This window comes from Chiloscyllium punctatum, chromosome 13 (genome assembly GCF_047496795.1).
Source record: "Chiloscyllium punctatum isolate Juve2018m chromosome 13, sChiPun1.3, whole genome shotgun sequence".
Lineage (NCBI taxonomy): Eukaryota > Metazoa > Chordata > Chondrichthyes > Orectolobiformes > Hemiscylliidae > Chiloscyllium > Chiloscyllium punctatum.
The window spans coordinates 106247393-106319481 of NC_092751.1; positions in this window are offsets into that span (position 1 = coordinate 106247393).

The window sequence follows — 72089 nt, forward strand, 5'->3', positions numbered from 1 at the left end:
ATTACTCTCCAGTCACATAGCCATTCTCTGTGCCAACAGGTTGCACTGGACCTGCAAGCCAGGCATTGGCCCATTGCCGTGGACTGTACTGAGACAGATACTCTGACTCTGAATGACTGCGCCACAGCCCCTGGACTGACTGCACTGAGATCCAACCCCGGACTGATAACAGCTCCCTTTGGTTTGACTGAGGACTACTCCCCTTCAACACTGAGCCTTTCAGTTAATGAACATGCAGTGTGTTTGTCACAGAGCTTGCTGGCACATGCTGTAGGTGGGTGATTGACATAGCACTGTGCAATGCAACTGCATGTACATCCTCTTGACTGACCACTGCTGACTGATAGACAAGACAGAAGGACTGTGAGCCTTTGCAGTGTGGCTATGAGGTCAAAGTATTAAAAGACGAGGCAAAATTAGGATGCTGTGAGCATCCAGGTAGGTGTTAAGTAAGTAACTAATAAAGCAATGGAGCAGCATTGAGTTACAACCTGGTGCTAATGAATGATAATCTCTGTTACTAGACCTCTTGCTAATCGCTGATGAGAATTTGATCTCAATGTCCAGACCTTATTTGGAAAATGTGACTTGTCAGTCCCGCATAACTCCCAACTACTGTCCTTGATTGGCCCTAATCTTACTCTCATCATTCTTTTATTCCTGATATACCTACAGAAAGTTTTAGGGATTTTCTTGATCCTTTCTGCCAATGACTTCTCATGTCCTCTCCTGGCTCTTCTTAACTCTCTCTTAAGGTCTTTCCTGGCTAACTCATAACTCTCAAGCACCCTAACTGAGACGTCACCTCTCATCCTAACATAAGCCTTCTTCTTCCTCTTGACAAAAGACTCGACTTCTTTATTAAACCATGACTCCCTTGTTCATCCACTTCCGCCCTGCCTGACAGGTACATACTTATCAAGGACATGCAATATCTGTTCCTTGAATAAGCCTCACATTTCAAATGTGCCCATCCCCTGCAGTATTCTTTCCCATCCTGTCCATTCTAAATCTGGTCTAATCACATCATTATTGCCTTTCCTCCCGCAATAACTCTTGCCCTGAGGTATGTACATATCCCTGCCCATCACAAATGTAAACATAACCGAATTGTGATCACTATTACCAAAGTGCTCACTGACCTCCAAATCTAACACCTGATCTGCACATTAACCCAGTACAAAATCCAATATGGCCTCACCTCATGTTGGCCTGCCTACACACTATGTCAGGAAATGCTCTGGCACATATTGGACAAAAACTGACCCATCTAAAGTACTCAAACTATAGTATTTCTAGTCAATATTTGGAAAGTTAAAGTCCCATAACAACTAACCTGTTACTCTCACTCTTATCCAGAATTATTTTCATTATCATTTCCTCTACATTTCTGGAACTATTCAGAGGCCTATAGAAAACTCCCAACAGGGTGACCTCTCCTTTCCTATTTCTAACCTCAGCCCGTACTACCTCAGTAGAGGAGTCCTCAAATGTCCTTTCTGCCACTGTAATACTGTCCTTGACTAACAATGCCACACCTTCCCCTCTTTTACCACCTTCCCTGTTCTTACTGAAACATCTAAACCCTGGAACCTGCAACAACCATTCCTGTCCCTGCTCTAGTCATGTCTCCGAAATGGCCACAACATCAAAGTCCCAGGTACCAACCCATGCTGCAAGTTGCTGACATTGAAGTAGAGTAGAAGTCCTGGTTTAGAAACTAAATATCTGCATTGAGGTAACTATACTTTCCCATAACTGTTCTGAACTCCTTCCTGAGACTCGAGAATTGCAGATGTTATAGAGTCTGTAATTCATTCTGATCCTCTAAACTGCCCTAAAACTTTCAATCCCTGGACTTTCCAAGCTAAAATCAATCCTTGGCTTATGAGGAAGCTGGTGATGTAGTGGTGACTTTGTTAAACTAGTAATCCAGGGACTGGTGTTAATATTATGGGAGGACAGGTTCAAGTCCTGTCATGGTAGCTGATAAAATCTAAATTACATTAATAAATCTAGAAGTGAAAGCTTGTGTCAGTGATGGTGATAATGAAGCTGTAATCAATTGTTGTAAAAACCCATCCGATTTCCTTAAATCTTTTCAAGAAAGGAATTTACCGTCCTGAAACAGTTCAGTCTACATGTCACTCCAGACCCACTCCAATGTGGTTTGACTCTTGATTGCCCTTGCAAGTGGTCTGGCAAATCAACCAATTCAAGGGGCATTTAGGGATAAACAACAAAAACCAACCATGTAAGTGATGCTCACATTGCATAAAAGAAACATTTTCTTTGAATTAAATATGACTCTTCTTCAGAACACAGGTTAACATTGATCAGAAACTGAACTGAATCAGCCATATACAGTGGCTACACGACCAAGTCAGGACTAGGTATCCTGTAGGACATAATATATCTTGTGACTCTCCAAAATCTTTCCACCATTGTGGATTGGCACCACATTCACAAACATTCATCCCTTCCAACACAGACCCTCAGTGGCATCAGAGCCTACCAGAAACAAGGTGCACTGCATGTTGTAATTCACCAAAGATCCTTAGACATTACCTTTCAAACCCATGACCATTTTCATCTGGGCAGCAGATACATGGGAACACCCACACCTGGAAGGTCCCCTGCAAGCCACTCACTCCATCTTGTCTTGGAAATACATTGACATTCCTTCAGTGTCATTGGGTCAAACCCTGGAACTCTCTCTGTAACAGGATTGTGGATTCCCCTTCACTAAACAGATTGCAATGGTTGAAGAAGGAATCTCACCACCACTTTTTTCCAGGGCAACTAGGTTTGACCAATAAATGATGGTCCAGCCAGCCACATGCATGTCTCATGAATGAATTAAAGTAGAGCTCAGAACTTGTTTATTTATCATCTGGACAAGACCTGCAACATCTGCAACAAGATCTAGGCAATATCCAGGCTTCAGCTGACAAGTAGCAAATAACACTCATACCCTACAAACGCCAGGAAGTGACCATCTCCGATAAGAGACAATGCGACCATTGCCTCTCCACATTCAATGGTGTTATCATCACTGAATCTCCCACTATCAGCATCCTGATGGTTGCCATTGATTAATCAACTCCAAGCTCCCCACTACTCTTGACCCACTCTAATTTGTTTATCGGACTAACAGATCCTCATCAGATGTCATATCACTTGCCCATCACTCCTCCCTAGAACATCTTGACACCAAGAACAGCTACGTAAGCATCCTACTCATTGACTACAGTTCAGCCTTCAACACTATTATCCCCTCGAGAAGATTATTAAACTTAGTGATCTAGGACTAAGCCCCACTCTCCACAACTGGATCCTCAGTTTCCTGACCCACAGGCCACAATCAGTGAAGATTGGGACAATATTTCATCCTCACTAACACCCAACACTGGATCCCCCCAGGGGTGAGTACTCAGCCCCCTACTGTACTCACTGTATACCCATGACTGCGTCGCCAAATACCAGGCTAATGCCATTTACAAATTCGCGGATAACACCACCATAGTCGGTCGAATTTCAGATGGCGATGAAACAGACTACGAATGGGAGGTGAAGACCTGGAAAAATGAGAACAACCCAGCTCCCAATGCCAGCAAAACCAAAGAACTCAACATTGACTTTCGACGGGATGTTACTCATGCCCCCCTACACATTGACAGCGCGGAGGTGGAACGAGTGGAGAGTGTCAAGATCCTGGGAGTGGTCATTCACAACAAGCTATCTTGGACTCTTCATGTGGACGCACTGGTTACAAAGGCCCAACAACGTCTCTTCTTCTGAGGAAATTTGGCATGATGGTGAATACCCTTGCCACCTTTTATAGGTATGCCATCAAGAGCATTCTGTTGCAAGGTATCACCACCTGGTACGGCAACTGTATCATTCAAGATCAGAGATGGTTACAGAGAGTGGTGAACTTGGCCCGGACAATCACAAAGGCCAACCTCCCATCTATAAAATCCATCTACCAGGCCCGCTGTCAAGGAAAGGCCGCCAGCATTCTCAAAGATCCATCCCACCCTGGCAATGTTTTTCTACAACCTCTACCATCGAGGAGAAGGTACAGAAGTCTGAACACACGCACCAGCCGGTTTTGTAACAGTTTCTACTCTACTGTTGTTAGAATACTGAATGGACTCACAAACTCTTAACATTTGCCCGTACCTGGGTTTTTGTTTTTGCTCCTGTTTACCTACTATTTACGTATCTATGCTACTTAACTCTGTGATCTGCCTATATTGTTCGCAAGACAAAGCTTTTCACTGTGCCTCAGTACAATAAATTCAATTCAATTCAATTCAGTTAGAAATGCAACTGGACTTGCCACATAAACACAGTGGGTACAAGAGCAGGTCAGGGGCTCGGAATTTACCTCCTCTTTCCCCAAAGCCTTCCCATCATCTAAACAGCACAATTCAGGAGCGTGATGTACTACTCCTGACTTGCCTGGATAGGTGCAGCCCCAAAAACACTAAAGAACCTTGAAACCATCCAGCACAAAGCCGCCGGATTGATTGGTACCACATCCACAAGCACCCACTGCCTCCAATGCGCAGTAGAAGCAATGTGTACTATTTACAAGATGCACTGCAGAAGTTCACCAAGAGAGCACTTTCCAAACCCTCAACCACTTCCATCAAGAAGGACAAGAGCAGCATCAGGGAGGCAATGGCCTAGTGGTATTATTATTGAACTGATAATCTAGAGACCCAGATAATGTTCTGAGGAATGGTGGAATTTGAATTCAATCTAATATTAACAATGATCATGATTGTTGGGAAGAACACATCTGGCTTACTAATGCCCTTCAGGGAAAGAAATTGTCATTTTTACCTGGCCTGGTCTACATGACTCCAGACCCTTAACTGAGCAAAAATACTGGCCTGGTCAATGATGCCCTCATCCTGTGAGTGAATAAAAAGATGCAAGGGAACACTGTCGCTTGCACGCTCCCCTCCAATCCACTCATTGTCCTGACTTGGAAATATATTGCCATTCCTTTATTATCACTGGGTCAAAATGCTGGAATTCCCTTCCTAGGGCATTGTGGGTCTACCTACAGACTGCATGTGGATCAAGGAGGCAGCTCATCACCATCTTCTCACGGGGAAACTAGGAGCGGGCAATAAATGCTGGCCCAGCCAGCAATGGCTGCATACCACCAGGGACTTTCTTTCTAAATATTCCTCATGGCTAAAGCTTTGGGATGCAGGGGTCATTTGGATAAATCTGTACTTAGGGATGGTTCATCTTCTTAAGGTGTGGTTCACAGATCTCAATCCCTCCATACTGCTCTGAAATGGAAGCCTGGACTGTTTTGTCCAAGTCTCGGAAAGGGAATTCAACAGACAGACTTCTGACTCTGAGGTAAATACTACAAATGTTTTTGCATAAGCGCAATCTGAAGACCATTTTGCAAGAATGTGCAATTTAATTGCCCTCTTTGCCTCAAGTCTGCAAAGCTATGACAGCTATTTAAAAAAACATCTTCTGTGTACTCAGCCTACAAATAGTTAAACTGCTGGTTTTACATAATTTTTATATTTCCTTAACTCATCTGATGATTTTACCCTGAAGCAACATTCTGTCCTCTTAATTTACTTTGTGTTTGCCTTGAGTTCCATGGTTACAGATCCCTAAAAATATTAACAATTAACCTTATTCATCAACATTTTAAATGGCACAGGGACTATGCTGCTTCTTGAGGTCATTTATTTAAAAGTTGCTCCAGGAATAAAACATTTCCTTTTCTTCAGAGGCTTATTAGACATTTTAAATATTTTATTAGATTTGCAGCATTGCCAATTAGCAATGCACAAGACACTCAAGTATAATATAATTTCCTCTGTGTCAGTGTAATCTTTTCACACATTAGTCCAAATCTTTTTCTCAAGCTTGGTTTAAGCCTGTACAGTGATCCAGGGCTGTGACTAGTAGAAAATGGGATAATGGTCCAGACCCTTGCAGGAATCCCTCAGGGTAGGGACAGGGTGCATGTCAAATATCGGGATTGAGAGTATGGTGCTGGAAAAGCACAGCAAGTCAGGCAGCACCCGAGGAGCAGAAGAATCGACGTTTCAGGCATAAACTGATTCCTGATGAAGAGCTTATGCCTGAAACGTCAGCTCTCCTGCTCCTCAGATGCTGCCTGACCTGCTGTGCTTTTCCAGCACCACACTCTCGACTCTGATCTCCAGCATCTGCAGTCCTCACGTTTTCCTTGCATCTCAGTTACGCTCTCAGGTGAAATATAAAATAAACACAGTACACATTTCAAAGACACCATTCCTGGTGCTCTGCCCAATATTTCTCTCCCAGACCATCATTTTTAAAACACATTACATTATTATAGAGTGCGGGATCATGCTGTGCTGAAATTACCTACCACATTGCACCAGTGACTACATTTGAAAGATGATTGTCAGTGAAGCAGCTACACTGGGATTTCCTTCACTCTTCAAATCAAAGGGCCTTCAGCTGTAAGATATGGGAAGAGTGCAGAATCATAGAAATCTCGCAGAGTCTTGAATTGGAGCACGGAGTCTCAAAGTTAGCAACTGATTGAGGACTGAGATGAGGAGAGATTTCTTCACTCAGAGAGAATTGTGAATCTTTGAAGTTCAGCCCCCCTCCCCCACCCCTCCCCCATATTGAACAAGTTTATTTAATAAAGATTTATACTTATGTACTATTGCATCTCAAAGTTTTCAAACACCTTGGAGTGGTTGTGACAGAGATAAATACGCAACAATTTAGCTGTGACCTTACCAATTCACCAACAGCATATTTAATATGACGGCTGTTTGCATGTAGACATGTGTCAGAAGTTTTTCAAAGAGATATTTTGCTCACTTGTTTCTACTGTCTTGCGTGGTCTTGCAATAACTTAAAAACTATGATGTCTAGGAAATTGATGCTTTTCTTGTGTATTGTGGCTTAATGTTTAATGGAGGGTTGTTGATTATTGAGGGTATTGATGAATTCTTCCAATTCTGTATCCAAATCCCACATTTATCAACACAAATACAGAAGACACTGTCACTACATGACTGCATTACATAATAAAAGAAGTTAGTGAAAATTAATAAAAGGAACCCTGGCAAACAAGCAGTGGCCTTTGATAAAATCTCAAGAGTCCTTGGTAAGAAAAACATACTAAAAAGTAGGCACCTGACTTGAACCCAGGCCCATTGAGCCTGGAAATAATTCACTACCCACTGACCCACAGCCAACACATTACAACAAACATTGATCCCTCTGAGCTACCTTTGTAGCATCACATTAGCTTCATTCATATTTTATCTAAAGCAAGCAAAAAAATTGCTTGCAATTGAGGATTGCATTGAATATCTTTCCAAAGAAATCATCATCTGGTCTGTAGCTGCTGTGGGATCATGCTGTGCTGTTATTAGACCAAGGCTGAGTGCAGCCCATTGGGTGGGGGTTTATCTGAAAGTGCTTGCACTTTGAGCCAGGGTACTCAGCTGTCACTTTTTGATGAAGATTCATCCCTCCCGTGTGCTGCAATTTAATAACGTATTGCAGCTTACTCAAACAAAAATAGAATCTGCAGTTTTATTCTTTCTATTGCACGTTCCACAGGGGTCAGTATTAGGTCAACTTTGGTTTGACATTTATATAAATGACTTTGATGAGAATATAGGAAGCCATGATTAGTAAGTTTGCAGATGACACCAAAATTAGTGGGATAGTGGACAGTGAAGAAGATTATCTAAGATTGCAAAGAGATCTTGATCAATTCAGTTAATAGACTAAGGAGTGGCAGATGGAGTTTAATTTGGATAAATGTGAGTTACTTCATTTTGATCAAACAAACAAGGGCAGAACTTACACAATTAATGGTAGAGACTTGGATAGTGTTGTAGAACAGACAAACCTAGGGATTCAGGTACATAATTCTTTGAAAGTTGCATCACAAGTAGACAAGTTGGTTAAGAAGGCATTTGGCTCGCTTGTTTCCATTGCTCAGACCTTTGCGTATAGGAGTTGGGATGTTATGTTGAGGTTGTACAGGATGTTGGTGAGGTGTCTTCTGGAGTAGTGTGTTCACTTCTGGTTGCTCTGCTACTGGAAGGATATTAAACTGGAGAGTGTTCAGAAAATATTCACCAGGAAGTTGCTGGCAATGGAGGGTTTGAGACATTAAAATAGGCTAGAAAGGCTGGGACTTCTTCACAGGACCGTAAAAGATGGAGCTGTAAGTTTGCAGAGATTTGTAAAATCATGAGGGGCATGCATAATGTGAATGAGAAGGGTCTTTTTTCTAGGGTGGGGGAGTTCAAAACTAGGGAGTATATTTTTAAGGTGAGAGGAGAAAGATTTAAAAAGATTATGCGGGGCAACGTTTTTACACAGAGTGTGGTTTGTATGTGGAATGAACTGTCAGAGGAAGGGGTGGATGTGGGAACAGTTACAACATTAAAAAGGCATTTGTAGATAAGTTCATGATTAGGAAGGTTTTGGAGGGATATGAGCCAAGTGCAGGCAAGCGGGAACATGGTTGGTGTGGATTGGTTAGACCGAAGAGTCTGTTTCCGTGCTGTATGACTCAAAGACTCATTGTGGCTTTCTGAAACAAGTGACACAATAAGACTAACAAATAGGTCTAATCTGCAAACATCACATTCCAGACATCACACTCCAGACATCACACTTTGATTAAAACAAAATGAAATAATCCCTGTTATTGATTTAAAGTCGCAATTGGACAAGCATTTACAACCACTATGAATAAGTTGAGCAATCTATAGCCAGCTCCAGTTATTCTGATGTTTTCTATCGATAAAGCTGGCCTTTAATATGCTCATTTAGTGAGCACAGTCTGTTTGCTTTAGAATGCTAACTGAGCAGCCTCTGAGGGATCCATTTCCCCAGATTTGTCCCGTCCGTTTTTCAGGAAAAGAAGAAACGTAAGGTCATCTCAAACTTGACTTGGTGAAGGAGGAAAGTGCTTGCTGAAAATTGCATGACATGAAAATTTAAGGCCATTCTGTCCGTCGAGTCCACAGCCTCAAGAAAAGACCCCAGAATTACACTTTTCATGAACCCCAGGTTGTTCCACAGTGTATTTCAGCCAACGTAGTACTTTTCAAGTTAGTTGCTGTTGTAATGCAGTCTACCATATAAAATTTATATTGTTATGACTTCTTAACATTTACAATTCCTAAGGGAGTTAATTACACAGAGATTAAACTTTCAGGAAGGTTAAATTATAAACCCACTGCCATCTCCATTTAGAGCTCTGTAAATTATTTAATGATCTTTCCTCTTTGGATTGGATCGCAATGGTTCGTAGCCTGGGTCTAAAGAGAAGATTCTTAGCTCTTTATGCCCTATGTTATTTATTCATTTTTCATTAGATTCTTTTCTAAAATACCAGGGTTTGTTTTAAAAATCTAAGTGGATGCAACTTCAAGCTGACAATATTGCTCACAAACACGGAAAAATTGCAAGACCTCAATAACAACAGTAACGTTAATTTATATAGCTCCTTTTCTGCAATTAAACAGATCAAGGAGGCATCCCGAGAACACCATAAAAGAAAATAAGGGCTGAATCACATAAAGAGATTTTTGATCAGATGACCAAATCTGGTCAAAGAGGTAGGGTTTAGGAAGGATTTTAAAGGTGTCTAGTATCAAGACCATGGATCATAAATCACCGATGAACATGTCAAACTTTAAATTCAATGTGTTTTTTTTTAAAGAGCACTGATACAGAATAAATGACTGTGAATATACATTCAGTAGCTGTCTGGACATAGAGAGTACCTTGAATGTCACACCTGATCAGATTTCACGAAAACTTCAAAGCGATAGACTTAAAAGGGGATAGAGTGCATCATAAACTGAACTGTAATTCCCTGGGAATTATTTCAGGTTATGAAGATAATGAGAGGAAAGACAGCAGTCAGGGTGAGAGGATTGTTTTGAGTCTTTCCCTCTCAAAAATACACAATGACAGGAGTTAAAAGCCAGTTCAACCCTGGTCTGTGTGGGCTTGTGAGAGAAGGTGCACCAGTGAGCTGAGGTACTTGCATATACTGTCCTGGATTCGAGGCTGATGTGCTGTGAAGGTCATAGTTGAAGAATCATTCCCAACGTCAGCAGTACATCCCAGCTCTTATATTCTACTAGCCCTCTTGAAACAAATGCTAACATTGCATTTGCCTTCCTAACTGCCAGTTGAACCTATATATTAGCATGAAGAGAATCCTGAATACTCTAACGCTGCCTTCACAGGGAACATAGAGATGGCCAGTCAGTTCAACTTCAGTGCCATCAACCAGTGCCTCAAAAACAAGCAATAGTTCAGAAAAATAGGGAGGCCATTCAGCCCTTCAAACTTATCAATGACATAATTAGCTGGTCCTTCTCCCTCAAGTCCACTTTCCTGTCCAATTCCTGAGCATCCAAATATTTAAAAATAAGATTGAAGTCAATTAATATTCACTTAGCCATTTTAATTAAAAATGAACCTTGAGCAATTCATTAAACAGTTAACCTGCTTTTTCTTGTGAACAAAATGTGGTGCCAAGGCAGACTCCCAAATAATGACAATCAGACCAGACAGGACACAGTCACTCACACTGAATATTCATAGCTTCAGTAGCACAAACCTGCTAGAAGCAAATTCTCTGAAATAAATATTTTTGAAGCAGTAATGAATTCTCTAGAGATGTTTCTGCTACTCAAGTACCAAGGGATGACTGTTCTGACATAGATTCTCATTCAGAACTGACTATTGTGACTCTCGACTGCTTCAATCCAAATAAAATAAAGGACTCCACATTAATTAAATATTTTTATGTCCAAGTACCTTACATTTGTGCTCACGCTTTTCTATTCGTATTCAATTTTTTTGATGTAAATAACATATTATTTCTCTGCTTTACAAATCAATAGCTAAATGCAATTTCCTCACAGAGTTCTCTTCCTTCTCGTCAGCTCAGAGTAGCTGAAGCAAGTCGAATACATATGATACCACATCAAAAGCTGCATACAGGAATCGCAGGGCTCAGGATTGTCTGAATGTTTTAGTCAGGCACCTTTTCTGATTCTCAGTATGACCGAGCAAGTGAGCGCTGGTGAATGTACAACTTTTTGAGATTTGTTATTCCATGGGATATGGGCATTGTGTGGCAAGGCCAGCATTTGTTGCCCATTCCCAATCACCTGGGGAGAGTTGAGGGTTGACCATCCTGGATTGGCTGACAGACAGAAGCAGAGTGGATCACACTGAACCCACTCCAGCACTGGCCCACCACAGAGTGGATCAGACAGCACCCACTCCAGCACTGGCCCAGCAGGATGTGGTCATGGGGAACCAGCTGTGGCTCCACACACACTCACTCCATGGGTACTGGCCAAACAGATCCCCTTTCCACAGATACGGGCATCCAATGTGTGCCAGTCTATAATTAGTTGCATGGCACATCACACTCTGCCCTTCAAAGCTGGCTGTTCCTCAGGCTGCCCCGGTAACTCTCATTGTAACACTGCAGCAAGGACACTGTGTGGTCAGGGACACCCTCCCACCCCCACCCCCACCCCGCCACATACCCCCAGCTCAGGGATTAGACCAGGCTGTATCTCACAGCACCCCTGCCTCACCTTTTACTGATTTGCCCCCTCAACCAGAGATACCAGGCTCATGGCACCCACTGCATTGCCATGCCACTTAATGCAGACACAAAACCAAGAAACAACCTTCACTCTGGGGGGGTCCCAACACAGCAAGTCAGGGGCAACATGTGATCCAAGTCCAGAGGCTTGGGCATAGTCAGTGCTCAGAACGGTCAGAGTCAGGATGGTCTCCCGTGATGGATGAGGGACTGAATGATGAGCAACCCCACCTACTTCGTTCTGCCCGAATGTGGGCAGCTCCTCTCCTGAATTCAGAGAAAGAGGCAGGTATGAGCAAAGATAAAAGTGTAGCACAGTTGTTGGTCTTGGTGCAGCTGGGTAGGTGTCCTGAGTGAGTGCATAGACAGTGCAGATGGCATGCAGGGTGAGCGGTGCCAGGCAACTGGGGTGGGTGAAAGCAAGGAGGGAAGATGTTCCAGGCAATGGTGAGAATGGTAGAGAACAAACGTTGGTGGGAATTGGGCTCAGCAATAGCAAAGGCATCTGGATGTGTATATGAATAGGAGGATTTAGAGGGATACGGGCCAAGTGCGGGGAAATGGGAGGAGAAACATTTTGGATATCTGGTTGGCATGGCTGAGTTGGACCGAAGAGTTTGACTGCATGCTGCACATCTCTATGACTCGATAAGTGTGAGGTATTAGAAATAAGATGGGACTACGTAGACTGGGGAAGGGGAGATGGACAGTGACCTCCATCCTACAGCGCTGGATATTCCTCCCAACACGCACACTGCACTGACCTGGGCGGTAACCTCAGACCAGGTTCGGGACAGCCTTCTCTGATGGTCCTGGGAGGGGAGGAAGAACCCACATGAAACATCCCAACTCGCAGGAGCCCAAGGATGCTGCCAAACCATTACCCCCCCCACCCCCGGCTACCTTGTTCAGGGCAAATGTCAGGAACTATGCCGCACAGCTCCACAGTAACTACACCCACATTGTTGCAAGCTCCACGCTGACATCACCCACATTACTGCACAGCTCCACACTGACATCACCCACATTACTGCACAGCTCCACACTGACATCACCCACATTATTGCACAGCTCCACACTGACATCACCCGCATTATTGCACAGCTCCACACTGACATCACCCACATTACTGCACAGCTCCACACTGACATCACCCGCATTACTGCACAGTTCCACAATGACTACACCCACATTATTGCACAGCTCCACACTGACAGCACACACATTACTGCACAGCTCCACACTGACAGCACCCACATTGCTGCACAGTTCCACAATGACTACACCCACATTACTGCCCAGTTCCACACTGACATCACCCACATTATTGCACAGCTCCACACTGACATCACCCACATTATTGCACAGCTCCACACTGACATCACCCACATTACTGCACAGCTCCACACTGACATCACCCGCATTACTGCACAGCTCCACACTGACAGCACCCACATTGCTGCACAGTTCCACACTGACAGCACCCACATTGCTGCACAGCTCCACAATGACTACACCCACATTATTGCACAGCTCCACACTGACAGCACACACATTACTGCACAGCTCCACACTGACAGCACCCACATTGCTGCACAGTTCCACAATGACTACACCCACATTACTGCCCAGTTCCACACTGACATCACCCACATTACTGCACAGCTCCACACTGACATCACCCACATTACTGCACAGCTCCACACTGACAGCACCCACATTGCTGCACAGTTCCACACTGACAGCACCCACATTGCTGCACAGTTCCACACTGACAGCACCCACATTTCTGTACAGCTCCACACTGACAGCACCTACATTGCTGCACAGCTCCACACTGCCAGCACCTACATTGCTGCACAGCTCCACGCTGAGAGGACACACATTGCTGCACAGCTCAACATTGACTGCACCTACATTACTGCACAGCCCCATGTTGAGAGCACACACATTGCTGCATAGCTCCACACTGACAGCACCCACATTGCTGCACAGCTTCACGCTGAAAGCACACACATTGCTGCACAGCTCCACACTGACAGCACCTACATTACTGCACAGCTGCACGCTCCGAGTACACACATCACTGCACAGCTCCACACTGACTGCCCCTACATTGCTGCACAGCTCCACACTGATTGTACCTACATTGCTGCACAGCTCCACACTGACAGCACCCACATTGCTGCACAGCTCCACACTGACAGCACCCACATTACTGCACAGCTCCATGCTCCGAGTACACACATTGCTGCACAGCTCCACACTGACAGCACACACATTACTGCACAGCTCCACAAAGACTACACCCACATTGCTGCACAGCTCCACACTGACAGCACCTACTTTACTGCACAGCTCCACGCTCCGAGTACACACATTGCTGCACAGCTCCACACTGACTGCCCCTACATTGCTGCACAGCTCCACACTGACAGCACTCACATTGCTGCACAGCTCCACACTGACTGCCCCTACATTACTGCACAGCTCCACACTGACAGCACCTATATTGCTGCACAGTTCCACACTGACAGCATACACATTGCTGCACAGTGCCACACTGACAGCACCCCACATTGCCGCACAGTTCCAGACTGACAGCACCCACATTTCTGTACAGCTCCACACTGACATCACCCAGATTGCTGTACAGTTCCAGATTGACAGCACACACATTACTGCTGCACAGTTCCAGACTGACACCATCCACATTGCTGTAAAGTTCCACATTGACAGCACCCACATTACTGCACAGCTCCAAACTGACAGCACCCACATTTCTGTACAGCTCCACACTGACATCACCCAGATTGCTGTACAGTTCCAGATTGACAGCACACACATTACTGCTGCACAGTTCCAGACTAACACCATCCACATTGCTGTAAAGTTCCACATTGACAGCACCCACATTACTGCACAGCTCCAAACTGACAGCACACACATTGCTGCACAGGGCCACACTAAAAGCACACACATTGCTGCACAGCTGCACACTGACAGCATCCACATTACTGCACAGCTCCACACTGACAGCACCTACATTACTGCACAGCTGCACGCTCCGAGTACACACATCACTGACAGCACTCACATTGCTGCACTGTCCACACTGACTACATACACATTGCTGCACAGCTCCACACTGACAGCACCCACATTACAGCACAGCTGCATGCTGACAGCGCACACATTACTGCACAGCTCCACACTGACAGCACCCACATTACTGCACAGTCCCACACTGAGAGCACCCATAGTGCTGCACAACAGCACGAGGTCGGAATTCCGCATTTAGACATTAATCTATCCATTCAGCTGTGGAGAATTTGAATTTGGGATTGAAGTTCGACACTGGATCCAGTGTATGTGGAGAAAGGTCACACAGTTCCAGTCTGATCTGTGCCTGGATTCAACCCAAATCTTGAGGCAACAAATATTTTATTGCTTCATTCTAAGTATACTAGGGGTGACTAAAGTACACTGTTAAGAATACATAAAATCTCTTAAATGTTTAAGAATATGCTCCATAACAGGTATTCACTGATGTGAATGCATTGTCAGATTTTATTTCCTGTTTTTTTTTAAAACCCCCACACCCATGTTGTGTGTGTGCAGGTGTGAGACACAGTGAGAGACACAAGGTGTACGAATCTTTATTCAATTTCCACCACCAGGAAGATAGGAAACACCCGAGTGGCCAGTGACAAGCACTGCCCTTAACATCGAAGGGCAATGCTGTGTGATCAAACAGTGAAGGGGAGGGTAGGGACTAAATCAAAATAGAGTTGCAGGGAGAAATAATACACTCCACTCCCTGCGGCGCCCACCTCTCCCTGAACAACTCCAGGGTGTTGGTGGATACCGCGTACTCCTTCTCCAAGGACACCCGGGCCCTAACGTAACCCCGGAAGAGGGGCAGGCAGTTGGCCCTTCACGACCCCCTCCATGGCCCACTGCCTGGACCTGTTTATGGCCAGTTTGGCCAGGCCCAGGAGCAGACCCACGAGGAGGTCTTCGTACCTGCCCTCCCTCCTCCGTACCGGGTGCCCGAAGATCAGGAGCGTGGGACTGAAGTGCAACCAAAAGCAGAGGAGGAGGTTTTTAAGAAAATCAAAAAGGAAGTGCAAACACCCACACCCAATATATACATGGTCCACGGACTCCACAGCACCACAGAACAAGCAGTTGGGCTGGGAGTCCGTGAACCACCGCAATCTGCGGTTGCAGGGGACTGCTGCGTGCAGCACCCTCCACCCCAGATCCCCGAGAGAAAGGGGGAGGACTCCCGCGTAGAGAGCTCTCCACTGGGGATCCCCACCGCCCGGTGGCAAATGGGCACGCCAAGGCGTGTCCGGACGGTGGATGAGGGAGAAGAGGTGGACGGTGTGCAGCAGCAGTCGATACAGGGCCTTCCTTTTTATATCCCTGAAAGGGACGAAATTAAAATTCCGGAGGCGGCTCAGGTTGTGGGGCACAGGCTCCCGCGGGAAGTATGGGACCTTGGGGCCAATGTGAAATTCCGTCCGGGCTGGGGTGAGCGCGGACGGGATCCCACCGCACACCTGAGAGTCCTCCAACTGGTGCACTACGTCGGGTCCGAGCACCGCTGTTTTAAGGCATCGGATTGTCAGATTTTACACTGAAATGGCACAATTGGCATCGTAATTCAATTGAAAACAAATTATGCCAATTGAAATGACACTGCAGATTTTACCGCAGTGAAATAGCAACTACAGTTGCAAAGAGTTATTGTTTCAACATAATCATCACCGTTATTGAAGTCATCCTTACTAAATATTCAACAGCTCACTTTATTTTCATGTATTATTAAGTAAATGCAGCAAGACTCTTCAGGATCAGAGACAATGAGTGTCGTTCCCTTGTGAATTTAACAGTAATTGAGATAGTTAGTCGGGTCATCCAGTGTACAAGTGATTGCTCTGTCAAACCAGGCAATCGAGCCAATTAAGCTGACTCAGGCTGCAAATGAAGTTGCTTCTGTGTGTGTTTTTCATTGTATGTGCATGTCCATTGTCACAGTCAAACAAACCTCACCAATGCCTGTGGTACAGAAATGTAACTGTACTGGTGGGGGAGTCCAAGACTACAGGGCATAGGTTTAAGGTGAGAGGGAAAGATTTAAGGGGCAACTTTTTCCACACAGATGGTGGTACATGTATAGAATGATCTGCCAGAGGAAGTGTAGAGGCTAATACAATATATAAAAGACATCTGGGTGGGTATATGAATAGGAAAGGTTTAGAGGGATATGGCCAAATGCTGACAAATTAATTTAGAATATCTGGTCGGCGTGGACAAGTTGATCTGAAGGGTCTGTTTTATGCTGTACATCTCTATGACCCTGTCATAGACTGGAGAACTCTTGTAATGCAATGGTAGTGTCACTATCTTTGAGCCAGAAGGCTGAATTTCAGTACTACAGCTACATAGGTGTGTGATTTAATCTCTGTACAGCTTGGGTACCTCACCACCTATTCAGGCACAGTGCCTGGGGCATCATGGCTGGCATCGCTGCTGATCACTGCACATTTTTGTCACATAATGACGGCCAAATATTATTACAAGTGTAGTTTCCTTGAATGTGGACTGGGTAAGTACAATGTACAGTGTGGGATGGCAGGACAGCTCAGCACTGCAGTAACATTATTGGTGACCACAGTGCGGAGTGAGACAGCAACTAGTTCTCTGAGTTTAATCTGTGTCCAGCGATTAGATGGCACATGTTGAAATCAATCTCAATAAATCTGTTAATATTCAGGCTTCTACACAGTAAAGTGATCATGAAACCTGCTAGCTCATCAATAAAGAAAACCCAACAGATTTACTAATATCCTGTTGGGAATGAGCCAACCCATGTTACATGGCTTAGGGCACTCCTAGCCTGTTCTCCGATGCTGACTCTTCATGGCACCTGATGTGGTGCATGAGTTACATGTAGGCCTTTTGGCCCCTTGGGCCTGTCTGGCAACTGAATCCAATCACAGCTGATCCTCTACCTCAACTCTACTTCTGTACCCACTTGGTATATCCCTTGATTCCTCTAGAATTTAAAAGTCTATTCATCTCCATTTTGAACGTATCTAACTGCTGTACATCCACATCGCTCTGCAGCAGAAAGCTCCAGAGAATCCCAATATTCAACACCATCCAATTGGCCTTTATCCTGAGATACTGCAGCATTGTGTGAACTTCTCCAGCCAAACGGGTAACAAGCTCTCAATCCTTGCCGTTGGAAACCTCTAAAAATTTGAACTGTTAATTGAGATTGTCTTTCACCTTTCTGAACTCCAAGGAATATTGACCCATTGTACTCTGTCCCTTCTCATAGCCCAGTCTACTTCATTTGAAAATAAAGTTGCTTAAACTTCTGATTTACACTGTGAGAGTCATAGAGTCATTGAGATGTACAGCATGGAAAAAGACCCTTCAGTCCAACTCGTCCATGTCAACCAGATAACCTAAACTAATTGAGTCCCATTTACTAGCACTTGGTCCATATCCCTCTAAACCCTTCCTATTCATGCAACCATTCAGATGCCTTTTAAATGTTGTGATTGTACCAGCCTCCACCACTTCCTCTGGCAGCTCATTCCATACATGTACCACCCTCTGCGTGAAAAGGTTGCCCCTTAGGTCTCTTTTATATCTTTCCCCTCTTACCCTAAACCTATGCCCTCTAGTTCTGGACTCCCCCACCCCAGCAAAAAGACCTTGTCCATTTACCCTATCCATTTAGAAACATCACACACTACAACCCAGATATATTGTGTAGAGTCTCACTGGGGTAGTGCAAAAGCCCTTCATCCCGAAACGTCGATTTTCCTCCTCCTCAGATGCTGCCTGACCTGCTGTGCTTTTCCAGCACCACACTCTCAAATCTAATCTCCAGCATCTGCAGTCTTCACTTTCACCCACTGGAAATCAAGCCCTACTAGTCACCACTAAAGTTACAGATTTTTAAAACTACACAGGATTCCCCAATTTCCTGTTTTCTAGACCCAGGTTGACAGAAAACACAGACCAGGCTTCAATGTGTAACAAGAATTATTATTTAGACAATAGACAATAGACAATAGACAATAGGTGCAGGAGTAGGCCATTCTGCCCTTCGAGCCTGCACCACCATTCAATATGATCATGGCTGATCACCCTCAATCAGTATCCTGTTCCTGCCTTATCTCCATAACCCTTGATTCCACTATCCTTGAGAGCTCTATCCAACTCTTTCTTAAATGAATCCAGAGACTGGACCTCTACTGCCGTCTGGGGCAGAGCATTCCACAGGAGCCACCACTCTCTGGGTGAAGAAGTTTCTCCTCATCTCTGTCCTAAATGGCCTACCCCTTATTTTTAAGCTGTGTCCTCTGGTTCAGGTTATTAGAAGTAAATGGACTCTCAATCCAGGTAAAATATCATGAATCATCAATGACTAACTCTACTGATTTAAACTTTAATCCCTTTAAAACACACACACACACTTGCACAGACACACACACTCTCTCTCTCGCACACAGACAGACAGACACAAACACATACACATACCACTTAAGTGGCAGGAAACTCGAAGCTCAGGGTCCTTCTCATGAGCGAAAGTCCTGTGTTCCTCTAGGACGATAGCGACTTTACTTTCCTGTTACTTGCTGTATTCGTTTTTTTAGTCTGTGCTAAAGTTAGGAAGCCTAGTCCATGGGATACATCAGTGAAGAAAGCTGCTGAGAGAGAACTTTAGATAACCCAAGAGAAAAGAGAGTTAGGATTGAAAGACCAAAGATTTCCTGAGGAATACGGAATTTAATTATATTAATAAACAAATCTTTCAGAACCAGCACAAAGGAATAATAGGCTCACATGTCTCATGGACAAGGGGCAGCGTATATATCTCGATAGACATCGGATGATAAATAACATGACTACATTTACCAATCATCTCCAGTCTATCCTAAAGATGAACTGACAAATCCCCAGGTATTCCACTCAATCAACATGTCGATCCTTGTTCATGTTTTGTTCAGATAGCAGGTTATTTGATCCTAGTTCACAGCCCATGCCTCGATGCTATTTGCTTTACCTGCGCAGATCTAACTGAAAAACGTAATAAAGCACATCCTAAATTTCAGTTACAACTCTCCTGAGATTCTTCTAGGCCTCTTCAAAAGATTTGTATCTGCTCCAATTCTTGACCTGCCCAGCATGCTAGTTCCTAATTGGTTTTCCCCTGCAGTCCTGCTGCTCCAATTCGAAAACCATGCGATTCTGATGCAGCTCTCGAGAATTGTGTGATCACAGCCTCCTCTCTCAGGACTGCACTGAATGATGCAGAATAAACGGGGATCCACTCTGGTGTGTGAAGGAAAGACATCAAAATGACTGGCCTGCAGATAAGTAATTCCTCTTTGATTGAGCTTGGTAAAGAGATGGTCGGCCCTGCTTTCAAAGTTTCAGTCACATTTTCTCCCTGTGCCACACTCGGAGGTGACTGAGATTTTGTAGATGGAGGCAGTTGGAAATGCCTACTGCTAGCTCTTGCCAGGCAGTGGTACTCCAGCTGGATATTTTGAATCAACCTGTTCAGATGTTTTAGGACTCACACCTGAGACTTACAACTTCGTAAGATATAGAAACAATATGAGGCCATTCAGCCCATCGAGTCTGCTCCGCCATTCAACCATGGCTAATGTGCTCCTCGCCCCTATTTTCCTGCCTTCTCCCCATGACCCTTCAAACTTGAATTTGGATCTTCTTCTCCAGAGGTAGGGACACTACCCCTACCCCACCCACAGTCTCAGTCACCCTCACCTACAAATTGGCTTCGAGCTTTCCACAACAATCAGTTTGCAGTTTGATTGGGTACAGACTGCCATTAGCATGTGTGCCCTGGCAGGTATTAGCGAGTTTTGAGAAGATTTGTAGCTCAGGTTGAGGTTTTGGATGTAGGTTTGCTCGCTGAGCTGGAAGGTTCATTTCCAGATGTTTCATCACCCTACTAGGTAACATCTTCAGTGGGCCTCAAGTGAAGCACTGCTGAGAATTCCTGCTTTCTATTTATATGTTTGGGTTTCTTACAAAATACCACGCAAAAAACTGTGACAAACACTACATTGGACAAACAGGCAGAAAACTAGCCACCAGGATACATGAACACCAACTAGCCACAAAACAACATGACCCTCTCTCACTAGTATCCTTACATACAGTTAAGGACGGACACCACTTCAACTGGAACTACATATCCATCTTAGGACAAGCCAAACAGAGGCTCGCACGAGAATTCCTAGAAGCATGGCATTCCAACCGGAACTCTCAACAAACACATAGAGTTAGACCCCATCTACCACCCCCTGAGAAAAAGAACAGGAAATGACATCACCACAGGAAATGAGATCATTGTGGTGGTTGTGACAACCATCTGATGAAGGAGTAGCACTCCGAAAGCTAGTGCTTTCAATTAAACCTGTTGGACTATAACCTGGTGTTGTGTGATTTTTAACTTTGTACAACCCAGTCCAACACCAGCATCTCCACATCATCATAAACATTGTTATTGTATCCACCTCCACCACTTCCTCTGGCAGCGCATTCCAAGCACTTACCACCCTCTGTGTTAAAAAACCTGTTTCTCACAACTCCTTTAAACTTACCCACTTTTACCCTAAACCAATGTCTTCTAGTTATTGACATTTCTACCCTGGGAAAAAGAATCTGACTATCCACTCTGTCCATGCCTCCCATAACTTTGTAAATCTTTATCAAGTTGCCCCTCATCCTTCGATGTTGAAGCAAAAATAATGCAAGTTTGTCCAATCTCTCCTTATAGCTAATACCCTTCAAACCAGGAAACATCCTGGTAAAATGTTTCTGTACCCTCTCCAAAGCCTTCACACCTTTCTGGTAGAATGGCGATCAGAATTGTACACAATATTCCAAATGTGGCTTAATTAAACTTTTATACAGTTGGAACATGACTTGCCAATTTTAATACATAATGCCCCAAACAATGAAGGCAAGCATACTATATGCCATCGTGACCACCTTATCCACCTGTGTTCATGGAACTGTACACCTACACACTTAGATTCCTCAGTATGTGGGTGGGGAACAAAACTGTGCACAATCTCCTTCATAGCATTTATATATACTACAAACAATAGGGATCCCAGCACTGATTCCTGTGGAACACCACTGATCACAAATCTCCAATCAAGATAACACCTTTCCACTACTACACTCTGTCTTCTATGGCTAAGCCAGTTCTGTATCCATCTTATTAGCTCACCACATATCCTACATGACTTCACCTTTTGTAGTTACGCCTGCCGTAAGTGACCTTAGATAACGTGAAGAGAAAATTGAGTTAACATTTCAAGTCCAGTGACCCTTCTTCAGAAAATGAGTTTCTCCAGCAAGTTCTGCTTTTGATTTTGTTGTTTGAGTTCTCTTTTTGCTTACAGACAATATCTACTGCCCTTCCCTCATCAATCACCTTTGTGACTTCCTCAAAAAACATTCAATCAAGTTTGTGATACATGATCTTGCCCGCACAAAGCCATGCTGCCTATCACTAATAAGTCCATATTTTTCCAAATGTGAGTAAATCCTATCTCTAAGAATATTCTCCTACATTTTCCTTGTCACTGATGTAAGACTCACCTGCCCATAATTTCCTGGATTATTCCAGTTGCTCTTAAACAAAGGAACAATATTGGCTATTCTCTAGTTCTCTGGGACCTCTCCTGCAACAAAAGAGGATACAAAGCCCAGCAACTTCCTCATTTGTTTCCCTCTGCATTCTGAGATAGATCCCATCAGGTCCTGGGGACTTGACTACCTTAAGACTTCTTAAAACACCCAACAGCTCCTCCTTTTTTATATTAACATGTCAACAGGTTTGTTTCAGATTTCCAGCATCCACAGTATTTTGCTTTCATTCCCTTTAAGATTTTCTCTGTATTTATCTAACTCTGGCCCCTTGAGCATCCCTCAGTTTAATTGTTCCCATTCACCCCCACCCCCTTCCACCACCCCCACCTTTGGTGCTATGGCTTTGAGTGCTGAAATACAAGTGTGATAATCATAGAAACATTCAGCACAGACAAGACCATCAGCCCATTGAGTCTATGCCAACCTATCTACACTAATCTCACTTTCCAGCACTTGGTGCACAGCTTTTGAATGTTATGGCATTTCAAGTGCTTATCCAAATACTTTTTAAAGGTTGTGAGGTTTCCTTTCTCAATAACCCTCACAGGCAGAGCATTCCCAATTCCCACCATCCTCCAGGTGAAAATATTTTTCCTCAAATCCTTTCGAAACTACCTGTCCTTCACTTTTAAATTGTGTCCCTTGACACTGACCCTTCAACTAAGAGGAACAGTTGCTATCTATTCACCCTGTCCATGCCCCTCATTATCTTATACACCGCTATCAAGTTCCTGTCAGCCTTCTCTTCCTGAAAGCAAACACCCTGAGCTTATCCAGCCTCTCTTCAACGCTGAAATGCTCCATTCCAGGGCAACATCCTGATGCATCCTCTCTGCACCGTCTCCAGAACAATCACATCTAGAACAATCATTTGGAAGGAGTAACAGGAATGCAAAGTACTGGGCAAATGGAAAGATTCTTGCTAGTGTAGATGAGCAGAGAGAGATCTCAGTGTCCAGGTACATAGATCCTTGAAAGTTGTCATCCAGGTTGATAGGGTAGTTAAGAAGGCATATGGTGTGTTAGCTTTTATTGGTAGAGGGATTGAGTTTCGGAACCATGAGGTCATGCTGCAGCTGTACAAAACTCTGGTGTGGCCGTACTTGGAGTATTGTGTACAGTTCTGGTTACCGCATCATAGGGTGGATGGAAAATGGGAAGCCTTCAGAAATGAGATAATGAGAATCCAGAGAAAGTATATTCCTGTCAGGGTGAAAGGAAAGGCTGGTAGGTAAAAGGAATGCTGGATGACTAAAGAAATTGAGGGTTTGGTTAAGAACAAGAAGGAAGCATATGTCAGGTATAGACAGGATAGATCGAGTGAATCCTTAGAAGAATATAAAGGCAGCAGGAGCATACTTAACAGGGAAATCAGGAGGGCAAAAAGGGGACATGAGGAAGCTTTGGCAAATAGAATTAAGGAGAATCCAAAGGGTGTTTATAAATACATTGAGGACAAAAGGGTAACTAGGGAGAGAATATGGTTGAAAATGGAATAGTGTCGGTTGGGTGGGCTTCAGATTGGTTTCACAGGTCTGTGCAACATCAATGGCTGAAGGGCCTGTACTGTGCTGTAATATTCTCTGTTCTATACTTCCCAAAGTGTGGGTGACTAGAACTGCACATAGTATCCAGCTGTGGTCTTACCAAAGTTCTGTACAGTTCCAACACAACCTCCCTGCTCTTATTATCTGTACCTCAACTGATAAAGACAAGCAGCCCGTAAACCTTCTTAACTACCCTATTATCTAGTCCTGTCACCTGCACAAACTCCTTAAGACCCCTCTGTTTCCCTGAGCTTCCTAGTTTTAGGGAGAATTCCCTCCCTAAATCTTTCACTCTTCCACATCCTGCTTTCAAATGTTGCTTCTCAGTGTCTAATTTTGACATAGTGCTCTCCTGCAAATGACCCTGGGGGTGCTTTATTGCACTAAAGTTGCTACATAAATGCCGGTTCTTGTTGTTTTATCCAACAGGTTCCTTTAGCAATGCTATCCACACAACTCCTGCCCCCACCTTGACAGCCATCTTCAGCTTCACGACATTAATTTCCTGTTTGCATGATAAACTCTGAGGAACTTCTCAGCAGCCAGGAGTTCTTCACCCTGGGAAGGGGCGGGGGTTGAGGGGGGGTGGGGGGGGGGGGGGGGTGGTGGTGGGCACAGGGTACTGGATGGGTGGGTGGGGTAAATCTCTGCAATGGAAAGCGTGATCAAAGAGCCACTGGTGAATGAGAAGACTTCCCTCCCCCCTCACCATCTTCCTGTTCTGTCATTTGGGACTTGCATTTCCAACATGAGCAAAGCAATTACATGCTGAGTTATGAAGTACGGGGACTGAAAATCTATTAATTGAAAATAAAAATCTAAATTTGTACTTTAGCCTCAGGGAGCTACAGTACATTACTGCCGCTGTTTGAAATGAGATGGAAATTTAGGCTGCCAGTAAAAATCGCTATTGGGGGCCAGTGGATTCAATATCCTGTCAAACTGAACACACCACTGTGTGGCCAGGCACATTATGGTACATTGTACTTAACATCCACAATCAATACTCGGTAAGGCCTGGAGATAGAATGTATGAATAACCTCACACCAACTAAATAAACATTGAGCTAACTGCCAACTTGTTATGATTAGACATATATCCAAGAGGATTTCTCCAGTTGCAATCCCTTGGCCCTGTGCTACACTGGGCTGATAGCTTTTATTTTATTTGATAAAAGTTGTTAGAACGATTAGAATACATTAGTGATAAGCATGAGCCCAAGAGAGTCTAGATTAGAGTGGTGCTGGAAAAGCACAGCAGGTGCAGAAAAATCATTTTCCTGCTCCTCGGATGCTGCCTGACCTGCTGTGCTTTTCCAGCACCCCACTCTAATCTAGACTCCGATTTCCAGCATCTGCCATCCTCACTTTTGCCTCTGAGCTCAAGCGTGTCCAAGCTTAACAGATTCAACCCATTCACCCAAGGTACAATACAAGTTGGCTTGAGATTTGTTTTATTTATTCATAGGGAATGGGCGTCGCTGACTAGACCAACAGTTATTGCCCATCGCTAAATTCCTTCGAGGAGAATTAAGAGAGTATCAGAAGTCACATAAGACCACACAAAATAGGAACAAGAGTAGGCCCATAAGCCCCTCGAGCCTGCTCAATGGGATCATGGCTGATCCAACATTTCTCACTTTCCCATCCTTACCCTATATCCCTTGATTCCCTGACTAATCAACTATCTAGCATGCTAGGCCTTAAATATATTTTTCCCTCAGATGGGGGATTTCAAGACTGGGGCATGTTTTTAAGGTGAGAGGAGAGAGATCTAAAAAAGATATGAGGGGCAAAGTTTTTACACAGAATGTGGTTCACGTGTGGAATGAACTTCCTGAGGAAGTGGTGGATGTGGGTACAATTATGTTTAAAAGACATGAATAGGAAAGGTTTGGAGGGATATGAGCCAAGTGCAGGGAGGTGGGACTAGTTTAGTTTGTGAACATGTTCAGCATGGACTGGTTGGACAGAAGGGTCTGTTTCCTGTTTGCATGACTCTGGCCCCACAGCCTCTCTGTGGATGAGGGTACCAGATTTCCTTCCCTAAAGGATATTAGTGAACCAGATGAGGTTTGTATGATAACTGGCAGTGGTTACATGGTTGTCATTGGATTAGCTTTTTTTCAAAATTCCAGATTTTATTGAATTCAAACTTCACCATCAACCATACTTAATTTGCTCCTATGTAAAGGAAGTTAGCAATTGAATTAAATATTTAAGATGCTAATTAAGTTAATAGAAACTCTTGTAAATAAGATTCATTTCAATGCAGCATGTCAAGAAATTAATGAGGAATCATTACACAGAAAAGCATCTGAGATGTTGAGAGAAGCCAGATGGGAGGACTATTGAATAGTGAGAATACACAAAAATAAAATACATGCAAACTAGAAAACCTTGCCTGTGTGAACATGCAGTCGACCATCAAAGTCTGCCACAGGGGCAAACTGAACATTTTTAAAAGGCAAAACAGATATTCTCACAAACTGGGAGACTGAAAGTAGTCATTGTAGGACACAAAAGGACTGAGTTTAATACTAAATCCCCTTTGAAAGCTTGAGGCAAGAACATCCTACAGTGGTCAAAATTTTATTTGTTTTTAAATAGTGATGGAAAAGGATAGACTGGATCCAAAAGTTGAAGTTCTAAGTTGGAGGAAGACTAATTTTGACGGTATTAGGCAAGAATTTTCAAAAGCTGATTGGGGGCAGATGTTTGCAGATAAAGGGACAGCTGGAAAATGGGAAGCCTTCAGAAATGAGATAACGAGAGTCCAGAGTCAGTATATTCCTGTCAGGGTGAAAGAAAAGGATGGTAGGTGTAGGGAATGCTGAATGACTAGAGAAATTGAGGGTTTGGTGAAGAAAAAGGAGGAAGCATATGTCAGGTATAGACAGGAGAGATTGCGATAATCCTTAGAAGAGTATAAAGGCAGTAGGACTATACATGAGATTGCTTTGGCAAATAGAGTTAAGGAGAATCCAAAGGGTTTTTTATAAATACATGAAGGACAAAAGGGCAATTAGGGAGAGAATAGGGCCCCCAAAGATCAACAAGGCAGCTCATATTTGGAGCCACAGGACATGGAGAAGATACTGAAGGAGTATTTTGCATCAGTGTTTACTGTAGAGAAGGACATGGAAGATATAGAAAGTCGGGGAATAGATGGTGGCATCTTGAAAAATGTCCATATTACCGAGGAGGAGGTGTTGGATGTCTTGAAACGCATAAGAGTGGATAACTCCCCAGGACCCAATCAGGTGTATTCTAGAACTTTGTGGGAAGCTAGGGAAGTGATTGCTGGGCCTCTTGCTGAGATATTTGTATCATCGATTGTCACAGGTGAGGTGCCAGAAGACTGGAGGTTGGCTAACGTGGTGGCATTATTTAAGAAAGGTGGTAAGGACAAGCCAGGGAACTATAGACCAGTGAGTCTGACGTCGGTAGTGGGCAAGTTATTGGAGGGAATCCTGAGGAACAGGATGTACATGTATTTGGAAAGGCAAGGACTGATTAGGGATAGTCAGCATGGCTATGTGCATGGGAAAAGATTTACAAGGATGTTGCCAGGGTTGAAGGATTCGAACTATAGTTAGAGACTGAACAGGCTGGGGCTGTTTTCCCTGGAGCATCTGAGTCTGAGGGGTGACCTTATAGAGGTTTATAAAATCATGAGGGACATGGATAGGATAAATAGACAAAGTCTTTTCCCTCGGGTGGGGGAGTCCAGAATTTGAGGGCATAGGTTTTGGGTGAGAGAGGAAAGATATAAAAGGGACCAAAGGGGCAACATTTTCACGCAGAGGGTGGTGCGGGTATTGAATGAGCTGCCGGAGGAAGTGGTGTAGGCTGGCACAATTGCAGCATTTAAAAGGCATTTGGATGGATATATGGCTAGGAAGGGTTTGGAGGGATATGGGTCAAGTGCTGGCAAATGGGACTAGATTGGGTTGGGATATCTGGTCGGCATGGGTGAGTTGGACCGAAGGGTCTGTTTCCATGCTGTACATCTCTATGACTCTATGATTCTAAATTACACTACACTTGTGAGTATAGACTTTCTTTTAAACATTATTTGATTGATTAACCCATTGATTTCTTGAGGTGAATTTAAACAGGATGTGGAGGTTCTCATGTTGGACTGGGGTGGACAAAGTCAGAAGTCACATGACACCAGGTTATAGTCCAACAGGTCTATTTGAAATCATAAGCTTTCAGAGTGCTGCTCCTTCGTCGAGGTGCAAAAGCTTGTGATTTCAAATAAACCTGTTGGACTACAACCTAGTGTCATATGATTTCTGAATCTAAACAACATATACATTTAAAAGTAGCACTGTAATGTTGTAGCTATCTTTGAAAACCTATCCTGCCGTATTCATTCCTATAATATAATTTAGAACTAATTCTTACAATAAATATTCATAAGCAATTTTAATCGAGTTGTAGACTCATGCTTAACCTTCCTACATTTTGATAACAATATTCTTGAGTTAGGAGTTTAAGTGCTGATATTGTAGACTTAAAAATTAAGTTGTTTCCACTATAATTAATGCGTAGATATATTGTACCCAGAGAGAACTTTGCTAGTTTGTGGGAGGACTACATTTCAGTACAGGGCCCAGTCCATAGCTGGTGAACCTGAATTAGTTCCTACAATGATCTAAAATTTCTCTTAGCTGAGGTTTTAGCTGACAATACATTTGAGAGAGTGCAGAGGGAGTTCAGCATAGGTTCACGAGGTCAATTCCTGGAATGGCAGGACAACCTTACACTGAAAGACTGGAGCGACTGGGCTTGTATACCCTTGAGTTTAGAAGACTGAGAGGGGATCTGATTGAGACTATAAGATTATTAAAGGATTGGACACTCTTGAGGCAGGAAACATGTTTCCGCTGATGGGTGAGTCCCAAACCAGAGGACACAGCTTAAAAATACGGGGAAGACCATTTAGGACAGAGATGAGGAGAAACTTCTTCACCCAGAGAGTGGTGGCTGTATGGAATGCTCTGCCCCAGAGGGCAGTGGAAGCCCAGTCTCTGGATTCATTTAAGAAAGAGTTGGATAGAGCTCTCAAGGATAGTGGAATCAAGGGTTATGGAGATAAGGCAGGAACAGGATACTGATTGAGGGTGATCAGCCATGATCATATTGAATGGTGGTGCAGGCTCGAAGGGCACCTATTGTCTATTGTCTATTGACTGGGTAGGTTAACCTTGGCAGAGGCAACAATAGTAGACAATTAACATTGTCACAATATCCATGATCACCACTCTCTTTATGGGCAACATGGCGGCTCAGTGGTTAGCATTGCTGCCTCACAGTGCCTGGGACCTGGGTTCAATTTCAGCCTTGGATGACTGTGTGGAGTTTTCACAGTTGCTGTGGGTTTCGTCCTACAATCTAAAGATGTGCAGGCCAGTTGAACTGGGCAGGCTAAATTGCCCATAGTGTTAGGTGTGTTAGGAAAGGGAATGGGTCTGGGTGGGTCACTCTGCAGAGGGTTGGTGTGGACTTATTGGGCCAAATAGCCTGTTTCCATACTGTAGAGAATCTAATCTTTGACTATTGCATCACCCAATCACAAAGCTTCTCTTCTACTCCTCTTGCCACCTCCCCTTTACCATTCGCTTAAAACTTGCAATATTTATGTTTTTCCTCAGTTCTAAAGTCATTGACCTGAAACACTAACTGGTGAAGCTACAAACTAGGACTAATTGCCAAACAGCATAAGCAGCAAGTGACAGAGAGAGCTAAGTGAGTCTACAATCAATGGATCAGATCTAATCTAACAGATCAGTCCTGCTACATCCAGTCAAGATCGGTGGTGGCCAAGCAAACTACTCATTAAGGGAGGAGGCTCCACTATTTTCTACATCCTCAATGACAGAGAAAAATAGCTCATCAACACAAAAGGTAAGGCTGAAGCATTTGCAACAATCTTCAGCCAGAAGTGCTTAATGCATGATGTACCTCAGCCTCCTCCAGTGGCCCCAGTATCACATCTGCTGGTCTTCAGGCAATTCAATTCATTCCATGTGATATCAAGAAACGGTTGAAGGCACTGCATGCTGGAAAGGCAATGGGGCCTGACAACATTCCAGCAATACTACTAAATACTTGCATCCCAGTACTTGATCCAAGATCACATTCCTAGCCAAGCTGCTCCAGTACAGCTACCTGACAATGTGAAAAATTGCCCAGATAGATTCTGTACATAAAAAGTAGGAGAAATCCAATTTGGCCAATTACCACCCCATCAGTCTACTCTCCATCATCAGTAAGGTGATCAACAGTGAAGGGGTCATCAACAGTGCTATCAAGCATCACCTGCTCAGCAATAACCTGCTCAGTCACGCCCAGTTTGTGCTCTGCCAGAGCCACTCAGCTCCTGATCTCATTACATCCTTGGGAAATAGATGGTGACATCTTGAAAAATGTCCATATTACAGAGGAGGAATTGCTGAATGTTTTGAAATGCATAAAAGTGGATAAATCCCTAGGACCTGATCAGGTGTACACTAGAACTCTGTGATGAATTATGGAAGTGATTGCTGGGCCTCTTGTATCATCAATAGTCATAGGTTAGGTGCCGGAAGACTGGAGGTTGGCTAACCTGGTGCCACTAATTAAGAAAGGTGGTAAGGACAAACCAGGGAACTATAGACCGGTGAGCCTGATCTCAGTGGTGGGCAAGTTGTTCAAGGGAATCCTGAGGGACAGGATGTACTGTATTTGGAAAGGCAAGGACTGATTAGGAATAGTCAACATGGCTTTGTGTGTGGGAAATCATGTCTCACAAACTTGATTAAGTTTTTTGAAGAAGTAACAAAGAGGATTGATGAGGGCAGAGTCACAGACGTGATCTATGTGGACTTTGGTAAGGCATTCAACAAGGTTCCCCATGGGGGACTGGTTAGCAAGGTTAGATCTCATGGAATACAGGGAGAACTAGCCATTTGGATATAGACAGAGGGTGATTGTGGAGGGTTGCTTTTCACATTGGACCAGTGGAGTGCCACAAGGATCAGTGCTGAGTCCACTACATTTCATCATTTATATAAATGATTTGGACGTGAGCATAGGAGGTGTAGTTACTAAGTTTATAGATTACGCCAAAATTGGAGGTGTAGTGGACAGTGAAGAGGGTTACCTCAGATTATAACAGGATCTTGATCAGATTAGCCAATGGGCTGAGAAGTGACAGATTGAGTTTAATTTAGATAAATGCAAGGTGCTGCATTTTGGGAAAACAACTCTTAATAGGATTTATACACTTAATGGTAAGGTCCTAGGGAGTATTGCTGAACAAAGAGACCTTGGAGTGTAGGTTCATATCTTCGTGAAAGTGGAGTCCCAGGTAGATAGGATAGTGAAGAAGGCATTTGGTATGCTTTCCTTTATTGGTTACAGTATTGAGTACAGGCATTGGGAGGTCATGTTGCAGCTGTACAGGACATTGTTTTAGGCTATTTTTGGAATATTGGGTGCAATTCTGGTCTCCTTCCTATTGGAAAGATGTTGTGAAAGTTGAAAGGGTTCAGAAAAGATTTACAAGGATGCTGTCAGGGTTGGAAGATTTGAGCTATAGGGAGAGGTTGAATAGGCTAGGGCTATTTTCCCTGGAGCGTCAGACATTGAGGGGTGACCTTATAGAGGTTTACAAAATCATGAGAGCATGGATAGGATAAATAGACAAGGTCTTTTCTCTGGGTTGGGGGAGTCCAGAACTAGAGAGCATAGCTTTAGGATGAGAGGGGAAAGATATAAAAGAGACCTGAGGGGTAAACTTTTCACACAGAGAGTGGTGCATGTATGGAATGAGCTGCCAGAGGAAGTGGTGGAGGCTGGTACAATTACAGCATTTAAAAGGCATCTGAATAGGAAGGGTTTGGAGGGATATTGGCCGGGTGCTGACATGTGAGACTAGAATGGGTTGGGATATCTGGGCGGCATGGACAGGTTGGACCAAAGGGTCTTTTTCCGTGTTGTACATCTCTATGACTCTTTGGATAAACCAGCTGAATTACAGAGGAGATGAAAGTGTCAGTCATTGATATCAAGGCTAAATTCAACCGAGTGTAACATCAAGGAGCCTTAGCAAAACTAGTCAGTAGGAATTAAGGGGAAGGAAGGGTTGGAGTCATCACCTGGCACCAAGAAGACGGTTGTGGTTGTTGGAAGTCAGTCATCTCCAGCTCCAGGACATCTGTGCAGGATTTCCTGAGGGTAGCTCCGAGAGCCAACCACCTTCATCAATAACTTTCCGACCATCATAATGTCAGAAATAGGTGAGTGTCAATGATTGCACAATGTTCAGCACCATTCGTGACTCCTCAGACAATAACACAAATGCCAGGCCAATGAACATTGCCAACCTGAGAAAATCGATAAGTGGAGCTGCTGGTGTTGGACTACAGTGGACATGATTAGAAGTCCCACGACACCAGGTTAATGTCCAACAGGTCTATTAGAAATCACAAGCTTTTAGGATGCTGGCCCTTTGTCAGGTGTAGTCCTGACTATTGCTCCTTAATATTCAATGCACCACCATCACTGAATCCTCCACTACTCAATATTCTGGGGGTGACCAAGAACTGAACTGGATTAGCCATATAAAATATTGTGGCTCCAAGAGCAGGTCAGAAGCTAGGAATCCTGCAGAAAATAACTCACCTCCTGATTCCCCAAAACCTGTCCAACATCTGCATGTTATAAGTGAGGAGTAGGATGGAATAGTCTCCACTTGTCTGAACAGGTGCAGCTCCCACAACACTCAAGGAGTTTGACATCATCCAGAATAAAGCAAGCTGCTTGATTGGTACCACATCCAGAAACATTCACACCTTCCAACATTGACACTCAGTTGCGGCAGTGTGTATGACCTTTAAGGTACACTGCAGAAATTCACCAAGGTTTCTTCAACAGCATCTTCCAAACCCACAACCACTTCCATCATGAATACCAAGTGCAGCAGATATATGGGAACATCACCCCCTGCAAGGTCCCCTCTATGCTACCCACCATCCTGACTTGGAAATAAAGCATTGTTACATAGAACATAGAACAGTACAGTGCAGTACAAGCCCTTTGGCCCTCGATGTTGCAGACCATCTAACCTATACTATTCCATTCTCATCCATATGATTAGCCAGTGACCATTTAAATGCCCTTACAGTTGGCAAGTCTGTTGCAGGCAGGGCGTTCCTTGCCCCTATTACTCTCTGACTAAATAAACTACCTCTGACATCTGCCCTACATCTGTCTGCCCTCAAATTAAAGCTATGTCTCCTCATTTTAGCCTTCACCATCCAAGGAAAAAAACTCTCACTGTCCACCCTATCTAACCCTCTGATTATCTTATATGTCTCAATTAAGTCACCTCTCAATCTTCTTCTCTTTAATGAAAACAGCCTCACATCCCTCAGCCTCTCCTCCTAAGACCTTCCCTCTATACCAGGCAACATCTTAGTAAATCTCCTCTGAACCCTTTCCACAGCTTCCATATTCTTCCTGTAATGCAGTGATTCAGAACTGTATGCAGTACTCCAAGTGCAGCCACACCAGAGTTTTGTACACTGCAGCATGTCCTCATGGTTTCAAAACTCAGTCCCTCTACCAATAAAAGCTAACACATCGTATGCATTCTTAACAACTCTATCAACGCTACATACCTGGATACCAAGATCCTTCTGTTCATCTACACCACCAAGAGTCTTACCCAGTACTCTGTAATCCTGTTACTCCTTCCAAATTCAATCACCTCACACTTTTCACATTAAACTCCATTTGCCACCTCTCAGCCCAGCTCTGCAGCTTATCCATGTCCTTCTGTCACCTCTAACATCCTTCGTCACTATATACAACTCCACCGACCCTACTGTCATCCATAAATTTACTAATCCATCCTTCTATGCCCTCATCCAGGTCATTTATAAAAATGACAAACAGCAGTGACCCCAAAATAGATCCTTGGGGTACATCACTAGTAACTGAACTCCAGGATGAATATTTCCCATCACTACCACCTTCTGTCTTCTTTCAGCTAGCCATTTTCTGATCCAAACCACTAAATCGCCCTCAATCCCATGCCTCCATATTTTGTGCAATAGCCTACCATGGGGAACCTTATCAAATGCCTTACTGAAATCCACTGCTTTACCCTCATCCACCTGTTTGGTCACCTTCTCAAAGAACTCAATAAAGGCTTGTGAGGCATGATCTACCCTTCACAAAACCATGTTGACTATCCCTAATCAACTTATTCCTTTTGAGAAGATTATAAATCCCATCTCTTATAATCCTTTCCAACACTTTACCCACAACTGAAATAAGGCTCACTGGTCTATAATTACCTGGGTTGTCCCGACTCCCCTTCTTGAACAAGGGAACATTTGCTATCGTCCAGGCTTCTGGCACTATTCCTATAGACAATGACGACATAAAGGTCAAAGCCAAAGGCTTGCAGGGTCAAAATCTTGGACCTCCCTCTCTAACAACATTTTGGATTCCCTACAACAATTGACTGCAGCAGTGCAAGAAAGCAGCTCACCCCCACCTTCTCAAGGGCAAATAGGTATATACAACAAACACTGGCCCAGTCACCAATGCCCACATCTCATGAATGGATTGAAAAAAGCGACTTTTATTTCATACAAGCATTTCCCTAATTTTCTAATTTATATATTAAGACATTGCAGGAGAAAGTGAGGACTGCAGATGCTGGAGATCAGAGCTGAAAAATGTGTTGCTGGAAAAGCGCAGCAGGTCAGCAGCATCCAAGGAGCAGGAGAATGGACGTTTCGGGCATGAGTTCCTTCTTCAAAAATGCCATTAAGACATTGCATACCTTTACAAACAAATATCTCAGGTGTACATTTCCTATTTTACATTTTAGAAATATCATTGACTAATCTTTATAAGATCGCTGTTTTTAGGAACTTGCTGTGTACAAATTGAGTACTGCATTTCCTTAATCACATCAGTGGCACTTTGAAAACGAAAGTAATTTGTGATTTGTAAAGGAACATTTTGAGGTAGTCAGAGACACTGCATAATCTCAAGATCTGTGTCTTTTCTTTACAACAGTGAATCCATAAATGCTACATGTGCGATGGGGACAGTGACAGGGCTCACAGGAGAATGTATCACACAAAACAAACTACTCATTTATTAAAGCTATCATCAAAACATTAAATCACTGTCGAGCTATCTTGGAGAAAGGACCTCATTTTTGAATTGGTTTGTGCACTCATTGCTTGCAGATGGGGAACATAAACAGCTGTAGGAAAGTGACTGCAGGTGTAAGCATTGAATACAGTGAGACAGACAGCCAATGACAGAGAACAGAGAGAACTCATCACTGAAGAACAACAATGTACATTCATCACTGGATCGCTTGTACACTTAAGGTTCTTAAACAGACACCTTCTTTCAACTTTGTAAAAGAGACCTCTCAGGAGGGAGATTTGTGTATCCAAGTAAAAGGTCAATCATCTATTTTTTTAAAAATCACACAGTAACTGGTGAAATAATTGCATGAAGGCCGTTATTCCCTTTACTTACATGTGCATATTACATGATACTGACTCAGCTAGCACAAAGCAAGCTCCTAGAGTGAACAGAGACCCTGACACTCCTGTTTATATCTGTCAGCCAGGGCTCCCTGATTAGACCAGGTTAACAGCCCCAATCAGGGAACTCATATTCTCTGAGGTGCGCCTGGCTGACCTCATTCCAAACCCTCCAGCTGGGACATGGTGCTGGATATCAAATGCCCCCAACAGATGTGTATTAGGTAGGGGGTGGTTAGGGGTCATGTAATAGTCAGGTGGTTAGCCCAAGATACACTCACCCACCCCACATCTCACCCTCATAGTACAAAGGGTGATTGGCATTAACATCTACTGCTCAACTGCCATGCGTAAATAAATAATATTAATTCAACTTGTTTTGCTGAGCTCAGTTGACATCCTTTGTCTGTGCCATAGAACGATTGGCAAGGATGGGTGGTGAAACTGTTTACGACAATAGGAAGGAAGAGGACATTATCTCCAGGGGTCTGCTGTTTGCCCATTAGGGGCACCCCTCCCTCCTGCAGCCCTTCCCTCCTACACATACTTCAAATGCCAACAGCCTTCCTAAGGTGGCAAGTTAGAAAAACTCACCCATAGCCACTCCCCGACTTTAGTGACCCAGGCAGTGACCTTTCAAGCTGACCCACGACTCTGGTGAGACATGTAATATTCTAACAGAGCTGGACAGCATAAAGACAGGAAACATATTCTGGATGACCGGGGAGACCGGAGCTAGGGCTCACACTCTAAGAATACAGGGTATGCTATTTAGGACTGAGATGTGGAGAAATGTCTTCACCCAGAGAGTGGGGAGCCCGTGGAATTCTCTGTCACAGAAAGTGGTTGAAGCCAAACCATTGAATGTTGTCAAGGAGTTATATATAGTTCTTACGGCTAAAAGGATCAAAGGGTATGGAGAGAAAGACATATCCTCACTTGAGTCTTCCCTTCCCTTCCCATCTCCCCACTTCACCACCCCCTCCCCCACCTCCCAGGTTGACAGGCATCTCCATTTGCTGACCTGCCATTTCGGAAAAGACAGAGTAATAAGAGGAACTTCCAGGGAAGATGGAAATGGCTGCTTGAAATTGCCCTGGGAATCAGGGGAATGGTTTTACGCCTTTAGACAGCTTCAAAGTGAATACGAAATTGGCTAAACTTCACACGAGGGACAATCCTACAAGACTCATTAGCACAGTTCCCAGATTATCTTTCACTCTGCATTTATCTTGTACATTCTCACCCAATAAGGGAGTTTCAGGAGGTCACTTGGAAAGGGAACTTCTCCTTATTCTGATGGAGAAATGACACAGGGAGCTAAAGGATAGAAGGATATGCCGAGAATGTGAGATGAAGTAAGGTGAGAGGAGCAGCTTAAATACGAACATGGATAAAGGTGTCAGAGCAAATAGACTATACAGATTAAAGTGACATTGATCAACAATATTAAAATCTGGTGTAATATTGAAATTAGTGTCATGTTTCACCTGGTGTTGCCTGCAGGATCCACTACTGGCTAGGTTGCGTCAACAACTCTAGGTTGGTGAGTCTTTCAGCTGGTTTGGGTCGAACTTTTACTTGGCAAGTTGTGCAGGATCTATCCTACCCCCACAGAATGAACTTAAGTATTCCACTCATCAGAAGAGAGAGAGAGATTAGATTCCCTATAGCACAGAAACAGGCCCTTCGGCCCAACAAGTCCACACTGACCCTCAAGACTTACCCACCCAGACCCATTCCCCTAGCCTGCATTTACCCCTGACTAATGCACCTAACTACTCTGGGCAATTTAGCATGGCCAATTCACCTGACTTGTACTTCTTTTGGATTGTGGGAGGAAAACATGCAAACTCCACACAGGCAGTCACCCGAAGCTGGGATTAAACCCAGGTCCCTGGTGCTGTGAGGCAGCAGTGCTAACCACTGAGCCAACATGCCAGCCAGACAGACAGCACAGGAGGTCTGGGAGAGTAGAAACTCTGAGCAAGTAGTTCATTGGAGAAGAGTTACGAAGAGACGAAGAGTGGTTAAGGCTGGAGGTGAAAATCTAGGAGATCGAATGGGAGGAGCAGTAAGCACAAGTGATGAGTTAGGAATCACATTTTGCCTAAAAGTGGCTTTTGCCACTCCTTCCATCCCAACACTCCTTGTAGATATTTTTGCATCAATCAGTTCAGAGATGTGATTCCAAATCTCTGGAGCAAATGGGACTTGAATGCAGGACTCCTGGCTCAGAAGTAGAGACACTACCACTGCTCCACAAGAACGCCACCACCTAGCCCTCACCCCAAACATCCCTGAGACTACTTGTCAGGAAAGCTGCTAAATTAGTATCAATTATATCTTAATTCGGGGTGACTCTGCATCGAACATATTGAGGAGTTGATGAAAATCCCACCTCCCTTGTGAGGAGGCTTTAATCAGACTTTTCTGTGCCCAACTGTATAGAGCAGGATGCAACATTCTTTCTGAAACTGTTCGATGAAACTGAGCCAAATTTTAGAAGGATTGTCTTCATGAAAAACGACAAATCATTTTTCCTGTCAGAAGGTGAGGAGAGTTTAATGGCACAAGCAATGAGGCATTGTGATGGAACTGGCATCATTATACAATGTATTTGCAAACTAATGGACAAATTCTTGCCAAATGTGTCATCCTAAATGAAGATAGCAGAGCTTGCAGAACTCTGGTATTTAATCAGTCCTTTCCAGTGCCTGGGTAAATCCAGACATTCTTACTATATGTAAATCACCCACAGCAAATTGCCTTTCTATATTGCTATCTCAGGATGTCCTAAAGTGCTTTATAGTCAATGAAGTATCTTTGAAGTGCACTCACTGTGTAATGTAGAATAAATGTCAACCAATTGGCACACAGCAAGTTCCTAAAAACCGCCGCATGATAATGACCAGCTAATCTGTTTTTGCGATGTGCGTTGACAGTTAAGTATTATCCAGGGCACTGGGAATAACTCCCTCGGTCCCCAATTTCCTTCTAAATAGTGTCATCCATCTGGGAGAACAGAGGCAGCTTGATTTAACATTTCAATTGAACAACTGCAGCACTACTTCAGAAATACATTGGAGTGGGTGGCAGGATTTTGCATTCCTCTCTGTTGTGGGACTTGAAACAACTTCAATCCATTTGGAAGCAAAATATGTGCCAAGACTCACATCATCACTGAGCATATCAGCTCGTTCACATTGAGTCACTTTGAAAATATGGATAATAAGGAACCATTAAATCAGGGACCTAATAATAATTCTCAGCAAGGATTTTTCAAATCCTATCTCTGTCCTTCCCCATCCCTCTTTTTGTCTGTAACCTCTGCCACTCCCACAACCCTGCAGCATTTCTGCACTCCTCAATTTCTGACATCATGAACATGCTCAGTTTTAATTGCTCCATTATTGGCTGCTTGGATTGAAACTCAGGAGTTCCCTCAAATCATCTCCCCACCTCTCTCTTCCTGTAAGACGATATGACGATGAGATATAGGAGCAGAATTAGGCTATTCGGCCCATCGAGTCTGCTCCATATTCGATCATAGCTGTTACGTTTTCTGACCCCATTTTCCTGCCTTTTCCCCATAACCTTTGATCCCCTTACCAATCAAGAACCTATCTTGAGTACACTCAATCTCTTGGTTTCCACAGCCCTCTGCAGCAATGAGTTCCATAGATTAATTCACCCTCTGGCTGAAGAAATTCCTCCCCATCTCTGTTCTAAAGAGGCATCCCTTCACTCTGAGGCTGTGCCCTTGGGTCCCAGTCTCTCCTACTAGTAAAAACATCTTCTCCACTTACACTCTATCTAAATGCCTCAGTATTCTGTAAATTTCAATGAGACCCTGTAATCCTTCTAAACTGCATTGAGTACAGAATAAGAGCCCTCAACCGCTCCTCATATGACAAGCCTTCATTCCAAGGCTCACTCTCATAAACTTCTCTGGATCCCCTCCAACACCAGCACATCCTTCATTAGAGACGCTGCTCAAACACTCAGCCCTTGGATCAAAGTTCTGCTCATCTGTCCGAAAATCTTTTTTATGTAGCTCAGAGTCGAATCTGAATTGATAATGCTCTTGAGAAATGCCCTGGCATATTTTACTACAATAAAAATTCAAGTGGCTGTTGTTGGTGTTGAATATTTGACTTTGAGGACAAATGCCTGTGCAAAAGATCAAAAGTTTCAAGTCCCTTCTCCACAGCATTTGTCATTATCTCAAAATGCTTGGTGTCCCGATTTAGGATCTAGGAAAGCAACTGTGCAACATTTCATCCTTCCAATCAGTCTTGTTTTCACAATAAATCACCAATTTTATTGTTTGTTAACAAAAGTTGATTGTTAAATCTTTTTATGCTAAAACTAACATAGATAAAGTAAATAATTAGCCAATACTAATAACTGGGTAATACATTTAAATTGATAGTGTAACTATTCGAGCTGTGAGATTACATAGCTAGTGCATTCCTCCAATCTCAGTCCAAATAGCCCGACACCTGAACTGTTCGATGGACTTATCAATCACCACAAACAAAAAAAAATGCCTGTCTTAATGCATCATTCCTTCCCATCTTCCCAAGTGTTAGTCCGGATTACGTGCCTTAGAATTAGGTGACACTCACCCAGATTTCACACAAAACGTTTCAAATCAAAACCTGAGTATCCTCATTGTGTGATATAACTTTCTGAAAGTGCTGGCACATTATTATCAAAACTGTGTCTTATGTTTTTTCTTCTCTAAACAAAGGCACTTTCTTGCAGTCAAATTAGTAGTTGATTTAATTGATCAGAAGACAATATTGGAAACACATTCCCACAATTCGGTTTCAGTCCGCCTTTCCCTCTCTCTGAAAAGCTAACGTTCTCCTCCAAAGTAGCAAAGCAATGTCACAAAGTCACTTGCTGAGACAGGGCTATGACAGAATTGGCTGCTTGTTGGCTTAGATTTCAGTTATGTTCTTGTGGGAGTTTCCAAGACTTTGAGAAAATGAGAAGGCTGGCATTGCTGATGAAGGCTTCCTACTTGTCGAGTGTAGGGGTGTCAGATTAGAGACCAGACAGAGCCCAGGTCTAGTGGCAGCACTTGAAGCCACTCCATGACAGCCCAAAGGAAGCAACCCCAACATTGTCACCATGGAGATGTTCAGCTGCCCAGTTGGATATGCATCGTGGAACCCCCAGCAATTAACAGAAATGTTTGATCCCTGATGGGTTCTTTGAGGACATCCTACAATGTTGTGGTTCTGTTCGCTGAGCTGGGAATTTGTGTTGCAGACGTTTCGTCCCCTGTCTAGGTGACATCCTCAGTGCTTGGGACCCTCCTGTGAAGCGCTTCTGTGATCATTCCTCCGGCATTTGTAGTGGTTTGAATCTGCCGCTTCCGGTTGTCAGTTCCAGCTGTCCACTGCAGTGGTCGGTATATTGGGTTCAGGTCGATGTGCTTATTGATTGAATCTGTAGATGAGTGCCATGCCTCTAGGAATTCCCTGGCTGTTCTCTGTTTGGCTTGTCCTATAATAGTAGTGTTGTCCCAGTCAAATTCATGTTGCTTCTCATCTGCGTGTGTGGCTACTAAGGATAGCTGGTCGTGTCGTTTCGTGGCTAGTTGTGCGCCAATGTAGTGTACAAAATCCCATGCAAGGACTGTACAAAACACTACATAGGACAAACAGGAAGACAGCTAACAATCCGCATCCATGAACACTAACTAGCCACGAAACGACACGACCAGCTATCCTTAGTAGCCACACACGCAGATGACAAGCAACATGAATCCGACTGGGACAACACTACTATTATAGGATAAGCCAAACAGAGAACAGCCAGGGAATTCCTGGAGGCATGGCACTCATCCACAGATTCAATCAATAAGCACATCGACCCTGGACCCAATATACCGACCACTGCAGCGGACAGCTGGAACTGACAACCGGAAGCGGCAGATTCAAACCACTATAAATGCCGGAGGAAAGATCACAGAAGCGCTTCACAGGAGGCTCCCAAGCACTGAGGATGTCACCTAGACAGGGGACGAAACGTCTGCAACACAAATTCCCAGCTCGGCGAACAGAACCACGACAACAAGCACCCGAGCTACAAATCTTCTCACAAACTTTGAACATCCTACAACGTTCCTAGATTCCTCCTGGGATTCACCTGCTGTGACCATGTTCTGAGTAGGGGAGTAAAGCTTCAATGTTGATCTGACGTGGCTTTTGGGTCTAAGATGGTGGCAGGGGACACGAATGATGGTGGCCCCTCTTCTTCCCTTTAGTTTTTCATGGGATGTAGGTGTCACTGGCATTTATTACCCATCTCTATTTACCCAGGAACTCAATAGCTTGCTGGGTCATTTCAGAGGGCAGTTAAGAGTCAACCAAATTGTTGGTCTGGAGGAATATGTAGATCAGACTCGGTTAGGGTGGCATATTGCCTTCCCTGAAGGACGTGAGGCAGCACGGTGGCTCAATGATTGGCATTGCTACCTCACAGTGCCAGGAATCCATGACTCTATGACTATCTGCATGGACTTAGTACATTGACCCTGTGTCTGTGTGGGTTTCCTCTAGGTGCTCCAGTTTTTTCCCACAGTCCAAAGATATGCAGTTTAGGGTGGATTGGCCATGGGAAAGGCAGGAAAGGGGATTTATCTGGGTCAGATGCTCTTCAGAGAATCATTGTAGACTCATAGGCCGAAAGGCCTGCTTCCACAATGTTTATGAATATGACATGAGTGACCAGATGGGTTTTTGTGACAACTGGCAAGAGTTTGATGGATGTAATTACTTGAGACTAGTTTTCATTTCTAAACGATTATAAATTAAATGAATTTAAAGCCCATCATCTGCCATGGTGCAATTTAAACACTGCACCATAGCAATGGGGAGGGATGACCTTGAGCAGATGATCAGATAGATCAACATAAAAGGTTGTGGAAACTTGTTGTAATTGATTACCCTCATTTATAACCAAAATTACACAATATTTTTAAAACTAAAAATTGGTTTCTGTTTGGATTGTTTACTAAACTAGGGGTACAATAGAAATGAAGCCAAATAAAAATAAATGAGCCCAGGGCAGGTCTAGAGTTACAGTCGATTGACATGGAACAGAGTTGAACTGGTCATTTTGGAGACAAGTTCACTGTATTTAAATATTTCATTAAACTAAAACTTTTATTCCCCACTCCAGTCCTTTGCACCATCGTCCTGTTTAATCTGCACAGAAGCTGAAACTTTGACAGTGTTTGAATCAGAACCTGAATCCATAATCGTAGCAAAAGTCTCATCTATCTGTCTGAAGCAAAAAGCTTTGGTACTTCCAGGCTTATTACAGTTTAGATATTCACACATTGACGATAACCTCCAATTTCTAAAACTTGAAAGAAAATTATTTGGAAGGTGAATCAACCAGTCTTTTTTTTATCAGCGCCTGCAGAGGCAGATATAAAATAACCAGATAATCTTTTCCCATTTTCATTCCTGCAAAGAATTACTGTGGACGTCAAAGCCAGGTCCATGCGGGCAGTAACATCTGAAACAATCAGACCAGACGAGCAACAAAGCAGCTTGAAATGAAAAACAAAATCTGCTCACATGGCCTTGCTCATTGAAGCAGAAAGGAATGGAGACTAATGTTCTTTGGGAAACTTCTGGAGAAATGTATCAAAGATGACAAATGCCAGAAGTATTGTCAGTCTTTCATGACTTAATCATTGGCTCACTTAGTTCAGTAGCAAGTTTACTTACAAAAGACAGAAAGAATATAAATCACTGAAGATTTTTGAATATTCTCAGCTACTGGTATCTAAAGCAAATCTTGTCACGTGCGACTCAACAGCATGTCTCAGCCTGACAGGAGATGTTGAATATCGTCAAGGGTTTGCGAGTGGGACAATGCTACTTGGGAACAGCCAACAGCAACATCATAACATTCACAACTTTCAAACGTGACACGAGACAAAGCGAGTTCCTCAGCCACCTCTTGCAGTTTCTTAGAGTTCCACCAAATCAACTCAAAGTTCTTCAGAGTACTCAGACATCTCACTCAGTGAGGTGGTTCTAGGATCCTAAGATAGAACAGGAATGTCACTGTTTAGGCAAGGACTACTGATCTATCCACCTGACCATATGTGTTGTATTTGGTGCTTCCCATCACCAAAATCCATCAAGCTAGACATTTTAATGTCCATATTTCCCAAAACACTTACAATTGTGATCTGATGTAAATTCCTGCTCAACCCAAGGTTTCTCCCGGGAGACAACAAAAAACTAAGTAAACACCTGTTGATGTCCAACCCATTGTACTCTCAGCTGCATTGGATTCTTAGGTCAGGGTTAGATTTAGTTCTGAGAGTCAAAATTTGTGCAAGTTTCCTTGCTGAACAGGGCATGTTTTATTCTTCAATAGATCCTAAGTCTCTATGGTGGCTGGATGAGAACTGATGACCTCCTACCAGACCACGGGGCTGCTCTTTTGTCACAGACAGACCCAACTGGCAGTGAGTTTAACCTGGCAGCCACCACACTTCGGGTAAAGGGAAAGGTCATAAAGGAGTGTCCTTCCTGGTAACCTCAGGTAGTGCAGGAGTTGAACCCATGCTGCTAGGCATGTCAGTGTATTGCAAAGCATCGAGCTAACTGAGCTAACCAACTCACTGGCTAGCTGCCAGTTCTCACTGAATTGCATTTATTGAAAATCAAGAGAGTTGCTATGTTTTCTTTTCTCAGTTCAGGATTTTACCTTTCCTTTCACACAACCAGGGAATTCTCACGGGGCAATGCAGATGTTGAAATAGACTTGGAGCTCATTCCCTGTGGTCTCTAATATAAAAATGTAATTTTCGCTCCTTGTGCCTTTAACCCAAGAATCTGTGCCGTCCCTATACATTAGTGGCATTTTCACAGGAAAATCTCCAGGACTAGCCTGAAGGTTCAAGAATAATAGAAAGCTCCCCAATTGCAGGCACAGGAGGGGCAAGTAATTAGACACAAACATTAAATTACATTGTTCAGACAGTCGGTGTAATGGAGTTAATATTGCACGAGTGACTGCAGCTATTTAGTGACTATCTTTTTAAACAGTGTTCAAACAGGACTACTGAAAACATTAAGTGAAACTGTGTTGTATAAAATGACTTCAGTATAATTACATTATGCTTTCCTGTAATTTGTGCAGACTGCAGCTACATAAAAATTAACAGCCGAGCAACCTCTAGTTTAATAATAACACTTTCTAATTAAAGAGAATGGAAAATTGTATGTAACAATTTGTCCATGGCCCAATAACTTACTTGGTTGTGTCAGCTCAGCCTAGTGGTAACTACCTTCCTCAAGAAAGGCACAAGTTTGAACCCAGTAGATAAACTGACACAGACAGGGGAATGGAGAAGACAGCCTACCAGGCTGATGAGACCCAAAATTCACATCGATTCTTGTGATGATGCTGCTCCTTTAACAAGGTCATGTTGTCCTTGGATTATTTTTCAGAGAGGTTGTAAAAGACACACACTCCAGAAAGTCTAGGTTGAAGAGTTTTAGGGTCAATCTAATTATAACTAACAGATACTGCCTCAGGCAAAAGGCTTTTAAATTTAAAAAAACACATGTACAATGAAAGGGGAGCGGCCAGTTCTCCCAGCTCCATTCTCCTCTGGTCTGGCTATACACTGAAGGCAGTCAGGCAGTTTGGAAGCTGCTGGACCCAAAGAAGAAGCTGCATGTTGATCCTTCCTCTCTCTCTCTGACATCTCTCCTGTAAGACTCTGTGTTTGATTTTTCCATTTGTGCCAAGGAAGATTATTGCAAGTTTTTGGAACCGTATCATTAAGTTGGGATGATCTGTTGGGTTTCCAAATAGGTTAAGTTATTTGGTATTCTGTTCTCTTTTGTTTGTGTTGCATTGGGTAATCTTGTAAATAAATTCTGTTTTGTTTAAAACCATATGATTTGACCAGCAGCATCACTCCGGGAATATCTGCGTTACACCTGCTTCAAACAACTGGCAAAGTTAGGATCTGGGCTACTTTCTGGAAATGTTTTGAGGGGGGGTCTGGCCTGGTTCATAACAATCTTATCTCTGGCCAGTAGGAAGTCACTGTGGGTTGGCTCCCAGTCCAACAATGCCTCGATTTTGGAATTCTCAGCCATATTTTCAAAATTCCTCTATGATCTCACCCCTCTGTAGCTGTCAATGCATCCTATTCAGCCCTCTTGTGTCACCTCCAATTTTAATCACTCCACCAAGATTTGAAACGAAGATTTACGTTATCTTGACCCCAGGGTCTAGAATTACCTTCCAACTCTCTCCTTCTCTTTAAAGATCCCTCTTAAAACCTATCTATCCTAATATCTCCTTATGTGGCTCTTCAAATTTTGTTTGATAAGATTCCCATGAAACACACTTTACTACAGTCAAAGGTGCTTCATAAATGCAAGTTGTTATTTTTGTGGCTGACCCTTTCATTTCTCCCCACAAAATAAATTCAGTTTGCAAAACCTTTGAGCCATTGGAAACAATCTGCAATTTCTGACAGTAGCTCATCTAAACATTTCATCTTATTCATCAAAAGGCTTTGTACATAAATCAGAACCTGAATAAAAAAGGACATGGATTGTTACAAATATGTTTTATGTTTAATATTGCTTGGAGGACTGAGATTTTGAAGGATGGTGGAAAAGGGATTTATTTCACATTTTGTTATCATATCTCGATTTCCTTATAAGAGGTCATTGAAAATTGGCTGCGGGCATTGGAGATTCTTTTTAACAAAACTTCCTAAAAATCATATGGCTGGTGAAAACTGCTGGTTTTGCTGTAGACTCTGCTGAGGATTTCTTGAACTGGATGGAAATATTCCTATTTGATCTGGTTTGGTAAAAGAGAAGCCGACTAAGAACAACCTGAGTTAGAGGAATGTTTGCTATGAACAAGCTGCCCAGCTGATCACATTCCGATTTCTGAAAAATACCTGTAAATCAGTTCAGAATGTAAAATAGTTACTTTCAAGGAATAAGTGCAAGGACATCTTAAAATGATATTTGCTGAGCAAGCTATATCTGCAAGTCTTCAGAGAACTCTTCAGTTGAACACAATCATTGACTTGAACACGATCATTGAATTGAACACATACAGAGCATCAGACTCCAAACATCCTGCACATTATCCTTTTGCCTTCAAGAGTAATCATTTTTGCCGAAATGTTTCTTTTAAGAAAGCTAATCTCTGCGGAAAAGTCTGTTCTTTTTATCTCTTTTCATAAAGAGCAAATGTTTTTGCGTGTGTGCTATGGGGCTTTTTTAGAGGCACTTGTCTTTGTGCATTACTGATTGTGTATCATAACCATCTCTGATCAATAAGTTTGTTTTGATGATAAATTAATAATTATGCTTTATAGAAACCAAGTTATTTAAATCTTATTGTTTCAAATCTGATAGAAAGAAGTTTGTTAATTGCTCATCTTGGTAAAAGTATTTTACCTTATGTTATGATCCACAGAGTAGTGAGATTAGAGTGACAGTGCACTCCTCCAGTCTCGGTTGAATCAGGAAGCACTGGAGAAGGTGTAAAATCAATTCCCTAAATTATACCAGAACTGAGAGGTTCTGAAAATGTTGACACATTGCATGGTCTTTCACTAGAAAGGATAAAACTAAGAATGTCCCTGTTTTCAAATTATTGGAAGAGTTTGTAAGAGTAGAAGTAAAGAGGATGTTTCCATTCAAGGGTGAGACCAGAGTTAAGGGCCATTAATGTAAAACGATGATTTACATTACAACAGGAATTCAGAAGAAACTTCTTCCTCCAAAGTGAGGTGAGAATAGGGAACTCGCACCCACAAAGAGTGGTTACAGTGAAAAACTGAGATGCATTTAAGAGGAAGCTAGATAAAACAATAATTTGAAATTATATAGCACCTTTAACACAAAGAATCTGAACACCTCATGGTAATTCATAGAAGTATTTTAAGGTAATATTTGACACTTTGTTTCGAAAGGAAACATTAGGAAATATTAGGACACATTATCTTGTTAAAAAGAAGGAGCTGGTGACATAGTTGTAATATCATAGGTGTACAAAAACTGCCGTCCTTACCTGGTCTGTCCAACATGTGACTCCAGACCTACAGCAGCGTGGATGATTGCCCTCTGAACTGACCAAGCAAGCCATTCAGTTCAAGGATAATTAGGGGCAGACCATGAAGAAAACGAAGGTGATAGCAAGGCCAAAATTGGAGCAATGCAGGGATCTCAGAGGTTGGTTGGACTGGAGGAGATTACAGAGATAGGGAGGGAAAAGGCATGGAGGGGTTTGTATACAAGACTGAGAATTTTAAGTTGACTAACCATGATAAACAGAGGAGAAAATATAGGACATATTGAGAGGTACAAAGGGAAGTGGCTCAATTACCACAAATACTCGTGTGAAACTGTTGAACTGAATGGTTTAGATTAGATTACTTACAGTGTGGAAACAGGCCCTTCGGCCCAACAAGTCCACACCACCCCGCCGAAGCACAACCCACCCATACCCCTACATCTACCCCTTACCTAATACTACGGGCAATTTAGCATGGCCAATTCACCTGACCTGCACATCTTTGGAGCGTGGGAGGAAACTGGAGCACCCGGAGGAAACCCACACAGACACGGGGAGAATGTGCAAACTCCCTGTGCCGCCCACAAATGGTGTTATATTCTGGGTTTTAGATTCTGTGTAACTCTATTTACAGCAAAATAACATGAATTGCTTCTCATTCTGATCGTAGTGAAGCACCAATCACACCATCTGCAAGGCATTAAAAAAAAACATTCTGTTAATATACAACTCTCACAGCAGCTTCCAGGAAACTGCTCCGAAAGGAAAACAAGGAGTTTATTTTTCCCAATGGAAATACATTTTGACCAGTTTCTCAAAATAGCGATGAGGACATCCTTAAGCCGTGAAGCTAAACAGCAAAGCTCACAGTCTCTGCAAATTCAATCAATGCAACCCAAGCCCTTACCTGAGCTTTTAGCTGTGGATTGTCCATCTCTATTACACAATGTTCTCTCAAACATTGGACAGATCCGCAGGTCAAAGAATGGTGTCACAGCCGATCTAAATGAGCAGGTTTTTGGATGGCTCTTTCACTTCATGGACAGAAAACAATGTTTGACAGAAAACTTTGGTTCTGTGTGTGGGTGAGTTTTCATGTCTGACTTTCTGCCTGAGCCCTTTCTCCTCACCATCAGTCTGACAATGCTGCATTCTTTCAGTGTCAGTCGAGATTTTGAGGTCAGACATCTGGAGTCTTGAATCCATGCCTCTCCAAGCCAACGTTGCGCCACAGCTAAAACAAGTCAGTTCCAAAGTTTGTTCTGCTTAAGGAGGTATCCAATGAGATTATCTTTGGAAGTCAATTGGCAGCATGGCAGCTCAGCAGTTAGCACTGCTGTCTCACAGCACCAGGGACCCGGGTTCAATCCCAGCCTCAGGCAACTGTGTGGTGTTTGCACATTCTCCCTGTGTCTGCGTAGGTGTCCTTTGGGTGTTCCGGTTTCCTCCCAAGGTCCAAAGATATGCATGTCAGGGTGGATTAGCCACGGGAAATGTTGGGATGCCCTTCAGAAAGTCAGTGTGGACTTGATGGGCCGCATGGTCTGCTTTCACACTGTAGGAATTCTAAAGTGGCAGATGAGTATTAATGCAGAGATCTTTGTAATGGTGCATTTTAGTACAAAGAAGGTTAAAAGACAATATAAGTTGGGGGTACAACTCTTTAGGGAAACACGGCAGCAGAGGGACCTGGGTGTATATACGCACAGATCTTTGAAAATGTTAGGACAGGTAAAGAGTGCAGCAAGTAAACATACAAGACCCTCAGCTTTTTTATTAGTGGCTGGGAGTACGAGAGTAAGGAAGTGATGTTGAACTTGTATAAGCCTCTTGTTAGACCTCAGCTGGAATACTGTGCACAGTTCTGGGTGGCACTTTATACTAAAGACATGAATACATTGGAGAGAGGGTGCAGGAACGCTTTACAAGGCTGGTTTCAGGCATGAGGAACTTCAGTGATGAGAATCAGTTGAAGACTTTGGGACTGTTCTCCTGGGGCAGATGAAGGCTGAGAGGGGATCTAGTGAAGGCTGTTAAAACCATGAGGAGGCTAGATCAAACAGAGAGGAAGAAGCTCATAAAACAAGCAAGAGTAAGGGGACGTAGAGTTAAAGTGAGCTACAAAAGAAACAAGAGTGAAGTGAGGAAAATATCTTCATTCAACAGGTAGTTTGGATCTAGAATGTTCTGCCTGGAAATGTGGTGAAGGCAGGTTCAATTGAGCCATTGAAGAGGGGCATTGAATGATTATTTGGATAGAAATAATGTGAAAGGCTATGAGAGATCAGCACTAGCTAATGCTGCTCTTTTATGAGCTGGTGCAGGCACGATGGGCCAAATGGCCAGTTTCTGTGATTCCGCAATCTTCAGTCTTGCATTCCCGAGCTGATGAAAATAGGATTCAGGCACATGAATAGCACATTCCCAAACAAAAACTAACGCCTTTCTCTCTTGGCCAAGCTTCATCTCACCCTTACATAAGGGCAATAAATCATTAGGTCCTGCTTTCCACCAGTCCTTGAGCTAAGCTAAGTCAACAGAGGAAACATCTCTTTGAAGGAAAAATCCAATATGACTCACACCACTCTAAGTCATCGCATCTGCAGAAGTTGGCGAAAGATGCCCATGACAGAACCAACACCCAGGTGCCAAGAACAACACGTTGGACTTTCCAGCAAGATTCAGAAACAGCAGACAATCTCTGATGGGTGGTAGCGACCGATTCATGTTGGCAACTTGTTGTATTATTGCTGCTCGCCTCCTACTGACCACCTCCAGCCGAAAGAAATGGGGGCTCTCAATGTCTCCATGATCCCCCACCAGCAGATACATAACTCAATCAGCATCAGTTTGAACTGGGTCTGGCTTCAATCTCCAGAGAGAGAGAGAGAGACCGAGGAGTCTGCCAATAATTTTGCCAACTCTGAGGAAATCAAAGAACAAGGCGGGGGGAGTTGGTGTGAGGTCATGTCCACTGAGTAAACCGGTCGTTCCCCAGAGACTGGCACTGCAGTCTACAGTGGTGCCAAGCAAATAAATTGAACCAGCCAGGCAGTGTAATGCGAAAGCAATCAGCCACAGCTCAGTGGCTAACATGCTCGGTTTATGTCAGAAGATTCCAGTCCCACCCACTCCCGACCCAAGACCGCAGAACAATATCTAGCCTGGCCACCTCAGTGCGGCCTGAGGAAATGCTGTTATGTTGGCAATGACGCCAAATGGCGGAGATGCTGAATTGAGTCTTCCTCCTCTCCCAAATAGATTTTAAAAAGTCCCATAGCAGGATTTCAAAGGAGAACTGATGACACTTTCCTGGCGTAAAAAAGAAAATGCAGGAGAAACTCAGCAGCCTATATGGAGAGAGAAACCAAGTTACCACTTTGGGTACAAACTGAGGAGAGAGGAAGGAGCCTCAATTTAGCATTTCCTCCTCTTGGCGTCACCTCCAACAATGCAGCAACCCCTCAGGACTCCATTGAAGCTCTGAAGGGGAGTCATATCCAACTCAGAATGTTAACTCTGTTTCTTTCTCTATTTGCCATACTTGCTGAGTGTCTCCAGCACTTCCTGTTTTTATTTAAGATTTCCAGCACCTGCAGTATTTTGTTTTAATTTGAGTTCTTCCTGGTAATTTGGTCAATGGCTATTCAACATTAATTATGGATTGTCTGTGGCCACTGTCACATTGCTTATTTGGTGGGGTTACAGTGGGTCTGCTGTACATGATCATGGGAACTGCATTTCAAATTTACTGCCTGTAAGGCGCTTTGAGCTGTCGTGAAGCCACAAAGACGCTATTCGAATGCAAGTCTAGCCCCTTTTGTTTTATTCCTTCAATGAGGAATTAGATAGACTGAGTGGAGGAGATTTGGACATTCATAAAATGAGCTGATCAGCTGAGGGGAAGAATGCTTCCTGCGCTCTGCTTTACGCCATGACACACTAGTTATAATTTAAATATTTATGGACAGGGCAAAAAGTTAATATTTCTTCAGTCACTTCTGCTCCTGGTGGCTGATGGGCAATATCATAGATTCACAGAATGGGAGGGGAAATTCAGTCCATCATTTCTGTACTAGCTTTTTGAACGAGCTGCCCAGTTAATCCCGTTTCCTCTGCTCTTCCCCCATCCCCTTACCAATGTTTCTTCACAAGTGTTTATCCATTTCTCTCTTGTTGAAGCTGATCCCACTGCTGCACGCTCTGGATCACGGATCACTGCTGGAAAATATTCTCCTCATCTCTCTGCCCAGTCCCTTCGCCAGTCTGAAATTACCAGCTTGGTTGATTTAGAAGTAGGTTCTGGATTAGTGGTGCTGGAAGAGCACAGCATTTCAGGCAGCGTCCAAGGAGCTCCTCGGATGCTGCCTGAACTGCTGTGCTCTTCCAGCACCACTAATCCAGAATCTGGTCTCCAGCATCTGCAGTCATTGTTTTTACCTGGTTGGTTTAGAAGTAGTTGAGCTTCAAGCATTGTCCTGCCAGCACGATCTTGCCTCTTTACAATCTTGTACAGCCAATCACTCTGACTATTACCCTAAACGCTTGCTTGACATTTGCCTGTCATGTACAGTGCATGATTGCACTGGAAGATGCTGCTGCAATGTTAGGGGAAGCTGCAGACACAGATAGGTTGGTGATTGCTGCTGAATGCAGCTTCCAGTCCGTTAATGACATTTCTGACCAAAAATGGATTAAGCACAGTCAGTGCAAATTGCAACATTCAAATCTCACAATGCGATATCGAAAACATTTCTCGTTTAACAAAAGAGATTAAATCCTGGTTTACTTACTCTGGTTTAGGTGCATAGAGAGGATTTCCATTTTATATTATGAAGACAACCTGAGCTATCGGAGTAATGTCATTACTTGTATTATATTGCTTCCTGCTCTCTTTACAGCGGTCTCTGAGATGATGAAGGGTTTCAATGAGAAAGATGTAGAGAGCTCCTGTGCTGGGGTTTGTTCAAAGTCAGCACCAGCAAAATAACAGTGACAAATAAACCCTCAAAATAACAGTCACAAATAAACCCTCAAAATAAACTTTTTCTCCCAGAGACAGCTGCGAATGTGGAATTTGCCACCATGAGGCATGTTTGGAACGAAACGTTCCAGATGCATCTAAGTAGGGGCTGAATAAACGCATGAGGGACACAGAAACAGAAGGAGATGCTGATAGGTGTGAGATAAAGCAGGATGGAGGAAGCTGATGTCGAGATTTAGCACAGTACGGGCAGGAGGGATTGAGAAACTGTTGAAATTTTGTACTATTTGTTGTCCCTTTGCATTATTAAATCACCACAGTATTAAAAAAAACAGAAGATGTTAGGAATGCACTACATCTAAGAAAAGGCTGATTAATTTAAAATGTTGGTCCCTCGTCACTAGTGTGTGTTCACGATTCATGGACCTTAATTTCACCTCTCAGCACAAATCCTAACCATTCAAAATATTTCCTGCTTTATTGCAGTTCACAGCCCACTGCAGGTTTCAATACAAATATAATGCAGGCAGGAAATACCATTGCAGCAATGAGATAGAGGGCTACTATTAAAACAAGGCCTAGGGTGAATCGATAGTCTCTATAGCATGGTACAGTGGCTCAGTGGTGAGCACTGCTGCCTCACGGTGCCAGGGACCCAGATTTGATTCTTGCCTCAGGATAGTGTCTGTGTGGAGTTTGCACATTCTCCTTGTGTCTGTATGGGTTTCCTTCAGGTGCTCTGGTTTCCTCCCATAGTGGAAAAAGTAAGGACTGCAGATGCTGGAGATCAGAGCTGAAAATATGTTGCTGGAAAAGCGCAGCAGGTCAGGCAGCATCCAAGGAGCAGGAGAATCGACATTTCGGGCATGAGCCCTTCTTCAGTGGCCATGGTTGACTCACACCTATCTCACATCAAGAGGTCATTGGCCTGAAGCTTTGGCCAACATCTTCTCACACACATTGAAGATAGGTCAAGGTTTCCTTCAAATATTTAAACTAACCTGTTCCAGGTGTGAAGCAGGGCAAGGCCTATGACAATCAAGCACCCCATTGAGGGATCTTTTTCTTAATTTTGCCCATGGATGTGGGTGTTGCTGTCTGGAGTTATCACCCATTACCTCATTTGTTAAGAGTCAACTCCATCATTGTGGGTCTGGAGTCACATGTAGGCCAGACCAGGTAAGGATGGCAGACTTCCTTCCCTGAAGGACATTGGTGAACCAGATGGGATTTTTCAAAAATTCTCAGTGGTTACATGAACACCATGAGGCTAGTGTTTTTGTTTTAAATTCCAGATTTGTTTATTGAAGTCAAATATCACCAACTGGCATGTTGGGATTCGAACCCCTTCTTCCCAGGACATTAACTTTGGGCTCTGGATTTAAAGCCCAGTGTTACCACCACTTCCCCAAGGGGAACTAGCAGTTTTGAGCCCCGCTGCAGACGTGAAGTAGTTGCAGACAGTTCTGCTCTCCTCAGTATCTCATCTCACTACACCAGTTTTCCTCATGGTTATATGCAGGGTTTGTTAAGGTTACAGCTCCTGCCAAGTTAAGGAATTTGATGCTGGAGGGATGGGTATTTGTTACAAACTGTGAGTACAGGAAGCATTTCAATGCAGCTTAGAGGTTACCGTCTTATCAGCCACAATCTCACTGAGACCAAGTTCAAGGGGCTGAATGGTCTACTCATGATACATACAAACATTCATTGACTAGTTCGCCTGTGTGGTAGATCAGATGCCAGGCTGAGCACATTTCCCCGCCCCACTCTGTGACACTGGCACGATGCCCAATCCAGAATGAGGAGGAATGCCCAGGATTTCCATATTCCCCAATGTCTTCCTCACAGCTCGCAATCGTGCCCCTAGAGGGATTGCTAATCAGCTTCAGTTGTGTTGAAATTGAGGACATTTTCTCATGCAGTGAGCTCAGATCCCATGAGAAGTTTGTGCACATTGATACGTGCTGACCTCATTTCAATAATAGGATACTTCAGTCCTCAGAGAGGATGCTATGTGGCCTGAATTAAGATTTGGGACTCAGTTGTGGCAGAGTTTTAACCCCCTCCATCTCTGGAATCCTTTTAATAAGCCAGTGAACTGTCAATTACAGCTGGAGCAAGGACACGATCACTTCTATTTAAAAGAAGAAAAAGACTTGTAATTATATAGCTCCTTTCACAAACCTGCATTACAGAAAACTAAGTGCTTTACAGCTGATGAGTTGCAGAGGAGGACCCCACAAACAGCCATGTGCTAATGAGCAGATCACACATATCCCCTGATGCTGCTTGCTGGATAATTGTTGGTCAGGACTTCACCCAATCTTCTTCAAATGAGCTTTTTTAAAATGTACTCATGGGATGAGGGTGTCTCTATCCAGGGCACCATTTATTGCCAACATTAACTGGCCAGAGGGCAGTTAAGCATCAACCACATGGCGTGGGCCTGAAGTCACATGTAGGCCAGACCAGTTAAGGACGGCAGATTTCCTTCCCTAAAGGTACATGAGTGAACCTGACAGGCTTTTCCAACAATCAATTTGTGGTCATCATTAGACTCTTAATTCCAGGTCCTTATTAAATTCAAATTCAACCATGGAGGGATTTGAACTCAGGTTCTCCAAAACAAGTTTCTAGGTTAATAGTCGAGTGAAAATACCACTAAGCCATTGCCTCCCCTTTTCTCTTTGCCCTTTACCTAACAGGGAGAAATGGGGCCTTACATTAACCTATCACCCAAAACACGGCTCCTAAGACAATGTGGGACTTCTTCAGAGCTCCTCTGGGAGGGTCAGCCGGTAATCTGTGATCTGACCTCTGGAGTAGGGAGTTGAGCTCACGATGTTCTGGCTCAAAGGTGAAAGGCTGTGTTACAGATTGAGCCACAACCAGCACGGCATGGCTTCAATTCACATTTCACCTGGAAACAAGTAACATCTAAGGTTGATGTATAATCAGGATCTTTGACATTGCCATGTTACAGCATGGACTGGAGCTGAGTTCTGATTAAAATACAGCTATTTTACATAAAACATGCCTTGACCAGGGTGAGGGTCTCTGTAGATTATTGAGAATACAGAATTGAGCGATTTGTTTTCCTTGCCCTTTAGTCTGTTTAATCCTTAATGCTGCAATTTATTCAAAATTAAAACACCTTATTACACAAAGAATTTTTTTTACATGAATGTGCTGATGTACAAAAGGTATGTGCTAGGCTAACAATATTTAGTGTGCTGAGCAAGGAAATCAAAAATGAATGGGCAATGTGTGAGGCACAGATTACGGTCATATATTTCAGTGTTGGGTTTGTACCTGGAGTTCTGTGTAACGAGAGCGAACAGGAAGTGATTTAGTGCGGTATTCCGTGCTGTGGTCAGGTATTTATTCAGCTTATAGCACAGCTAGCATTACCTAGAGAGGCTGCTCGTCACACAATGAGCTGGGATTCAGCTTTTATGTTGCAAGAGCAGGAATTTTGCTGATTTGTCACTCAATTTCCATTTAAGGGTCGGCAGCCTATCTCTTCAGCAATTCCACGTCCCAAAACCTCCTTCCTTTCTACATCCTTGTCAACAGCAATCACTCACTAATGAGCATGAGTGTGCACCCAGGGAATTCTGTGTCACTGGTCATGGGGTTGTGAGAGCTTTTGTGTGGCTGATGAGCGTGACCCTAGAGCCCCACCTCTGAGAATCTGGCAGGTGTTTGCAGGAGATGGAAGTGATCATTGGCCTTGTAATTCCTGGCATTCCTTTCTCCAGCTCTTTTCCAATGGTAAAGAGTTGGGTCTCTTTACAAAGGAGGTTCCTCCAGGTCGGTTTCTTCTGAACAAGAGTCTCCCACACCATCATTGCTGCAGTTTTTGAGGTAATCCTTCAGGAAGTCTTTGAAATGTTTCTTTTGTCCTGCCCTCGCTCAAGTGCTGTCCTTGATCAGAGGGAGGTGCGACTTCTGAATCACCATCGATAATACAACTAACAGTTCCGCTTGGGTTTCATTCCCAAATCCTACATTGGCTTTCGGTCCAACATGGTACCATTCCTAAATTTTCATCTTCCGGTTGCAATCCCACCCGTCCTGAACACCTCATCCAAACGTTCACAGTGTGGCACTCCCTCAATAGCACACTGGAGAGGACCATGTACAGGTCGAAGATCCTTTATTCGAAATGCTCAGGATGAGCTGGTTTTCCAGAAGTCGGAATTTTTCGATTTTCAGAATAAGTGACAGCTTAACGGTGAAATTTTTTTTTAAAATCTTGCGGAGGAACAGACTTCGAAATAAGAATGTGCTTGGCCACGCCCCCATCCCCACATCACATCTGAGTGACACAGCCAGTGGGTGTCGACTTGGGTTAACTGTTTGTTTGCCAAACAACCTTGTTAATGAGAAAAAAACTTCACAAGAAACCTTTGAATTTCGGAGCTTTTTGGTTTTTGGATGGTCAGCTAAAGGATCTTCTACCTGTACTAAAATAGAGGAATCTCAAACTTGCTAGCAAACAGGTCACCAAGATCAACTGAGCTTTTTTTAAATTGGTCATGAGATGAGGGTATCTATGATTTGGCCTAGTGTCTATTATCCATCCAAATTTGCCCAGAAAGCAGTTGAGAATCAATCACATTGTTGTGGGTCTGGAGTCACATGTAGGCAAGACCAGGTAAGGATGATAGATGTCCTTCCCTCAAGGTCATCGTTAGACTCTTAATTCCAGATTTTTATTGAATTCAAATTCCACCACGCAGTGAGATTTGAGCCCACATCCCCAAAACATGGCCTGGGTCTCTGGATTAATAGTCTAGTGATAATACCACTAGGCCATTGCCCAAGTGTTGGTCTGTATCCCTGAAGATATCAAGATGTTCAGTGATTAAGTCATCCCTCTCACCCTGACTAATTCCATTGGAGCTATTGTAAATGTAGTTGCAAGGATTTCTTCATTCCTGCATTTCTAACCTGAAGAGCTTTCTCAGAAGATGTCAGATATAGTGACAGACCAAAGCCATCCCAAGGGTACTGTAATGTCATTACATAAAGCAAAAAAAAGGAATTTTCAATTCACAATTCAATCTGCTCCTAATTCAGTCACTTTTTTCAAAATTTCTCAAAGTTAAGATTTATTTTATACCACATTCCAAATTTGCGATATTATTGACATTGCTTTCATCAAACTAGTGACGCAACTTTACCAATGCACATTTGAGAGAATTGCTCTTCACTTTACCTGGGAATTTAATTTCAAAAGATTTTATTGCTAAGGGAATGGGTATCCAAGAGTGTGAGTTGATGGTAGGTGTCTTTTCCCGAGGATGGAGGCTTTCAAGACTCTGTGTTAAGGTCAGGGGAGAGAGATTTTTAAAAAAAAGACATGAGGGATTTTTTGTTTTTACACAGAAGGTAGTTCACATGTGGAATGAACTTCCTGAGGAAGTGGTAGTTGTGGGATAATTGCAACATATCTGGATAACGACACGGATAGGAAAGGTTTGGATGGATACAGGCCAGGAGCAGGCAGTGGGGCGAGTTTAGTTTGAGCTTGTGTTCAGCATGGACTATTTGGACTGAAGCTGTTTTTGTGTGCTGTTGACTCTTTGACTGAATGGTTGGCAGAAAATAAGAGAGTTTGAATTAGTTAGTTAAAAATCACATAACACTAGGTTATAGTCCAACAGGTTTATTTGGAAGCACGAGCTTTCAAGGCGCTGCCTCTTCTCCACCTGATAAAGGAGCAGTGCTCCAAAAGCTAGTACTTCCAAATAAACCTGTTGGACTATAACTTGGTGTTGTGTGATTTTTAACTTTGTCCACCTCAGTCCAACACCAACACCTCCAAATCTGGATGAGTTAGGGTATATTCACAGGAGGTTAGAAGAATGGGGGGGGCATCTAATAGAAACCTATAAAATTCTAACGGGATTAGACAGGGTATACACAGGAAGGATGTTTCTGATGACCAGAGAATTCAGAACTAGGGTCACAGTCTAAGGATACAAGCTAGATTGTTTAGGACTAAGGTAGGTTTAAGAGTAGATAAATATTCAGGCCCAGATGAAATGTATCCCAGGCTGTTGAGTGAGGCAAGGGATGAAATAGCAGGGGAGCTGGCAATAAGTTGAATTCCTCTCTGGCTTTGGTAGTGGGGCCAGAGGACTGGAGGATAGCCAGTGTGAACCATTTTCAAGAAGGGTGCAAGGGATAAACCCAGAAACTACAAGCTAGTAAGTCGATCATCAGTGGTGGGAAACTATTGGAAGTAAGGCTGGAGGACAGAACTAACGGACACTTGGAGAGGCAGGAATCGATCAAGTGCATTCAGCATGGTGTTGTTAAGGGAAGGTTAAGCCTGACCAACTTGATTGGGTTCTTTGAAGATATGATCAATTGTGTAAATGAAGGCAATGCATTTGACAGTCTACTTGGATGTCAGCAAGGCTTTTGATAAGGTTCCACATGGGACACTTTTCTTTATGCATTTTGTGGGATGTGGACATCACTGGCTGGGCCAGCATTTATTATCTGTCCCCAGTTGCCCTTGAAAAGGTGGGGGTGAGCTGCCTTCTTATACTGCTGCAGTCCAACTGCTGTGGGTTGACCCACAATGTCATTATAGCAATGCTGATCCTGTGGTTCCACTGGGATCAGTGTTGGGCCCCTTGCTGCTTCTGATTTATATAAATCATTTAGAGTATCAGTAAGTTTGGAGTTGAAATGAAAATTGATAAGGTGGTAAATAGTGAGCTGGATAGCCTTAGATTACAGGAGGATATAGACAGACTGTTCAGACAGGCTGATTGGTGGCAAATGGAATTCAATCCAGATAAATGTGAGATGATGCACTTGGGCAGAACAAAAAAGGCAAAGGAAACTTGAAAGGGTTCAGAAACTATTTACACGGATGTTGCCAGGGTTGGAGGATTTGAGCTACAGGGAGAGGCTGAACAGGCTGGGGCTGCTTTCCTTGGAGCGTCGGAGGCTGAGGGGTGACCTTATAGAGGTTTACAAAATTATAAGAGGCATGGACAGGATAAATAGACAAGGTCTTTTCCCTGGGGTCAGGGAGTCCAGAACTAGAGGGCATAGGTTTAGGGTGTGAGGGGAAAGATATAAAAGAGATCTAAGGGGCAACTTTTTCACGCAGAGGGTGGTACAGGTATGGAATGAGCTGCCAGACGATGCGGTGGAGGCTGGTACAATTGCAACATTTAAGAAGCATTTGGATGGGTATATGAATAGGAAGGGTTTGGAGGGATATGGGCCGGATGCTGGCAGGTGGGACTAGATTGGGTCGGGATAACTGGTCGGCATGGAGGGTTGGACCAAAGGGTCATTTTCCATGCCGTACATCTCTATGACTCTATGACTCTATGAATTCGGAACTGAAGGTGGAATCCTGGGAATTAGCAAGGATCAGAGGGACCTAAGTGTGTTTGTACACTGATTCCTATCAGGGACAGGTGGATAAAATGGTTAAATAGCCATATGGACACCTGCACTTTCTGAGCTGAGGTGTCGATTTTAAGAGCAAGAAGGCAACACTGGGACTGCATAAGATGTTATTTTGTCCACAGCTAGAGTATTGTGTACAATTCTGGAATCTACACCATAGGAGGTATCTGAGAGTACTGGAGAGGGCACAGAGGAGATCTCCCAATGGGTGCTACCTGGGCTGGACAGCTTGAGTTATGAAGAGAGATCGAATAGACTGGCATTGCTTTCCTTGGGTCATAGGGACTGAGAGGGGGACATGATTGAAATGTATAAAATAGATGGTGGATAGGAGGAAACATTTCCCCTTGGTGGAGGGAGCAATGACCAGGGTCATAGGTTTAAGGGAAGGGGCAGATGGTTGAACAGCAATGTGAGGTTTTTTTTCCATGCAGAGGTTAGTGGGAATGTGGAACTCACTGCCTGTAAGGGTAGTAGAAGCAGAAACCTTTAGAACATTTAAAAAGTGTTCAGATGTGCACTTGCAATGTGAAGGCACACCGAAGGCAATGAGCCAAGTGCTGGGAAATGGGATTAGAATAGCTCAGTGGTTGACTGCAGACATGGGGGTCCCTTTTCTCTTTGCCCAGAGACCAATTAGCCTGTGAAATTCCCAGCCACAGATCTTGTTTCCAAACACTGAGGACAAAATATTGAAGGCTTTTGAGGAGATATAGTTCTTAGATGTAAAGGGATCAAAGGTTATGGGGAGAAAGCAGGAACAGGGAACTGTTTTGGACCATCAGCCATGACTATATTGAAAGATGGGACAGGATTGATGACACAAATGGCCTCCTCTCATTCCTATTTTCTACCTTTTCTATGATCAATGTCACGGTTGAATTTTAGTGCCAATGTGAGGCCAGCTTCATAACTTGTACATCCTCGCCACTGGCTGCAACAAATCAAACATCGTGTTCCTTTTAAAACCTGAAAGAACTGTGAATGCTGGAAATTAGAAATGGCTGGAGAAACGCAGCCAGTCTGGTAGCATCTGCGGGAGCGAAATTGGAGTTCACGTTTCAGGTTCGCTGACCTCTCCTCAGAACATCTTCTTCCTTTCGTTGTTCATATCAGACAGAGAACAGATTGTCCTCAACTAAACACCACCTCGCCCCCCCACCCCTTCCAAGCCCCAAACAAAAACACAACTGGGAAGCATGAGCAAACAAATCCTGAGTGCACTAATAGCTACGTTAGCAACTAAGTTAAGATAATCAACTGAGCAGATAACATGGCTCCTTCATGCCAACTAGAGGTAAGATAGAATTATACAGCAATCAAAGATCCTGCTAGTCACATAGTCATAAAGATGTACAGCACGGAAACAGACCCTTTGGTCCAATCCGTCCGCGCCGACAAGATATCACAGCCTAATCTAGTCCCACCTGCCAGCACCCGGCCCATATCCTTCTAAACCCTTCCTATTCATATAACCATCCAGATGCCTTTTAAATGCTGTAACTGTACCAGCCTCCACCACTTCCCCTGACAGATCATTCCAAATACGTACCACCATCTGCATGAAAAAGTTGTCCCTTTTCTATCTTTCCCCTCTCACCCTGAACCTATGCCTCTAGTTCTGGACTCCCCAACCCCAGGGAAAAGACTTTGTCTATTTACCCTATTCATGCCCCTCATGATTTTATAAATCTCCATAAGGTCACCCCTCAGCTTCTGACACTCCAGGGAAAACTGCCCCAGCCTGTTCACCCTCACTCTATACCTCAAATCATGTTTGAAATGTTTAATTGACCGTCCCCTCCAGTTTGCCACACCTAAGTCTCAGCAGCTTGTTTAACGGAGGGAGTTCCAGATTACCCCAACCCTTCGTGCATAGAAGCACTTCCTGTATTGCCCCAGAACGTCCTGGCTTTAATTTTGCTCTTCACAGAGGAAATTGCTTCTCTCTCTCTCTCTGTGTCCACAGTTTCAAATCCTTTAGCCATTATGAACATCTGAATTTCGTCATTTCTTAATCTCCAAATGGAACACAAGCCTGGTTTGGGTAACTTTTCCTTCGAATTTTAACCCTTTTTTCTGTGGTTCTTAGTGAATCCCTGCAACATCCTCTTCAAAGCCCAAACTAACCTACCTGAGAAGCTGAGCAAACAGCTCGAAATGGAGTATGGTGAAGTTTATTGTAACTGGAACGTAGCCTGTGCCATTTGTATCTTGTTCCACTTGGGTCAAAGCACAACTCTCATTAACTGCCTAATTATTTTCTGTACCCAAGCACCAGCTTTTAAATGTTAAACACCTGCCAGTCAGTTTAACATAGTTTGAGGGAAACATCAAATATTCATTAAAAACTAATCTAATGTTGAGATCCGCAAAAGCACACACTGAATGGAAACCTAATAGAATTAAGATGGATACGTGCAATTTTACAATTCTAAACAAAAAGTGGGGTCAGCATCTCCATACTCAATGTGTTACTTTGCAGTGTACATCCATAGTGTCAGAACCCACTTGGAATAAATGAACAGCACTCACAGAGTGGGTAGTGTGTGTGTTTGTGAAGCACTATGATGACATCTAGTGGGAGTTTATCAAACAGAGCTGACCCAGATTGTCTTGTTTGTAAATCTGTGATGAGGATTAACAAGCGGCTAATCCAAATTAAACGGCTGGTGGGAAAAGAGCAACTAGCGCACGTTTTTAGAATAGACATCTATCCGCGGATATGGGACTCTTAGCTTTGTTTTATCAAGGGCTTTTTAAATGAAAGAGCAAATTACTGCAGATGCTGGAATCAGTACTGAAAACAACAAATGCTGGAGATCACAGTGGGTCAGGCAGCATCCATGGAGAGAGAGCAAGCTCGCGTTTTGTTAGTTAATGTTCCGTTAGTTTGCTTTCTCTTCATGGATGCTGCCTGACCCACTGTGATCACCAGCATTTGTTGTTTTCAGCTTTGAAAGTGTTTCCACCATGGAATGTCTTGAACCTCAATTTCCAATAGAAATTGCAGGGTATTTTCCACATTTGTTGATATTGGATAGTTCACCCAGTTTTACTGTTGTTCAGTTTGACACACTGACTGACTATTTCTGAGCATACTTAAGAGTCGATGATGCTGTTTGTCTGGAGTCACTGATCAACCAGGCTGGGTAAAGATGGTAAATTTCTTCCTCTAAGGGAGAATTAGTGAACCAAAACAGGATTTTACAACAACCCAGTGTTTCACAGCCATGACTCTGAGACTAGATTTATTAACTAACTAAATGAAGAGTAATCTAGACTCGAAACGTTAGCTTGCTCTCTCTCCATGGATGCTGCATGACCTGCTGTGATCTCCAGCATTTGTTGTCTTCAGTACGATTCCAGCATCTGCAGTAACTTGTTACTAAAATTGAATTCTCCCAAATTCCCGAGGGAGTTAAACCCACACACCCGGAGCAATAGTATCCTTGCCGTATCTACATTCCTGATGATTATTCGGTCATTAGTTATTCAACTCAAAGATTACAGATGTAGTCAAAAGAGAACGCTCTGGAAATGCTCAGCTCTGTGAGTGTCAACAGAATGGTTACTAACCGAAAACGCCAGCCTGAATTTCATCTGGGGTTGAGAACTCAGCAATGGAAGCATTTTGAGATGTAAAAGGACCAAATTAACCCCGAGGTGATTTAGAGGTACTGCACCTAAGGAGAAACAAAGAATCATAGAATCTCTCCAGTTTGGAAACAGGCCCTTTGGCCTAACAAGTCCACACCAACCCTCCGAAGAGTCACCCACCCAGACCCATTTCCCTACCCCATTACTCTGCATTTACCCCTGACTAATGCACCTCACCTACACATCCTGGAACACTATGGGCAATTTAACAGGAAGTAGGTTGGCCGTATAAAAGGCAAATGTGAGCCATTCCTGGGTTGACCAATCCCTGGAAGAATGAAGCAGACAGGAAGACAAAAGGCCAGCAGCCTGACAATCTACTCCAACGAGGAGAAAGTGAGGACCGCAGATGCTGGAGATCAGAGCTGAAAATGTGTTGCTGGAAAAGCGCAGCAGGTCAGGCAGCATCCAAGGAGCAGGAGAATCGACGTTTCAGGCATAAGCCTTTCTTCAGGAAATCTACACCAATGTCCAAACACTCACACCACACACCCCAATGTCCACTCACACCTCACTCCCCAAGACCAAATGCTCACTCCTCACACCCCAATATCCAAATACTCACTCCTCACTCCCCAACATCCAAACATTTACTCCACACTCCCCAACGTCCAAATACTCACTCCTCACACCCCAACGTCCAAACGCTCACTCCTCACTCCCCATTGCCAAAACACTCACTCCTCATACTCCAACGTCCAAACGCTCATGCCTCACACCCTAACGTCCAAATACTCACTCCTCACTCCCCAATGTCCAAACACTCACTCCCCACTCCCCAACGTCCAAACGATCACGGCTCACTCCCCAACGTCCAAATACTCACTCCTCACACCCCAATGACCAAACACTCACTCCCCACTCCTCAAAGTCCAAATACTCACTCCTGACTCCCCAATGTTCACTCACTCCTCACTCCCCAACATCCAAATACTCACTCCTCATTCCCCAATGTCCAAACACTCATTCCTCACTCCCCAACGTCCAAACGATCACTCCTCACTCCCCAACATCCAAACATTTACTCCACACTCCCCAACGTCCAAATACTCACTCCTCACTCCCCAACGTCCAAACGATCACTCTTCACTCCCCAACGTCCAAACACTCATTCCTCACTCCCCAACGTCCAAACGATTACTCCTCATTCCCCAACATCCAAACATTTACTTCACACTCCCCAACATCCAAATACTCACTCCTCACTCCCCAACATCCAAACGCTCACTCTTCACTCCCCAATGTCCAAACACTCACTCCCCACTCCCCAACGTCCAAACGATCACTCTTCACTCCCCAACGTCCAAATACTCACTCCTCACGCCCCAATGTCCAAACACTCACTCCCCACTCCCCAAAGTCCAAATACTCACTCCTGACTCCCCAATGTTCACTCACTCCTCACTCCCCAACATTCAAACACTCACTCCTCACTCCCCAACGTCCAAACACTCATTCCTCACTCCCCAACGTCCAAACGATCACTCCTCATTCCCCAACATCCAAACATTTACTTCACACTCCCCAACATCCAAATACTCACTCCTCACTCCCCAACATCCAAACGCTCACTCTTCACTCCCCAATGTCCAAACACTCACTCCCCACTCCCCAACGTCCAAACGATCACTCTTCACTCCCCAACGTCCAAATACTCACTCCTCACGCCCCAATGTCCAAACACTCACTCCCCACTCCCCAAAGTCCAAATACTCACTCCTGACTCCCCAATGTTCACTCACTCCTCACTCCCCAACATTCAAACACTCACTCCTCACTCCCCAACGTCCAAATACTCACTCCTCACACCCCAATGTCCAAACGATCACTCTTCACTCCCCAACATCCAAACGCTCGCTCCTCACTCCCTAACATCCATACGCTCACTCCTCACACCCCAACATCCAAACACTCACTCCTCACACCGCAACGTCCAAATGCTTACTCCTCACACCCCAAAATCTAAACACTCACTCCTCACTCCCCACCGTCCAAATGATCAATGCTCACTCCCCAACGTCCAAATACTCACTCCTCACTCCCCGACGTCCAAACGATCATTGCTCACTCCCCAACTTCCAAATACACACTCCTCACTCCCCAACATACAAATGCTCATTCCTCCTCACACCCGGGTTGAATTCCCGCCTCAGGCGACTGACTGTGTGGAGTTTGCACGTTCTCCCCGTGTCTGCATGGGTTTCCTCCGGGTGCTCCGGTTTCCTCCCACAGTCCAAAGATGTGCAGGTCAGGTGAATTGGCCATGCTAAATTGCCCGTAGTGTTAGGTAAGGGGTAGATGTAGGGGTATGGGTGGGTTGCGCTTTCGGCGGGGCGGTGTGGACTTGTTGGGCCGAAGGGCCTGTTTCCACACTGTAAGTAATCTAATCTAATCTAATCAAAGTCCAAATACTCACTCCTCACTCTCTAATATCCAAACGCTCACTCCTCACCCCCATGTCTAAATACTCATTCCTCACTCCCCAACAGCCAAACACTCACTCCCCACTCCCCAATGTCCAAATACTCACTCCTCACTCTCTAATATCCAAACGCTCATTCCTCACCCCCCATGTCTAAATACTCATTCCTCACTCCCCAACAGCCAAACACTCACTCCCCACTCCCCAATGTCCAAATGCTCACTCCTCACTCTCCAGCGTCCTAATGCTCATTCCTCACCCCCCAACGTCCAAACGCTCACTCCTCACCCCCCATGTCTAAATACTCATTCCTCACTCCCCAACAGCCAAATACTCACTCCTCACCCCCCAACGTCCTAATGCTCATTCCTCACTCTCCATTGTCCAAATACTCACTCCTCACCCCCCAACGTCCAAACGCTCACTCCTCACTCCCCAACGTCCTAATGCTCATTCCTCACTCTCCATTGTCCAAATACTCACTCCTCACAACCCAACGTCCAAATACTCACTCATCACTCCCCAACGTCCAAATGCTCACTCCTCAATCTCCAATGCCCAAACGCTCACTCCTCAATCCCCAACGTCTAATTGCTCACTCCTCACACTCCAACATCCAAATGCTCACTCCTCACTCCCCAACGTCCAAATGCTCACTCCTGACTCCCCAATGTCCAAATGCTTACTTTTCACTCCCCAACGTCTAAACGCTCACTCGTCACTCCCCAACATCCAAATGCTCACTCCTCACACACCATGCCACTGTCCTTAAACAATGACAAGTTTGCAACCCCACACGAGTACCTCGGTTTGACTATCTTTCTTCTTAACAGACATGATTTTGCATCAGTAGCAACACTTAATAATGACTTCCCACTGATTTCACCAAGACCATTGGGCAGTGTGGATTTACCTCCAGCACATGGACCACAGTGGTTCAAGAAGGCAGCTCCCAACACCATCTCATGGGGCAACTCAAAGGATGAGCAATAAATGTTGGCCACCTAGAGATGCCCAGTTCCCATAACTGAATTTTAAAAATTCACTCTTCCTATCATTATTATGAACGTTTGGTTCTGTCACTTTCCAACATGTTAACAAGCTAAATGGCAAGTGAACCTGATGGTCTTGGTGTTGCTGACTCTCATCATCCTTTCTGCAAAATGTCCAGAGGCATCAGAGATGGGTGATTTTCTGAGCAGTCTCTGGGAATCTCAGGGGTTAATTCCGTTTCTCTCTCCACAAATTTTGCAAGACTTGCCGAGTTTCTCTAACAATGTCAAACCTTAAGGTTGTGTTTTCTAAAAAAAAGACCTGAGCTGAAATTGTCCAGGTTTGCTCGCTGTGCAGGTGATGCCAAACAAACCAAAGTGTAGGAGAAACTCAGCAGGTCTGGCACCATCTGTGGAGAGAGAAACAGAGTTAATGTTTCCAGTCCAGTGACCCTTCATCAGTACATATAGTAGCTAGGAAAAGATGGTATTTATGCTGATGACTCTGGGTGTGGAGGGGCGAAGAGGATTGGTGGGTGGTGAGGAGTCGGTGATAACTGGGGACAGAACCTAGAGAGAGAGAGAGAGAGACAGACAGAGACAGAGGCAGAAAGAGACAGAGACAGAGAGACAGAGACAGAGAGAGAGAATGAGAAAGAGAGAAAGTTAGGCAGACAGAGGGCTAACTGATAGTATACCAGGAAGGAGAAAAGCTGACTTTGGGGACCATGAGTAGATAGATGAGGAAAACAAGCATCAAAACCATCTGCAAAGGGAATGGACTGAACTCAAGTTGATAGAATGATTTAGCTGCTTATTGCTGCTTCACATTTTTTACAGATATGTATCACTTTTAAATCAAACTAAAGTTGAGATGAATCAACAGTATGCGAATAGAATAATATTTTGCTGATAAATCAGGCAAAGGTCACAAAAAGGCAGAGTGACATTCTTATGCAGACTTTATGTTATATTAAATCCTTTAGTAACAGGGATACAGGAACATTGGGCATGGAGCAGGAGGAGACCACTCAGCCCTTCAAACCTTGTTTCAGTGGAATCATGGCTGATCTGTAACTAACTCCATCTACCTACTATAGTATAGAGAATGTATATCTTCAGAATGATAATGTAACTCTGATACAGACAGTCTTAGCGTCATATAGATATACAGCACAGAAACAGACCCTTTGGTCCAACTTGTCCATGCCAACCCTATATCTTACACTAACCTAGTTACATTTGCCAGTACTTGGCCAACACCCCACTAAACGTTTCCTATTCATATACCGGTCCAGATGCCTTTGATACAACTGTGTCAGCCTCCACACCTCCTCTGGCAGCTCATTCCCTCTGTGTGGAAAAGTTACCCTTTAGGTCCCTTTTAAATTTTTCCTCTCTCACCTTAAACCTATGCTTTCTAGTTCTGGACTCCACCCCACCCCAGGGAAAAGACCTTGTCTATTTCGTGTTCTATTTCTGAGGAGAGAGGAAAGGGAGGACTGGATTCGATAGCAGGAAAACCGAGATCATATGCTATACATTCGCATGTTCATAAAATAATCCAATGGAACTCCTGGCAGTCAGACAATGGTCTCTCTTAAATGCAGCAGAGACACAAAGAGAGACAGCGAACTCAGAGAGGGGACTGTCTTATCTAAGATAGCAGCCTCTACAGTGCAGGACTAAATTCCAATGTGCAGATCACACTGTGAGCAGAATCCATGAGGACAGTGCAATGTGGGACTATGTCCACGGCGTTAGGAAAACCCATGAAATCAGCACATCATCCATCATAGATTCATAACCTAAATCCTCTACCATCTAATCTCACTTCTCAAAGTTTCAATTAACCACCCCATCTTTTATCTCAAACTCGATAATGGTTTCAGGGATAGAGTTTTAAGTATCACCCACACCTCTGCCGAAACTAAGATGTCAAAGAAGCTTCAAAGGAATGGGATGAAAAAGGGAGAAAGTGTTTATAATCCCCTGAGAATTATCTCAGACGTGAACATGATGGGAGAAAAGTCAGCAGGTCTGGGAGCGAAAGCTGCTTTAAGCCTCCCCCTTTCAAGATTACACAAGAATAGAAGTTAAAAGCTAATTTAACCTTGATCTGTGTGAGCTGGTGGATAAAACGCGCTTGCTGCAAAGATATTGGCTTGTTGAATGTGTAGGTCACAGTTGTGTCAGTTGCTGTGAAGGTCACGGTTGAGGAACCATCCACTCATCGCCCAATATATTGCAGATAAATGACTCTATTCTGGGTGTTAGAAGTCAGCTAGCTCACAAGCCAGTCAAAAGGAAACAGAGTCATACAGATATACAGCACGGAAACAGACCCTTCGGTCCAACCCATCCATGTCGACCAGATATCCTAACTTAATATAGTCTCACTTGCCAGCACTCAGCCCATATCCCTCCAAACACTTCCTATTCATATACCCATCCAGGTGCCTTCTAAATGCTGTAATTGTAACAACCTCCATCACTTCCACTGGCAGCTCATTCCATAGCTGTACCACCCTCGATGTGAAAAAGTTGCCCCTTGGATCTCTTTTATATCTTTCCCCTCTCACCCTAAACCTATGCACTCTAGTTCTGGATTCCCCCACCCCAGGAAAAAGACCTTGTCTATTTATCCTATCTATGCCCCTTATAAACCTCTATGAGGTCATCCCTCAGCCTCCGATGCTCCAGGGAAAACAGCCCCAGCCTGTTCAACCTCTCCGTATAGCTCAAATCTTCATTTCAATCCTCAAAGCTCATTTCTCATTTCTAATATGTTTTGCATGATTATTTCTTCTTGCATTTAGTAATTATGAACTCAACCTTTTAACTTAAGAAAGCTTTGTTAAGTGAGCTCCTTTTGACATTCTTGTGCATGTCAAAAGAATGCACAAACAAGAAATCCTTTGCAATTTAATTTTGTTACGAAATTCGGGACGGGTGAAGTAAGGAGGGGAGTCAGTTCATCCGTCCCCATGGGGGTGTTTGCCAATTTGAGATCCTCCATCTGGTACAGGATTAACATGAGGAACCTCACCCACAATCTGGTAGCAATACCAGACACAAGGACTGGCCAACCCACCCCTCCAACAGGTTTTTTAATTCATTCACAAGAGGAGGACATCACTACCTGGACCAGCATTCACTGCCCATCAAGCAGTTAAGAGTAAATCATGTTGCTGTGGGTCTGGAGTCACATGTAGGCCAGACCATGTAAGGATGGCAGTTTCCTTCCCTAAAGGACATTGGTGAACCAGGTGGATTTTTCTGACAATAGATTCATGGTCATCATTAGATTCTAAATTCCAGATTTCTATCGAATTCAAATTCTACTATCTGCCATGGCAGGATTTGAACTCTGGTCCCCAGAACATTATCTGGGTCTCTGGATAAACAGTCCAGCGATAACACCACTAGACCATCACCTCCCCTTGTCAATGCCACTTCTCTGGTAATTGTAATTTTCATGAGGTTCTCCCTCCCTTTCATTCTGTAACCTATAACTGCTTCTGGAATGTTACACCTCAACAGGGAGAATTGACACAAAATATTTGTTTGATCCATCTTCCATCTCTTTATCTTCCATTTTGAATATGCTTGTTAACAAAGACAAGAGAACTTTTCATTTTACAATCGCTGTAGATTCTTAGAGGAATGCTCAGATTGGCTAAGTGCAGTCTGATCCTCTGGGACTGATTCTTTATTTTGTTTTTTTAAAGAAAATATCTTCACAACATTCAGTAAATGATGGTCTGTTTCAGGACAGGTGGTCCTTACCATTAATAAAAGTGCAATCGTGTCTCCTCGCTCTAAATCATCCCAATGGTGAACCAAATGCTCCCTTCCCCTCATCCATCCATCTCATTCCAGAAGCCTTTGAAAATGAGTATATTAAAATTTAGTTGACACAGGCTCAAGATTACATGATCTTCATAAGCCTGAGTTTAAACATCTGAGGAAATAATAGTTGCTTTTCATAAAAGTTCAAAGACTAAAGCAGGGCCACAGTTTGTTGAATTTCCTCTGGATGCTGTTACACTCAGTGAATGTTGAGATGTGTATATAGAATAAGTGTAACTAGATGCAGAGGGAAAGAGGAAGGAGAAGAGGAGTCAGGAAGAAAGTATTTTATTTATACAAAGAAGACCCCAACATGTTTGAAGGACTTTAGGGCCAATAAAATGTAGTCACTGTCCTGATATGCGGAAACACGGTACTCTATGTTTGCACAAGAAACTCCCAAAGACAACAATAAGGCAGCAATGAGCTGATCTGCTTTTGTGATGTAGACTGGTACAAATATTGACCGGGTCACTGGAGAATATTCCCGCTACTCTTCAATTAGTAACCATGGGGTCTTTTACTTCACCTGAGGGGTCAGGCAGAGTCTCTTCTCAGAATCTCATCTGAGAATTTACACATCGAATAGTGCAGAACTCCTGTTCATTTCCATTCCACATCATTGTTGCCATGAGAGATTGCATACAAAAACCACTTTATAATAATTAATGAGAGGCAGCCATGTTGGCTAGTATCATTCAAAGTCTTTGGGTGACCATTAAATGCCTGAGAATCTCAAGACAAGGAACAATTGGAATGGGAATCCAAGTGTTAAACAATGTCTTTGTTTTTGATTTGTTAAAGGGATGTGGGTGTCACTGACTGGGTCAGCAATCATTGCCTATCCCTAATTGCCCCGGAAAAGGAGGGGTTGAGCTGCTTTCTTGAACTGCTGTCATCCTTAGGGTGTGGGGAAACCCACAGCACTGTTTAGGAGGGAATTCTAGGGTTTTGACCCAGTGACAGTGAAGGAATGGCAGTACATTTCCAAGTCAAGATGGTGAGTGGCCTGAAGGGAAACTTGCAAATGGTGGCGTGCCCCATGTATCTGCTGCCCTTGACCTTTGAGATGGTAATGGGTTTGGAAGGTGCAATATTTGTCGACCTGATGGATA